This window comes from Hyperolius riggenbachi, chromosome 3, assembly GCF_040937935.1.
Source record: "Hyperolius riggenbachi isolate aHypRig1 chromosome 3, aHypRig1.pri, whole genome shotgun sequence".
In the NCBI taxonomy this organism is placed as follows: domain Eukaryota; kingdom Metazoa; phylum Chordata; class Amphibia; order Anura; family Hyperoliidae; genus Hyperolius; species Hyperolius riggenbachi.
In genome coordinates this window covers 245,930,128-246,002,216 of record NC_090648.1, presented here as the reverse complement: position 1 = coordinate 246,002,216, position 72,089 = coordinate 245,930,128, and the positions used below count along the sequence as shown (strand labels likewise).

At 46.2% G+C, this 72,089-nt stretch overlaps 1 protein-coding gene across 1 annotated transcript; it reads right to left on the bottom strand.

The window, feature by feature from the left end:
* Positions 1-25,128: 25,128 nt before the first annotated feature.
* Positions 25,129-56,909, bottom strand: ECHDC3 (enoyl-CoA hydratase domain containing 3). Its single transcript, XM_068272660.1, has 5 exons — positions 56,753-56,909; positions 45,861-45,982; positions 33,821-33,918; positions 31,727-31,927; positions 25,129-25,929 (listed from the first exon to the last, which is right to left on the bottom strand). The coding sequence occupies exons 1-5, from the start codon at positions 56,887-56,889 to the stop codon at positions 25,618-25,620; spliced, it is 870 nt and encodes a 289-aa protein (XP_068128761.1). The 5' UTR covers positions 56,890-56,909; the 3' UTR covers positions 25,129-25,617.
* Between the last annotated feature and the right edge of the window lie 15,180 nt (positions 56,910-72,089).

Genomic DNA, 72,089 nt, shown 5'->3' with positions numbered 1-72,089 from the left:
GTTAATTGCATATGGGCCCATGTAACATGTCAGTTCAGGCAGGCTTTAAGCATTATGATAATTGCAATAGCATCTTTACAGTTTGCTATTGTATAAGTTATCAAATACTGTACCTGTATTGAGTATGTGGAATGCAGCACCAAGGAATTTAGGTTGTGAATTGAGGAATATTTACATCCATCGTCCTATGGCCGTTGGTGCTCCTAATATCCCCAGACACTTTGCAGATGTTTACAGCAGTGACGTTAAGGGCTGGAACCCACTAGAGCATTTTTGGCAGCGTTTTGGGATCACGACAATCGCCGGTGATTCCCAAAAATGATTTGCCAATGAAAGTGAGGTGTGGTGAACCCATTAGTGCGATTGTGATTAGAGTAATCGCAATTGCAGGACATACAGGATTTTGAGCGCTCAATGCTGTGTATAGCAGCGCTGCAAAATCACTTTGAAAAGCGATTTTGCAGCGACTTGGGGGGCTAGCAACTGAATATTTAAATAGAGATATTTAAACTTAATGGGTGTCCGTATTTCCGGCTTCCATCCGTAACCCCACCCCTTAGCAGAAGAGGTCACTGGCGCTTCCCTGATTGGTCCTAGCGAAGCACCTATGACCACCTGGTATGTATAATAAAGTTTATTGAGAAAAAAACGTGAATATTTAATCAGAGACACTGTACAGTTTGCTGTCGGAAATCGCAAGCGCAGTCGCCCTAGGAATCACTGCACACAGCTCTGCGTCAGTTTTAAAGCGCTGTAGCGATTCCTATTGGGTTCCAGGCCTAAGGCTGGTTTTACACCTGGCCAGAGCGTTGCAATGCAATGCTCCGCCCTCCACATTGCACCACATTGCCAAAAAGTTGATTAACTTTTTGAGCTTGCGATCATTCATTAGACTGAATGGGATCGCGGGTGCAATCACTCCGAAATACATGCAACCAAGCACTGTGAATTGCGCATGAATGGAAACAGCAGTCTGCTGTCCCTGCGATGACGATGCGGAAACGAGCCCGTAAGAGAATGTTTATGTATATTTGATATATTTTTTTTTATCAATCAATTTTTTATTGAAATAAGAAAAGACAAATACAGTAGCAAATTATATAAAACATAGGTACTATTAGAATAGCAAGCAGGATGAATACAGTTATCTTCACAATGAACGAATATTTGATATATTTGATGTTTACATGAAATAGAATGGTTATGCTGTTCTTTTGTGTCACTGTGTTTACAGTCACAAGACTGGTCATAATTTGTCAGGGAACAAAAATCTTCAATTTGCACTTCTAAAACACTAGATTGTGTACACAACAAAGCTGCGCACAATGGCCCATAACCCATCTCAGGCCATTTTGTGGATGCATGAACCTGCACATAGGCACTCGTGCATATTTCCCCATGGGCCTGAGCAGCTGAGTGACTAACACTGAGGGCTGGAACCCACTAGAGAGATTTTCTGAGCGTTTAGGGAGCGATTCAAACCGCTAGCGATTTCCCTAAACGCTCAGCTAATGTTAATGGATGGGCCAAATTCCACCAGAGCAATTGCGATTACCAAATTCGCGAAACCCAGGACATGCAGCGTTTTTGAGCGTTAGCATTTCTGCAATGTAAAGCATATAAGCACTGTCATAATCGCTCGTCAAAACCTACACAAAGCGATTTTGCAAGCGTTTTTACATTGAAAGGACCAATCAGAATTAAAAACGCTAATCGCTACACAACCGCTGGCAAATTAATTACACTTTTTAAAATCGCTCCTGAAAACGTTCATGAAATCGCATACAAGACGCTGGCGATTGCAATTAGTGATAGCGTTTTGTAGTGGTTCCAGTCCTTAAGGTGGCCATACACTGGTCGATTTGCCATCCAATCGACCAACAGATAGATCCCTCTCTGATTGAATCTGATCAGAGAGGGATCGTATGGCTGCCTTTACTGCAAACAAATTGTGAATCGATTTCACTATGAAACAGATTCACAATATGTGGAGCTGCCAGGACAGGAAGTAAAGCCAGCCGGAGCCCAGCGCGGAGAAGGGACAGCGGAGACCAGGGGACTCATGCCGGCAGGACAGCTAATGTAATGTATTGCCACTAGCGTTGGTCATCGGACATTGAAACGCCGCTATCGACGCACTCCCGACCCGCCGGCGATCGAGCGAAATCTTCCGCACGGACGGATCGAAGGGAACGATCGATTTCAGATGGAAATTAATCGTTCGGTCAGCGTTTGCACAACGATTTCACAGCAGATTCGATCACAGTGATCGAATCTGCTGTATATCGGTGGGAAAATCGTTAAGTGTATGGGCCCCTTTAGGCTGCATTCACACTCCAGGAAAAAACCCTTTGCTTTCCAGAACACAGGAAAACACTAAAGCTACATACACACTTGCGATAATGATCATTTGCAAGGAACGATAGTTACCAGACTAACAATATTGGAACGATTGGAATGCAAAGATGGGATGCAACGATCATCATACACATTTTAACGATCGTTCTCGCAGAAAAGAACGATCAGAGGGAAATGTTGCGTACATATTTATATAAAATTTAAAAAACAAACAAACACTAAAATGGAGTTACAATAGATAAAAATGATAGTTAACTTGAAAACAAAGTTTATTTGAAATTTGTAATGTAACAATCTTTACGGGCCACGCTACACAGGAAGTACAGAAGCTGGGCAGAATCCAACGCAGGCGCATTGGCCCTTGTAATGATCATGCTCGGCAGATAACTGTACACACTATAGTTTTGTAACGATTGTCGCTCGATACGATCCGTCCTGTTGGATTTTCTCATCGTGCCGATATCGTTCGTTTGTCGTTGTACTTAATTATCGTTTGGTAAAGTTCTTTACCCGATTGTCGGCAGACCGATCGTTAAGCTGCCGTTTCAAACGACCATAGTCGCAAGTGTGTACGTACCGTAAGTCGGACAGTGAATGCAGCCTATGTTATTAATCGGATGCGTTCACACTGTCATTTGAAACACGAACACAATGGGAACAGACTGGACTGCAAATACAAAGTCCTGACCTGCTGCATTTTTCCGCAGCTGGACTGAGCTTGCTGCAAAAATCGCAAATTGGATGCAATGGAGGCTATGGGAACAGACACTATGCTGCTAGCCGCAAGCAAAACACTCACCTGTCCCATGTCCCACTGCAAGGGAGCCGAGGCCAGCAGAAACATGGGGCGCCTGATTGGTTTTCAAAAAAACTATGGAAAGCTTCATGTAAAAGGAAAATTCTCATTGTTTCATGTGGACCAATGAGAATCCTCCCTGTTGCTTCCTGGTCTCCCAAGCTTTCTGGTCTCCAGGTGAGCTGCGGACGAGCTGGGACAGCGTAGACGCAGTGGCCAACGTGAATGACACCAGTGAATCCGCTTGCATCCTAAGTGAATGTGCTTACCGCAATGTTTCCACATATGCTACATTTGCATCCTAGTGTGAACCCAACCTTACTATATTTCTAAGGTGTGAAAAATCATTGCACCTATGAGTAACATCTCCAGTTTTAATCACTTCCAGAGTTCCCAAAATAAAAGGTTTTATGTTCTATAGATTAAATTTGTAGTTCTAAACCATGTTGTAAGAAAAATGTAAAACTTGTTTGAAGGGTGTACTTCTCATTTTGTTTTTGGTCTGAGGCTATTTCCATGATAATGAAGCCAGTAGCTGCTGGTAACAGTACAAGATGCTCTTGTACTGTTGTTCTAGCCATAGAAGTATCAGTGCAATTCAGTTTCCTACATCCGTCTTCTCTTCTGCAACATTCATTAAACCAGTAAATACTCAGTGGATGCCTTGAGATCGGTTTATGCTACTTCTGTCTGCTGCAAGCAGGTTTCTGAAGATGTATCTGTACCCAGAGGTGTTTATTGGAAAGTGTTATTGCTTTCATGACTTGTGGAAAATAATAATTTCCCAGGCTGCCACAGGTGAGCATTTTCATTAAAACATAATTCTGAAACACGCTATGCAAAACTCTTACAAGATAAAGTCTTTGGTAGCATTTACAAATATGGAAATCTTTTCTTTATTGCTGCTGTCACTGTTAAGTCACACCAGCTATTTTAAGGCAATCAAAGTCCTTCAGGCCGTCACTGCGTGATATCTAGCACGAAATACTTCAAATCCTTTTAATGGGTTTTATTTGACATGTATCACATCCATGTTTAATTTGTATACATATGGTGCTTGGAGAGTATGGATTTTACCTCTACAACTGCACACAGTGTTAGGATCCTTTGTTCATAATATATAGAGCAATAACCCTATAATATGCAGTAATTTTGCATACATATGTTGTAACAACATATGTTATGCAATAAGAAAGTTAAACTACGGTACTTTAAATCTATCCTTTAACTGTTATTTTTCCTTCTTTTAACGTAACGTTAAAAGAAGGAAAAATAACAGTTAAAGGATAGATTTAAAGTACCGTAGTTTAACTTTCTTATTGCAATCATTGAATTACACAGCTTGATATAAAGGCAGAGCCTGGGTGATATGGACTTTGTTTTGTAGTCTGAATTCTTGGTTTCTGTTCCAAATCAAGACAATTGCTTCATTTCACTAAGGACCTATTTCCACTGGTGTGCCGTGTCTGTTTCCAAATCGGACCACACATGGCTATAGGGATTTGGATGCATGCTGCAATAAACTGCAGCATTCGGTAATTATTATTATTTATTGTATTTATAAAGCGCCAACATATTACGCAGCGCTGGACAATAAATATATACAATGATACAAGGATGACAGACATAACAAGGTTATACAAGGCAAACGGTACAAAACACATGATTATGCAATATGGGCTGGTTAGGTAGGCCCAGTAATACAAGTAGGAGGCTGTCATTGGAAAGGAGCACACAATCCTGTAGATTACACTAGGGAAGGGAGGACCCTGCCAAAGGCTTACAATCTAAGGGGCAAGCGACACATCTGTACAGACTCAGCCCTGCAATGCAGAAAACTGCTGATTTTACCAAACATCTTGCCAAACACCAATTCACTAAGGCTGTTACTGCATTGAATAGTAAAATTAACGACTAGTAAGGTTATGTACTGATTTTCGCTGTAAAAACCTCAATAAATGTCAATCCACAAAGCTGGCGGTATGATTATTACCAGACTTTAGTCTCTGAAAATAGTGCAATTTTTTTACAAGCTTTTAGACCCTAAAAATCATACCATTAGATAGATCTGCGACAGCCCTGCACATTACACACCTCCCATGGATCCAGCTCGGGGTTACCACTCTGAGCTGCAGATTTCCAACCCGAGCCTGACTCGGAGTTAACGCTAAGGAGGTTACAACAAAGTAAAAATGTTTGGTATATTAGGACCAGCCTGGACTTTATGGTAACTAGTAATAAACTTGTAATCAGCATTTGGTAAAATTAACAGACTAAAGGAGACAGCCAATAGGAAGAGCCATCTGGTCCTGCTACTCACCCCATCCGATGCACTGCCGGGTAGGACAAGGAAAAAGAAACACAGGGCCAGAAGGAGACATTTAGGCCTGGTGCACACCAAAAACCGCTAGCAGATCCGCAAAATGCTAGCAGATTTTGAAACGCTTTTTCTTCTTTTTCTGTAGCGTTTCAACTAGCATTTTGCGGTTTTGTGAAGCATTTTTAGTGTAGTAGATTTCATATATTGTTACAGTAAAGCTGTTACTGAACAGCTTCTGTAACAAAAACGCCTGCAAAACCGCTCTGAAGTGCCGTTTTTCAGAGCGGTTTGCGTTTTTCCTATACTTTACATTGGAGGAAGAAACGCTTCCGCAATCCAAAAAATGCCTCACCCCGGGAGTATGCGTTTCAGCAAAACGCCTCCCGCTCTGGTGTGCACCAGCCCATTGAAACACATTACCCAAGCGTATCCGCAGCCGCAAGCGGATCGCAAAACGCTGCCGAACCGCTCTGGTGTGCACTAGGCCTAAAAGAGGCTTTTCTGTATCTATTTAGATATTCAGATCTATATACTGATACAAAGAAGAGTGCCCTCTAGTGGCATACATGCACATCTAAAGGGATACAGGAAGCATTGGACTGGAGCAGGAACGGCTCATGCAGACCACATGTAGGACAAGAATCACAGCTTGCTGCAGAGAACTACTCCACAGCTGGGGAGTCTTTTACATAACCAAGCAGGTGTTAATTTAAGCAACATTTTTCGGTATATTAACGAACTAACACCACATGTGTGGTAATCTTAGTGAATTTGGAAAAATAACGAATGGGTTATTTTAACTGCTTCCGGACGGCGGTGATTGAAATCTATGCTGTTTGTAAATGGTTATTCCTTCCAGGGATTTCACCTCACCGCAGTTGTGCGTTCTCGCCACTCTCGTCGCTGTCTCCCCACCTCAGCTCACTCACACTGCTGTCGGTATGACAGCAGAGTTCCGTGAGCCGGTCAGGAGCCGATTTCATTGGCTCCTGACCCTGTCATCAAAGTGAGCCAATCCCATTGGCTTACTGATCACAGCGTCAGGAGCCAATGAAATCAGCTCCTGACCGGCACATAGACCTCTGCTGTCATAGAGACTGCAGAATAGGTGGGCTGAGTCGGTAGCGGCGATTAAGTGTGGCAATTTGTCGGTATGTGGAGGTTTTTGTTTTAGGGCCCTTTTCCACCTGCAGTCGCTAGCGTTCACGCTGAACGCTAGCGATTGCTGAATCGCAAAACCGGCGATTCCCCGACGTTTTGCTACCGCGATTTTGCTATGCTATGCACTGCATAGCAAAATCGCGGCAAATATCGCTCCGCCGCGCATTCGCGTTCGGGTAAAAAACGAATCGCGGTAGTGGAAATGACCTACAGCGATTCCTATGTTAAAAAGCAAACCGTAGCGATTGTAAAATTGCTAGCGGTTTGCGACTTTGCGATTCAGCCAGCGCAAACGCGTGTCAGCGGTCTCTGGTCCTTAAGGGGCCAGAGACCGCTGGTACTGAAGGGGTTAACCATGTTTTTTTATCGCACAACTCTTAGTGAATTGAAACCACTGGGACAGTTTAGTCAAAAGCATTTCAAGTAAAGTAAGAAGAAAACTAATGCTATAGTGGAGCATATTCAGTTCACACTGGACATTGCATGCCCTGTGAAAACAGTATTGCAGCACAATGGGAAAAGTCACGTTGTGTGTTATGGGGTATATTAGATGATTATTGTCTGATCTGACCATTTTTAAATCATAATCTCATGAGCCTCTACCCACCTCTGCGCAGAGCCGGATTATCCACCAGGCAACAGAGGCAGTTGCTTTGATCTAGTGAAAGGTAAGAGGCCCCGGCAGCCCCAATAAAGATTTATTGCACCTGTTGATGCAACTCTTTATGGTCCATTAACCACTTGCCGACCAGGGCTGTATTGGCTGATCTGTGCTGCGTGGGCTCTCCAGCCCGCAGCACAGATCAGTATTATGCCAGGGCGATCAGACTTCCCCCCTTTTTTCCCCACTAGGGGGATGTCCTGCCGGGGGGGTCTGATCACCGCCGGCCATTTGCGTTTTGCGGGGGGGGGGGGCTCCTCAAAGCCCCCCTCCGCAGCCATTTCTGCCCTCTGCCTCCTTGCCTCCCTCCCTCTCTCCGTAATTGAATTGAAGGATAGGCTTCCGCCTATCAGATGCCGGCGATCCCCGGCCAATCAGAGGCCGGGGATCGCCGATCTGCCTTACGGCGCTGCTGCGCAGCAGCGCCGTATGATGTAAACAGCGGGGATTTCTTCCTCGCGTGTTTACATTTTGCCGGCGAGCCGCGATCGGCGGCTCTCCGGCTGTTCACGGAGACACCCTCCGTGAACTGACATGGAAAGGCCGCGCGATCGAGCGGCCATTTCCATGGTAACCCGCAGACGACCAGTTTACGCCGATCGGCGTTAGCTGGTCGTCAAGAGGTTAAAAACAAAGTCTTCAGGAATGCTCTCTGTAACATATATAATAACACATACACACAGTGTTTCCTCCTGGATCTTTTCCCCTCCCCTCCTTAGTTTAGCTGTCAGACACAGGCTAATGTTGTTTGTGTAATCTCTGTCCTGAACTACTTGCAAGCCAGGGCCAAGGCTACAGGTACATCTGTAGTTAATTTTTCTTCCATGATAGCATCATCATTTACCCTTAGTTTTATCACCCATACCTGAGTGTGGCCACTGGTTTGACATGCTGTGGTATTACCTGGCAGCAAAAAAGATGCAATGTGCAGAGTGTGAGCAGAGGGGAGCAAAGTATCTATTACAGGGGGGAAGGGGAGAGACCACCTTTTCCCCCAGACCACCTTTCATTCCGTGATTCAGGGCTGGTGCACACCAAAACCCGCTAGCAGATCCGCAAAATGCTAGCAGATTTTTAAACGCTTTTTTTTATTTTTATGAGGCGTTTTGCGGATTGCTGCTGCGGTTTTCAGTACAGTAGATTTCATATATTGTTACAGTAAAGCTGTTACTGAACAGCTTCTGTAACAAAAACGCCTGCAAAACCGCTCTGAAGTGCCGTTTTTCAGAGCGGTTTGCGTTTTTCCTATACTTAACATTGAGGCAGAAACGCATCCGAAATCCAAAAAATGCCTCACCCAGGCATTTTTCGTTTCTGCAAAACGCCTGCCGCTCTGGTGTGCACCACCCCATTGAGATACATTGACCAAGCAGATCCGCAGCCGCAAGCGGATCTGAAAACGCCCAAAAAGCCGCTCGGTGTGCACCAGCCCTTAGGGCTGGTCCAGCTCTGGTGTATTCAGGTTTGTTGTTGTTGTAAGGCAATGTGAAACACTAGGCTAGCTGATAACAGTGCAATTAGAGGGCAGGCAAGCTGGTAAATACACACAGCATGATGCAGAGCATACCTGGTTGGTCTGTGGGAAAAAATCTGTCTGGTCTCTCCCCATTGAAAAAAATCTGTCTGGTCTCTCCCCATTGTTATAATGACTGCATGTGTGGATAAGGTGTAAAGCCCCATCTACACAATACGATTCTTTGTGCGATTCGATTACGATTCTATTTACGATCCGATTAAATCCGACATGTCCGATCAGGATTCGATTCAGTTCTATTTGCCCTTGTTTTGCAATGGCAAATCGAATCACGATTGGACATGTCTGATTTAATCGGATCGTAAATAGAATCGTAATCGAATCGCACAAAAAATCGTATTGTGTAGATGGGGCTTTAAGCAAGTTGAAAAGTTTTTGATAGTCACTAGACTCCAGGAGGGCTGCTTTCTGACTTGTGTGAGAGGCTGGCAGGGACAGGAGTCCTATTAGATTTGGACGCAGCCGGCGCCACCATAGACTATAAAGTGGATTACTTCTATAGCGCGCTCAGTGAGTAACGTCGGCTCCGTCAGAAGACGGAGCCAAAGTTGCTTAAAAAACACAATAATTCGGCCTCCAGCAATTGCTGGAAGCCAAATTATATCATTCCCCCACTATCCATGGCGGCCTGGAGGGGGAATAGTAATAAACACGGCCTGGACTTATGCGGCAGCAGGATGAGCCATAAGCCTATATATGCCTGTATCCTGCGCCAAGTCTACCGGCGCCAATTGCATATCTATGCCCTCTGTGTGATGTGGGACTGCAATACAGATAAGCTCCATCTCAGGCTATTCTCAATTTCTCTCCACTCCTCCTCTCTCTGGGCTAGTGCACGCCAAAACCGCAATAGCAGTCGCTAGCAATTTGCGAGTGTGATTTTGTGAAGCGATTTTCAGAGCGATTTTTGAATGAATTGCTCCAAAAAATGCTACATGCAGCATGTTTGCTATTTTAAAAAAATCACAATGCTGCTGTGGGAACACCCTCATAGGATAACATTAGCCAAGCGCTTTTCAAATCGCTCTTGGTGTGCACCAGCCCTCCCTCATTCACCTTGGTTTCCCTCGTCCCCTAGTGGGGCTGTGTCTTCTTGTGTCATACAGGAAAGCTAAATAAAGTGCAATCCTGGTGAGGTAAATACTTTCTTCCCTTTAAGCTTTTCTCTCCTCGCCGTTTCTCCCCTTCTCTGCATAAGAGCCCAGACACACTATAAACACTTTTCTGAGCGATCCCGATTTTACCATGATTTTAATGTAAGTCAATTTGAGCGTTTTCTAAAAAGCTCTCCGAAAGCTCTGATGGCTAAATGCGCTCAGAAAATTGCTTATAGTGTGTCTGAGCCCTTAGTATTTGTAAGCTGTGGGCGAGTTAAGCGCCGAATGACGGCTCTTCCTGCTGCCAATAAACTCCCCGGCGGCGGTAAATACTGTTCCCCCTCCAAGTCGTCGCAACTCTGAGGGAGGTGTAATTTGGGGTATGGCGATCACCGGAGCCCCGAATTTCCCTTACGCACCCCGCTGCTATGGGGCTCCTGGTTTGGGTAACCAGTGCTGAGCACTGTGCAGCCAAAACCACCTGCTTTGCCTTCTCTCTCCTCTCTCCAATCTTGTTATTAGAAACCATAATCTAAAGCTGGCCATACATGCTTTAATTGTTACAGGCAGATTATTTCACCATGATCAAATCATAATGGCTTTTCCACCTGTCAGTACTGAGAATGGATGTGGCCTATAGGGTTTCATACTATAGTAAAGTGGGTTGTGTGCAGGCAGTGATGCACTGCCACTGACCACCAAAAAGGCATGGATGTTGGGGGAGAGTGAAAACAGTGATGGAAGGAGAGGTACCGAAACTTCGGAAATTAGCATTAGCGAGCAAGGATCATGGTGCCAGGAAAAGGGTCAATAAAGATGTTTGGCCTGACAGAGGGAGATGGTGGCAAAGGGGAGGACATAAGATAGGCCTGGTGCACACCAGAGGAGTTTTTCTGAGCGTTTTGAGTTTTTAAATCTGCTGCTAATGTTATCCTATGTATCTGTGCACACTGGAGCGATGAGGTTTTGTAAAAAACCCCATAGCATTACATTGAGAAGAGCTTTTAGAGGTTTCAAAAGCTCTTCCCAATGTAATGCTATGGGGTTTTTTACAAAACCTCATCGCTCCAGTGTGCACAGACACATAGGATAACATTAGCAGCAGATTTAAAAACTCAAAACGCTCAGAAAAAATCCTCTGGTGTGCACCAGGTCTGAGTGGGGGGAGGAATGAGCCTTCGGGAACTAAAGTGGCCATACATCTGTTGACATCTGGCTACCTGTACTGGGGGGTGACAGCTGGCTATATATCCTGGGGGGTCATCTGGCTACCTATAGTGGGGGGGGGGGGTCACTTGGCTACCTTTACTGGGGGGTTGTCTTGCTATCTATTCTGGGGGGACATCTGGCTACTACCTATAGTAGGGGGACATCCAACTACCTATACTGCAGGGACATCCGGTCACCTATACCAGGGGGGGGGGGGGGGCATCCTTTCAACAGGGTGGCTGAGGAGGGGGGCCCCACATTTATTGCTCTGCTTGGGGCCCTGTGTGGTCTTAATCCGGCTCTGCCTCTGCGACTGACAATCTTATGGGGAATAGAATTATAACACGTTGGGTTTTTGTTATTGCTGGTTGCTATTGTGTTTTGCTAGGAGGCAACCTGCTTCTCTCTCCCTAGAAATGAACATACTAAGCCCATCTTAACTGCATGTTCACTTACTGCTCTGCTTTAATGGTTATTGACCATGCTTTGCACAGCTGACAACCACATTATGACTGTGCACAGCTTTACAATGCTGGCTGCCTTGCTACCACTGTGAATCCTCAAAGTTCAAGCCCCTATCCAGGCAATTGTTTTATTAATAAATTGGCTCTCTCCCCTCCTGCCACAATAGCAATATAGGAAAATGTGTATAAAAATGCTGGCAAATACCTTGACCGGTGGTGCTGATTGAGTCCCTCAATGTTCGTGAAACTCAGCTTAAGAGACTGTGAAGAGACGTGTGCATACAAACTCCACCACACCCCGAATTCACCACTGGCAATGTCAACCTGACTCTTTTGACCCCTATAATGCCTAGTACACACCATACAATTTTCTGTAAAATTTACCTGCCAGATAGATAATTTCCAACATGTTGGAAATTATCTATCTAACCATCTACAGTGGTTTGCAAAAGTATTCAGCCCCCTTGAAGTTTTCCACATTTTGTCATATTACTGCCACAAACATGAATCAATTTTATTGGAATTCCACGTGAAAGACCAATACAAAGTGGTGTACACGTGAGAAATTGAACGAAAATCATACATAATTCCAAACATTTTTTACAAATAAATAACTGCAAAGTGGGTTGTGCGTAATTATTCAGCCCCCTTTGGTCTGAGTGCAGTCAGTTGCCCATAGACATTGCCTGATGAGTGCTAATGACTAAATAGAGTGCACCTGTGTGTAATCTAATATCAGTACAAATACAGCTGCTCTGTGACGGCCTCAGAGGTTGTCTAAGAGAATATTGGGAGCAACAATATCATGAAGTCCAAAGAACACACCAGACAGGTCAGGGATAAAGTTATTGAGAAATTTAATAGCAGGCTTAGGCTACAAAAAGATTTCCAAAGCCTTGAACATCCCATGGAGCATTGTTCAAGCGATCATTCAGAAATGGAAGGAGTATGGCACAACTGTAAACCTACCAAGACAAGGCCGTCCACCTAAACTCACAGTATGATCAAGAAGAGCGCTGATCAGAAATGCAGTCAAGAGGCCAATGGTGACTCTGGATGAGCTGCAGAGATCTACAGCTCAGGTGGGGAAATCTGTCCATAGGACAACTATTAGTCGTGCACTGCACAAAGTTGGCCTTTATGGAAGAGTGGCAAGAAGAAAGCCATTGTCAACAGAAAAGCATAAGAAGTCCCGTTTGCAGTTTGCCACAAGCCATGTAGGGAACACAGCAAACATGTGGAAGAAGATGCTCTGGTCAGATGAGACCAAAATGGAACTTTTTGGCCAAAATGCAAAATGCTATGTGTGGAGGAAAACTAAGGGCCGGTTCACATTACAAACGCGGATGGCCACGCATGTGGAACGCAACTCGTACGAACGCATGGCCATCCGCGTTTGTGTGCGTTGCATGGCTGATCCCATCACTGAAAAGTGAATGGGACAGCCACGCGTTTTAGCAAAATCTGCGTGCAGCATGCGTTCCCGGACCGCACAGGTCCGGAACGCATGCAGTGTGAACATCAGACATTGCACTCTATGCAATGTCTGATGTCGTGCGTATCGGCCACCTGCACGCGTTTCCAAAACGCGGCTGGAAACGCGTGCAGTGTGAACGCTCCCTAAAACTGCTCATCACTTCGAACACACCATCCCCACTGTCAAATGTGGTGGCAGCATCATGCTCTGGGGGTGCTTCTCTTTAGCAGGGACAGGGAAGTGTAAGGATCGGTGTCAGCACACAGAGAGAATCTGATTATTGGTGATCTGCAGTATCGCCAATAATACAGATGTCACCTGATTATTGATGATCTGCAGAATCACAAATAATACAAGTGTGACTAACCTCCGGACACCTAACACAGTAAATAACAATAACGACAGCAATAATTCACAAGATCGTGGAAATATCGACCACACGGCAGTTCCTCAGAGGTGTGGTTACCTCTGAATGGGAACCCTGTGTGTGAGATCCTCAAACCAGGCAAAGAGAGGAATCTCGGCCCCTGGCAGTAATAGTCTGCTAGGGCAGGCGTCTCGGAGAGGCAAGCCTCAGAGATAACCCTACAGTGGGAGACGTTCCGCTGAAGGGAGAAAGGTCAGACAAGCAGAGGTTCGGCAACAGAGAAGGCGGCAGCAGTATAGAAACAGAAGGCTGATTCAGAGTCGGTAAACAGGCAGGGTCGGCAACTTGAATCAGATAGGCAGAAGTACAAGAGCGATTAGAGTAAAGAGAAGTCAGGGATAGCCAGAGTCAAAACACTGTTAAATATACAAATACAATCCTAATCTAAGGTGTGACGTCCTTGGTATCAACACCTGGGAAACTGGACTAAGGTCTGAGCGCTAACACAAAATGTATTCACGACAGCAGACAAGGAGCAACAGACATCCTGCTCCTTATACTGAGAGTCATTCAGCCAGTCCGCCCAGAAGCCCAGCCAATCCGGAGACCTCCTGAGGTCAGCTGACTGGAGAGTCAGCTGACCTTCCTACGTAGGAGGTAAAAGTCCTGCCGCCTCACGCGCGCGCATGACCCTCTGCCTCTGAGTACCAGAGAGGCCAGGCCCCAGGTCAGCGCACGAACGCGCACTGAAGTCCGCCGGCTTGGTTGCGGGACCCGCCGCCATGTCGCCAGCCGCGGCAGCGGTATCCCCCCTGCTCTGTGCCAGCGGCTCCACATGTGTGGCGGAAACCGCCGGCTGGGAAGCGGAGAGCGCCGCCATGCTGCCCAGCGTGGCGGCGGTGTCTCCGCTAAACCTCACAGGAAGCTGGTCAGAGTTGATGGGAAGATGGATGGAGCCAAATACAGGGCAATCTTGGAAGAAAGCACCCTTTATACCTACCGGTAATGGTGTTTCTTTCCCGCAGCTGGGATACGTCCTTAGGAGTATGGTGACGCCCAGTCACCTGATGAAACACAAAATGGAAAAGTATAAAAAGCTCCCGCCCTCTCCAATCCCCAGTGTATCAAAGTAAAAAGACCGAACACCAGGAAAGAGAGGAGCGAAGCACCTCCTAGTGACCCCTCAACAGAAAAGACAAGGATACCAGGAAAGTACAAATAGATAGGGTTGGGTAGCGGACAGTATCCCAGCTGCGGGAAAGAAACACCATTACCGGTAGGTATAAAGGGTGCTTTCTCTAACCCTTAGCTGGGATACGTCCTTAGGAGTGATACACAAGTAATACCCACCTAGGGAGGGACTACAGCCTGTAGCACTTTCCTGCCAAACGACAAATCTTGTTGAGACAGGACATCCACCCTGTAATGTTTAACGAAGGTGGACGGACTTGCCCAAGTAGCCGCCTGATAAATTTGCTGAACTGTAGCCCCCGCTCTCTCTGCCCAAGACGTAGCCATGGATCTGGTAGAGTGCGCCCTAATGCTGGGTGGTGGAGTGGAGTCTGAAATCTTGTAGGCTAGGGAGATAACCTCACAAATCCACCTAGCAATCGTCTGTCTCGAGGCCTGATTACCCTTGTTTTTCCCCGAAAATAAAACAAATAAATGAGACGAGGACCTAAAGTCCCTGGTTCTCGCCAGATAACTTAACACAGCCCTTCTCACATCTAGGCAATGGAATTCTGCTTCCTTAGCACAAGAAGGGTTATCACAAAAAGAGGGAAGAAAGATGCTTTGAGATCTATGAAAATCCGAAGAAACTTTAGGTAGATAATTGGGATCGAGACGGAGTATAATTTTATCTGGAAAGACAGTCAAAAAAGGGTCTTTAATAGAAAGGGCTTGTAAATCGCCCAATCTCCTAGCCGACGTGATTGCCACCAGAAAGGCAACCTTAATTGTCAAAAATTTTAAATCAATGTCCCCGATAGGTTCGAAAGGCGGTTTTGTCAAAATGTTCAAGACTAAGGATAAGTCCCATTGAGGAACTACTTTCTGTCTGATTGGTGTGGACCTTTGAATGGCACGAAAAAAATCTTTGATCAACCTCTCTTGTGCTAAGGGTTTATCCAAAAGGATTGATAAAGCAGAGCACTGCACTTTCAGCGTGCTTAGAGCTAAATTCATCTCCAGGCCGTCCTGAAAAAAGTCTAAAATGGTTCCTATCTCCGCTTGAGATCTATTGCGGATTGCACAATAGGATTGGTAAACCTTCCATACTTTCTTATAAATTTTATGTGTAACTGGTTTCCTACACTTAAGTAAGGTGTCAATAACTTTATCCGAGACTCCTTTATTTCTCAAAATTAACCTTTCAGGATCCAAGCCGAGAGTTTGAACAATTCCGGCTTGGGATGCCAGAGAGGCCCCTGACTCAAGAGGTCTGGTCTCACTGGCAGAGGCAAAGGAGGTTGTACCGACAATTTCAACAGTGTGGCAAACCAAACCCTCTTTGGCCACGCTGGAGCTACGAGAATCAGATTTGCTTTTTCTCTCTGTAATTTTTCCAACACACGAGGAATCAGTTTTAGAGGAGGAAAAGCATATCCTAGATTGAATGTCCACGGGACTGATAGAGCATCCAGTCCCAGAGAATGCGGGCCCCGATGGAGGGAGAAAAACTGAGGAATTTTCGCGTTTCCCGGAGAGGCAAACAGGTTGATCCATGGAACCCCCAATTTGCCTATCAACTCCAAAAACACTTCCTGGTTCAATTCCCATTCCGCGTGGTCTAGTTCGTGGCGGCTCAAATAATCCGCCTCCCGATTTAAAGCACCCTTTACGTGAATTGCCTCGATTGAGAGCAGACTGGACTCTGCCCAAAGAAAAATTTCCGCCGAGAGGAGTGACAGATTTACCGATCTGGTCCCCCCTTGCTTGTTGATATAAGCGACTGTCGACACATTGTCGGACAGAATTAGTACATGTTTGCCGAGAATTAGGTGAGAGAAGGCCAAAAGTGCTTCCTTCACTGCCCGTAACTCTCTGAAATTGGACGAACACCTGGCTACTCTCTTGTCCCATTTGCCCTGAGCGTGGTACCCCAGGACTGTGGCCCCCCAGCCCCAGGCGCTGGCATCCGTGTGTATTCTTAACGGATCTTCTTGTCTCCACCACCTGCCCCTGGTAAGATTTAGCTGATTCAGCCACCAATGACAACTCTGCTTCACCCGAGGGGGAATCTCTACCTCCTGATCTAGAGAATCCTGTTTTTTGTCCCACACTGTTAATAACCATCTCTGCATTTCTCGACTGTGGAACTGAGCCCAGGTGACTGCCGGGAGGGAGGCTGTGAATAAACCCAATACTCTCATGATCTTCCTTATTGACACCTCCAGGAGTAAAAGTAGAGACCGAACCTCTGACTGTAACCTCTCTATCTTGGGAGAAGGAAGAAAAATTCTCCCCCTGATTGAGTCGATTGTGTAGCCCAGGAACACAATAGATTGAGTGGGATTTAAACTTGACTTCTGAAAATTTATGATCCAGCCTAATCCTGTTAGGGTCTGAATCACCTGGTCTCTGTGAGAGATCAAAGTTTCCTCTGACTTTGCAAAAATTAAGAGATCGTCCAGATATGGAACTATGGAGACAAAATATTCTTTCCCTAGAAGAAGAGATTTTACTGAAAAAATGTTTTCCATTCTGAACCTTTTGTACACTAAATAAGGATTTAGGGATTTCAGATTCAGTATGAATCTGAAATCCCCGCTGGTTTTTGTCACCAGAAAAACATGAGAATAGAAGCCCAGAAATTGTTCCTTCTGCGGAACTGGAATTATCACATTCTTTTGAATTAATTTGGATATTTCTCCCTGGAGACCCTGAGCCTTGATCGGATCCCGAGGAAGATTGTTGATGAAAACCCTGGGAGGTGGTGGAACAAAAAATTGAGGACGATACCCCTCTTTTATAATTTGGCAAATAAAAGGATTTGGATTTAAAAGGCTCCATTGATAATGAAAATAAAGAAGCCTCCCTCCCACTGGCAAGAAGTCATTTGTTTTCTTTGGGGGTACCGGGTTTTGCAAGTGCAAACCCCCCTCGGCCTCTCCCGGCAGGAAAGGACCACTTCTTCTGCTGAGGACGAGACTGAGGCTGATCCTGTTCAGCTTTCTTGAACCCCTCAAATCTCTTATTTCTTAAATTTTTGCGTTTGCTGGGAAATTGTTTGCCCTTTTCAGCAGATCTAGACAATATGTTTCCTAATTCCTCCCCGAATAATAAATTACCCTCAAAGGGTACGGAACATAATCTATACTTAGAAGTCAGGTCGCCTTCCCATGTTTTAAGCCAAAGGGCCCTTCTGGCTGCATTGATAAGGGCCGTAGTGCGGGCTGAGATACGAATAATTTCCACAGCAGCATCTGCTAAGAAGGCTACTGATTTTAACACCACCGGTAAGGATTTTACATAATCATTAACACTAGACCCCCTGGAGATATGAGATAGTAAATTATCCATCCAGACTTTCAAATTACGGGAAATACATGTAGCCGCCACCAGGCACGTGCACAGGGGGGTGCTCTGGGTGCCCAGGCACCCCCCTTTTTAAAATCTTCAAAAAGGCCCCTCTCGCTGCGCAAAATAAGCCCCGCCCCCGATCGCGATAAGCCCCGCCCACCCGCGGGAAGCTCCGCCCCCGCCTGTGACACTTTCGAGTGAAGAGGCCCAGACAGGAATCCTAGTGTGGCATACTGACCTCTCCCTCCACCTAGGACCCATACTGACCTCTACCTCCCCCAGCACCCATAGTGACCTCTCCCTCCACCTAGTACCCAGTGACCATTCCCTTCCCTAGCACTCACAGTGACCTCTCCCTCCACCTAGGACCCATACTGACCTCTCCCTTCCCAGTACCTACAGTGACCTCTCCCTCCCCCAGCACCCACAGTGACCTCTCCCTCCACCTAGCACCCACAGTGACCTCTCCCTCCACCTAGCACCCACAGTGACCTCTCTCTTACCCAGCACCCACAGTGACCTCTCCCTCCATCTAGCACCCACAGTGACCTCTCCCTCCACCTGGGACCCATAGTGACCTCTCCCTTCCCTAGCGCCCACAGTGACCTCTCCCTCCACCTAGCACCCACAGTGACCTCTCCCTCCCCTAGCGCCCACAGTGACCTCTCCCTCCACCTAGCACCCACAGTGACCTCTCCCTCCACCTGGGACCCATAGTGACCTCTCCCTCCATCTAGCACCCACAGTGACCTCTCCCTCCACCTGGGACCCATAGTGACCTCTCCCACCCCAGCACCCATAGTGACCTCTACCTCCACCTAGCACCCACAGTGACCTCTCTCTTACCCAGCACCCACAGTGACCTCTCCCTCCACCTAGCACCCACAGTGATCTCTCCCTCCACCTAGGACCCATAGTGACATCTCCCTCCCCCAGCACCCACAGTGACCTCTCCCTCCCCCAGCACCCACAGTGACCTCTACCTCCATCTAGCACCCACAGTGACCTCTCTCTTACCCAGCACCCACAGTGACCTCTCCCTCCATCTAGGACCCATAGTGACCTCTACCTCCCCCAGCACCCATAGTGACCTCTCCCTCCCCAGCTCTAGCAGTGATCCTGCCTACCCCAGCACTCACACTGACCTATCCCTCCCCCAGCACCCACAGTGATTTTCCCTCCCCCAGTGGCTGCCCTCCTGTCCCCTGCAGCACCCACAGGGACCTCCCATCCCAAAAGCAGCACCTACAGTGACCTCTCCCATTGCCAGTGCCCACAGTGGCTTCTCCCAACACCCAGCATCAACTCCCTTCTCCAGTAACCACACTGACTTCTCCCAGCACCCACAGTGGCCTACCCTTCCCCCAGCATTCACACTGACCTCTACCTCCCTTAACAGCAACTATGCCATTCATAGCAGCACCCATAGTGACCTCCCACCCCCTGCACCCACAATTACCTCTACCTCCCGAGACCCACAGTGACCTCCCTTTCCTCCAGCACCCATACTGACCTCTACTTTCCACAGCACCCACAGTTACTTCTCCCCCCAGCACCCACAGTGACCTACCCTTCCCCCAGCAACCACACTGACCTCGACCTCCCCTAGCAGCAACTATGCCATTCATAGCAGTACCCACAGCGATCTCCCACCCCCAGCACCCACAACAATCTCACCAATATTCAGCACCCACATTACACTCAACCAGTAACCCCCACTATAGCAAGCACCCAGTACTTGCACCAAGCACCCTGCACCCAATACTCACATCTGGCCTCAATATGGCACTTAGTACTTGCATCAAACAGCCACATGACACCCAATACCTGCACCCCTTCACCCTATAGCTGGCACCAAGTACTCACACCCACATGGCACAGTACTTGCACCCAGCCCCAACATGTCACTCACTACTCACACCTGCACACAGCCTCCACATGGCACCCACTCACATAACCAGTACTAGCACCCGATGTACCTGCACTCAGAACCCACATGACACACAACACCCACCCACAGCTAGCACCCAGTGCAGGCATGGCACCAAGTATTTGCACCTATGTGATACCCAGTACCTGCACCCAACACCCACATGTTTCATCTGCAGTAGTTCCAGTTGCACTAAGCCTCCACTTGGTGCCCAGCACCCACACCAAGCACTCACATATGACATCCAATACTTGCACCCAGAACTCACAAGGGACTGAGTACCTGAAAACACCTACATGATGGTTGATACACACCCATACAGCCAGAATCCACATGACACCCCGTGCCAGCACCCAGAACCCACATGGCACCCAGCATCTCCCTTTAGCACCCACATGACAACATATATCCCACTAGCCAGCACCCATCACCCATATGTCACCATGTACTCACTTCCAGTACCCACTTGGCACTCAGTATTTGCACCTAAGACCCACATACCCCCATAATCAACACCCACATGGCACAGTACTCACACGTCACCAAGTTCCAAAGCCATTATATGCACCTAGTACCCGTCCATGGCCAGCACCCAAACAGCACCCAGTACCCATCCTTGGTCCGAACCCATATGAGACTCAGTAATATCCCATGGCACACATCCAGACCACGCATGGCACTCCCTACTCACTCATGTCCAACACTCACATGGCTCCCTGTACCAATTAGCACTCACATGGCACCCACTATATATCACCATCTGCTACTCATTCAGCACCCAATACTGCATAGCACCCACTGCAAATAAACACCCAATACAAACTGGACCTTGGTACCCAAAGCAGCTTGACACAGACTTTATGTTGGCATCTCGGCACCCACTGCAACTTACCACAAAGTGAACCTTTGCGTCTTACCATCCGCTGCATCTGGGCACCCACTGCACCTTGGCACTTACTGCAGTTTTGCATCTACTAATGCTTAGCAACCACTGCATATTGGTAACCACTTCTTTGCCTGAAAAGAGGCTTGGGTGCTGATCAGAAGGGGCAGAGGTCCCAGTAATGAAAGGTGAGTTTGTGCCTCTACAGTGGGCTCCACTGTGCCCACTCTAACCCACTAACAGTGGGCACCTATCACTGCTGATTTGAGGGTGGTAGCACCAAAAGAGTTGGAAGGAGACACACCGTCTGCCTGATACTGCTACAAAGGTGTGTGTGTGTGTGTGTGTGTGTGGGGGGGCATAAGACTGTCTTATGCTTTATGGAGAGGGGGTATTACATACACAATTTAGCACGATTTATCGATTTCAAATTTGAGCACCACACCCTTGAGGATTCTCTGCATGGCCCTGCCCCTTCCTGCAGCACCCTCACTGACCTCTACTTTTCCCATCAGCCACCCCTTCCCCTCATAGCTGGCACCCAGTACTCACACTCACATGACACCAAGTATCTGCACCCAGGACTAAAATTGCACCCAGTACTCACACCTGCACAGCTTCCACATGGCACCCACTATCTGCACCAAGCACCCACTTAACCCGTACCCGCACCCAAAGTACCTGCATTCAAAACCCATGTGATGCCCAAAGCCCACCCTTAGCCAGCACCCAGTACAGGCATGGCGCCAAGTATTCGCACCCATGTCACACCAAGTCCCTGCACCCAGCACCCACATGCCATCCAGTACATGCACCCAGATCTTACATGGCACTAAGTTCTTGCAATCAACACCCGCATGACACTCGATACCCAACCATAGCCAGAACCCACATGACACTCAGTACTTACACCCAGAACTCACATGGCACTAAGTACTTGCAATCAACACCCACATGACACTCGATACCCAACCATAGCCAGAACCCACATGACACTCAGCACTTACATCCAGAACCCACATGGCATCCATCATCTGCATTCAGCAGCATGACAATCAATACCCCCCTAGCCAGAAACGAGGAGGGGGGCATGCGGGGGAAGGCATTGACAGGCCCCTTTTTTTAAATTTGAGCACCCCCCACTTAAGGACCCTCTGCACGGCCCTGGCCGCCACTCCCGGAACAAAAGCAAAGGAAGCCGACTCCCATGCTTTCTTTAATAATACCTCAATCCTTTTATCCATTGAATCCTTCAAAATACCTGCATCTTCAAATGATAAATCAGCATTCTTTGAATATTTGGATAAGGAGGCATCAATTTTAGGACATTTAGTGAATTTATCCATGTCCGGCGGAGCAAACGGATATTTCCTTTTAGCAGATTTTGGAATAAAAACACGCCTCTCAGGCTCCTTCCACTGAGAGGAAATAATATCTTTAAGGGATTGATGAAAAGGAAAAACCCGACCAGATTGCTGCGCCAGACCGGAGTAAACCTGATCCTGAGCCGCCCCCTCGGCCTCCCCTGGGAGGTGGAGCTCTTCCCTCAAAATCCTCCTCCTCCTCCTCCACCCCCCCAATGGGAATAAAGGGATCCACCGGGAGACCCCCGGAAGGACCAGGAGTGGCATCCGGAGGACCAGGAGAAGGAACAGATCCCGAAGGAAACGTAGAAGGAATAGCAGCCGGCCCAGGGGGAATGGATGGAATAATAGATTCTCTGAACCTGTCAAATGCCACTGTCATATCTTTCCTAACAGATCGAATCACATTTTTAAAAATAGAAGAGGACTCAGAGGCTATCACAGTGTCAATACAAGTTTGACATAGGGTTTTAGCATAGCCAGCAGGTAATTTAGAAGAACACTGGCAGCACTTTTTTAATCTGGATTTGCCAGATCCACCAGATTTAGACTCCACTCCCTGAAAACAAACAACAGGAGAGAAAAAGGGAGACATAGAACAACCCTAGTTAAAATTACTGCACAGTGAAAACCAGGGTTATATAACAGGGAGACCAAATCTCCCACTTACCACACCCTCAGGCTGTGAAGCCGATGCTGGAGATGTGGACGCTACTGCGGCTGTAGAATTGCTTTCTGCCGGCAGCGCTGCCGCGGGGGCTCCTGAGGAGGTAGACATCACCACAGGTTTGGCAGCAGGAACCTCCGTCACTGCGCGGCCATCAGCGCGGCGCTCGTTGAAATAATCCAGGAAGGCCCCGCATTGATTACCACTTCCGGCCCGCTCTCCCCTCTTCCGCCGGAAGTACGCGTGCGCCTCACTTGCCGGAATCCACATAAAGCCGGCATAGGTGAATCGCGCAGGAGGAAGGAAAACTACTGGCCCGCCCACCTATCCAGGCGTCCAGCGCGTAATGGCGGCACATGAGACCCGAGACTCCTCTCCTGCTCAGCTGTCCTCCGCCAGAGATCCCCCTCCAGGTAAACCTTCTCACCCTCTGGTGAGAAAGGAAAAAACAACAAACGGGAGCAGAACTTTCCCCTGTGTTTCCGGGCAGAAACACAAAATAAACTGGGGATTGGAGAGGGTGGGAGCTTTTTATACTTTTCCATTTTGTGTTTCATCAGGTGACTGGGCGTCACCATACTCCTAAGGACGTATCCCAGCTAAGGGTTAGAGAAAACCTCTTGGAGTCAAAGACTTGAGACTGGGCCAGAGGTTCACCTTCCAGCAGGACAACGACCCTAAACATAAAGCCAGGGCAACAATGGAATGGTTTAAAACAAAACTTATCCATGTGTTAGAATGGCCCAGTCAAAGTCCAGATCTAAATCCAATCGAGAATCTGTGGCAAGATCTGAAAACTGCTGTTCACAAAAGCTGTCTGTCTATCTAATCTGACTGAGCTGGAGCTGTTTTGCAAAGAAGAATGGGCAAGGATTTCAGTCTCTACATGTGCAAAGCTGGTAGAGACATAACCTAAAAGACTGGCAGCTGTAATTGCAGCAACAGGTGGTTCTACAAAGTATTGACTCGGGGCTGAAAAATTGCACCAGAGATAATGACCAGTCTCTACTAGTACTTTACAGAAAATAATCTAATTACAGAAAAATCTTACAGAAAATTATATGGTGTGTACTAGGCATTAGAGGAGAGGAGGATGAGTGACATGCCAGCCATGCTCGCTTCACAGATCCTGATTTGCAGGGGTAGAGAGCAGCAGTTCAACCATGTCTCCCCGGGGGCAGCAGACCATTCTCAAAGCCGTTGTGGTGCCTCGAATGCTACCGGCTTCCTAGGTTTGGGCAACAGTTTTGAAATGATCACTGTACAGACACTCTGCTCTATGTTCAGCTGGGAGAGAAAGGAGGCAGCCAGTCAGTGTCATTAAGCTACAGAAAATTCCTTTCAAGGTCCCACAGTGACAACACGAATTAGGCGGCAGCAGTAATAATTTTTATTATTTAGTATTTATATAGCGCCGACATCTTACGCAGCGATGTACAGAGTATAAATTGTCTTGTCACTTAACTGTCTCTCAGAGGGGCTCTCAATCTAACCCCTACCATAGTCATATGATATGTCTATATGTATCGTTTAGTGTATGTATTGTAGTTTAGGGCCAATTTAGGGGAAGCCAATTAACTTATTTGTATGTTTTTGGGATGTGGGAGGAAACCAGGGTGTCCAGAGGAAACCCTGCAGACACAGGTAGAACATACAAACTCCATGCAGATGTTGCTGGGATTCGAGCCAGGAACCCAGCGCTGCAAGGTGAGAGCGCTAACCACTACGCCACCGTGCTGCTCAGTTCCCTCTGGTTATTGCTAGAGAGGAAGGATGTTAGTATACACAGATTTTTGGTGATTATTATGATTGATTTATTTTAGTAGTGTGTATGTGGCTTTAAATGTAATGCATATTCAGCTTTACACATATTTGTACTTTGCAGCATTCAGCTGGCTACGCAAATGCTATGCTGGCAATCTGCCTGGATTCTCCTGTTTGTATAAATACACTAATAAGTATTGAATAAAAAAAAAAAGTCTTCAAACTATTTATAGGCATCATATTAGGTTTATGGTCCTTTTTACACTTTTTTTTAATTTTTTTAGGGTCCTTTTTTGGTCTCAGTTATTAACTGATTTTCAGTAATGTCTATGTTTTCCTATGACACAGTTCCCACTATATGCATTTTAACTGAAAGCTTTTACACCATGCACTACTTTAGAGGAAAAAAACACGTACCAATGCATTAAGTGTAAAAGGATTACTGAAATACTTACCTATTTGTTGATAACTATTTACTTTATCCTTAGTAACATGTTGAGTAATAAATGCATATCTTTCGATTTCACGATAAGAAAAAGAGGAGAATAAAGATCAAGAATATAATTATTATAATTCAGTATTTTATATAACGACAACATCTTCCACAGCGCTTTACAGAGTATATTGTCTCATCACTTACCTGTCCCTCAGAGGGGCTCACAATCTAATCCCTATCATAGTCATATGTATGTGTCTTGTGGTGTGTGTATCATAGACAAGGGCCAATTTAGGGGAAGCCATTTAACTTACCGTATCTATCTATGCAAGAATAAATGAAACGTGATCATCCAGTGATAAGTGTGCTATGATAAATACAGTAGGATGGTCAATACAAGCATTAAAATCATCATTTAAAAAAAATTGTAAAAATATATTTTTTAATGTTTTACCGTTTATGATCAGCAAGTGATACTCATTTTCCCACTTCAAAATAAAATAAACCTAAAATGTCTTTTTATTTTCATTTATTTCACCTATAATTAAGTTTGTATTATAATGTAAGGGATTATGGCCAGGTTTTCAATGGTGTTTTTTTCCTGATTAATTACTCCATACTGGTTTCCTCTTCTGTGCGAAGGCCTCAATTCCTTCTTGTCCATCCTTCAGTGAAAGGTTCTGCAGCATGACTTGGGAAGTCAGAGCGTATGCGTCTTCCAGGCTTTGTGACATTTGTTTATAAAATGTAGCTTTTCCCAGAGCAACTACAGAGCGGCTTGCCTGGCAAATTTTTCTGGCAATCCTCATTGTTTCAGGTTCCAAGTTCTCTTCAGGCACTACTTTGCTGATGAGGCCATGCAGCAAAGCATCATGGGCGGATATTGGTTCACCAGTAAATAGCATTTCCAAGGCAACCTGGAAGATAAAATCATGCAGATTGGCAGTAGATTTGCCTTTGTAACAGTTCAACAAAATGTACTAATAATGTGACCAATCATATAAAAAAGCTAAAAATATATAGAAAATGGACACGAATTAGTTGAGCATGCATGCTTCTGCAGCAGAGAAGCCCGGACAGATATCCACTGTGTCATCTATATTTTGAGGTAAACAACTGTAAGTAGAAATGGTCCATCTAGAAAATGATAGGTAGATGGAGTTTGCTGGTATGTACATACATAATACCTGCAAAGCTATGTATACACGCTAGATTGTTGTCACCTAAATCAGATGTTTGTGATGATCTTGGAGGGGCCACTGTACTCAAGCTAGTGCCATATCTTTCTCTCTGAAGCTTCCATTCCACCTCTTTCTATCTCTGCACTCTATCAGCAGTTATGTTTGTCTCTTCGTATGGCATACCCATCCAATCAATTATTATTCAGTTGCTTAAAGGATTGTCTTCAGTTCACCTTGTGTGTATACAATCTTATGGCCCATTCACACGGTAGGGTAAAGTTTGCCAATAACAACTGGCTCTGCCAATAATGTGTCCGAGGGACAGCCAATAGCTTTGCTCTAACCACTCAACCTGCCTGCAGTGTGAGGTCACCCCTGTGCCGCTCCATTGGCCCTCCACAGAGCCGGATTAAGGCTAAATGGGGCCCTAAGCAAAGTAATTGATTTGGGCCCCCCATCATGTCGTAATAGAATCAAAAGATGCAGCTGCACAGCAACATGCCGCACACACCGGGGCAGCCGAGCTACTGGTTGCTATGGGCAACAGCCTGCTTTCCTCTGTGGGTGCACAATGCAGGGAATAGCAGCAGCAAAATGCAGAGTGAGAGATGAATGGCTGGGACATTTGCACTCAGGGGCTGGGGCACCCCTGTGAAGAGGGCGCCAGATATCACAGCAGCAGCACTTCCCCCTGCATCTCCAGCCTGGCAATAGCAGAAAGCTCTGGACACCGCCAAACCGAAAGCTGTTCCCCAGACAGAATTACATAACCACCCCCACCACCGAACAACCGATTTCCTCCCAAACTAGACAGCCACCATGCAGCCTCCATCCCAGTGAATACGATAGTCCAGCAGAAAAGGCAGCCGCAGCGGGGGAGAATGACAGCACCAGATGACTCACATTCACCTATTGCGATCCAAGCAATAGAGGTCCCGTCATCCGGAGCCCATCTGTCTCCTCTAGAGTGCTGCCGCTCTGTTAATACTACTATTCCTACTTCCTGTCTGATCTGAGAATCAGGAAGTTCAGAGCGAGCGGCTGCACTGTAGAAGAGACAGATGGGTTTAAGGTGACGGGATCTCTATTGCTTGGATCATGAATAGGTGAGTGAGCGTTTGCCATCTGCTGCTATCATTCTTGCTGCAGCTGTGGTTCTCTGTGGGAAGGGAGGGCGGAGTGGGCAGCGGCAGAGCGCACAGTAGCAGGAGGGGGACCTAGGAGGAGAGCCTGGCTCTGAAGACAATCAGCAGCGCATGGCATCATTTGACAAGACAAGACAAATAACATTTATATTGTGCTTTTCTCCTGGCGGACTCAAAGCGCCAGAGCTGCAGCCACTAGGACGCGCTCTATAGGCAGTAGCAATGTTAGAGAGACTTGCCTAAGGTCTCCTACTGAATAGGTGCTGGCTTACTGAACAGGCAGAGCCGAGATTCGAACCCTGGTCTCCTGTGTCAGAGGCAGAGCCCTTAAAAGTGACTCCGAGCAGTGCCTGTGGGTATGCCTTTAAGCATACCCACAACTAATTAATTACATCCTCACACCTACCAGCATGATGTTTGTAATTATATCCCCCTGGGTTCCTTATATTTCATTGCATTGTGCTGAATCAAGCTGCCGACTTCGGAGAAAAGTCGTCCCGTGGCTGCGATTTCAATCGTAAAAATAGCAAAAACTAAAAGGCATAGGGCGGCCGTTTATATATCATTGGAAAGAGGAGAAAGAGAACTTTAAAATGATATGCATCTTTCCATAGTTACTGCACTGCTCAGAGTCCCTTTAACCATTATACCATCCAGCCACCGCTGACAGGATGGCGAGGGCTGGTTTATGTGCTGATGGGGCCCCCTTTGACTCTGAATGGGGCCCCAAGCGACTGCTTTTGTTGCCTGGTCGGTAATCCGGCCCTGGCCCTCCACCTCCCGCATTGCAGCAGAACATGCCTTTCTGTACTGTTCTTGAGTTTCTGTACTTATCTCCTGAGTTTTCTCCTAGGTGATATTTTTACATCCTGTCAATAGAGATGGCTCAAACCTCCCATTTTTGGTTCGCGAACCTCGATCGCGAACTTCCGCAAAAGTTCGGTTTGCATGAACTTTCGCGAATCGCAATAGACTTCAATGGGGAGGCGAACTTTGAAAACTAGAAACATTTATGCTGGCCACAAAAGTGATGGAAAAGATGTTTCAAGGGGTCTAACACCTGGAGGGGGCATGGGGGAGTGGGATACATGCCAAAAGTCCCGGGGGAAAAAAAAAAATCAGGATTTGACGCGCAGCAGCGTTTTAAGGGCAGAAATCAGATTGCATGCTAAATTGGAGGTCTAAAGTGCTTTAAAACATCTTGCATGTGTATACATCAATCAGGGAGTGTATTTAGTGTATGGCTTCACACTGACACACCAAACTCACTGTGTAACGCACCGCAAACAGCTGTTTGTGTAGTGACGGCCATGCTGGACTGGTGCGCACCATGGTCAGAGTGCAGGCGATGGCGTTTTTCAAGCTCATATGGTCGGGCTGAGGTAGCTGAATGACAGAACAGTGACTGAGTGTCCAGCTGAACAAATTTGGTCTGTCCACAATGAAGGAACAACCTTATTATCTTGGGTGTGCCCCACCGAGACACTCATATAGCCGGCGGTCATTGCTTCATTGTTATACGCAAGCCCCTTCACCGCGGTAAGGTAGTGATCATAAAGGGGAATTGACACATGTACATGCCTTTTGTTTTGTTGTTGCAGCTGCAGTGCAGCCAGAAAACTTAGGTACACATACCAGAAAAAAACTGTTATTAGTTTTGTTAGTGTTTTGTTAAAAATTTAGGAATCCGCCTGGAGTCCTGGACCCTGTTGGTGGTGCCGGAGAAGGGAGTCCAGTGGCCTGCAGGCAGAGATGCTGTGTGGGGAGCGACTTAGTCTTGGGGCAGGCAGTCAGGTAGAGATGCTGTGTGTGGGGACAGTCTTCGGGCAGGCCTGATTGTGCTTTGCAGACCAGGTATCCGTGGTCAGATGGACCCTTGACCCAACGCTGTGTGCCAGAGATGACACAACTTGCCTTTTTCAACATCACGGTACAGTTTGGGCATCGCCTTTTTTGAGAAAAAATTGTGGCCTGGTATCTTCCACTGCATTGTGTGGCTTTACTTTTGTGTGCTGCTTTTCCTCAGGTGGTCATCCTATTGCAGTTTGTGCTTTGTAATTATGTGCCTTCGTAAGGTAGTTGTCCCTACGCGGGTCTTGGTCTTTCCACGGCTCAACTTTAGGTGGCAGAGAGTACAGATGGCATTGCTCTCATCTGAGGCAGACACACACAAAAATTTGGTGATGGCTGCCGACGGAGTGTTAAGTGGGGTGCCAGAATCAGAGCAGGAGGAGGAAGATATGTCACGCTTCCGTGCAGAAGCGGAGGGAGATGAGGTGTTCTGTGTTAAATAGTGAACTTGACAATATTGGGGGTTGATGGCACGTGCCGTCTTCTGAACACTGTATTTTAGTCGACGAGGGCCGCACAAATTCACGACAGCGCGACCTCGAACAGACCTGCCGGGTTGCTTGCCTCTGGCTCTGCCTCTTGTTTTGTCTATATTGGGGGGAATGAAGTGAAGGGTATGCACTGCCTCGACTAATACAATGTGCATTGACTAGTATTACACTACAATGTGCAGCTGTCACACAGGTGTAGTTAACAGGTATGCACGGACTGGTATATAAAACAGTGTGCGGTCACACAGGTGCAGTGAACAGGTATGCACGAACTGGTATTACAAATGTGCAGCTGTCACACACACACAGGTACCCTGAACAGGTATGCAGTGACTAGTATTACAAATGTGCAGCTGTCACACACACCGGTACCGTGAACAGGTATGCAGTGACTGGTACAGTATATAATATAACACTGCGTGCAGTCACATAGGTGCACTGAACAGGTATGCAGTGACTGGTATCAATACAATGTGCAGTTGTCACACACACAGGTACCGTGAACAGGTGCAGTGACTGGTATATAACACTGCGTGCTTCTGTCACGCAGCTGCAGTAAACATGAACAGGTATGCAGTGATTGGTATTACAAATGTGCAGCTGCCTGTCACACATGTGCAGTGAAAAGGTAGGCACTGAATGTGCTGGGCCTGGCAGTGGCACAGTAGGAATTAGCAAGGGGCCAAGGGCCAGCTGGGGCTGACTGACAGGGCTGCATATGCAAGTGTCAGTGGGACACAAAAAAAAAAAAAAAAAAAAGACACAAGAACAACATTAGCTCTCAAAAGAGCTGTTGAGGGGTGCTTTTTAGCAATAAGTATCAGCAAGGAGGAAGCTAACAAGCCTAACAAGAGCCTAACTAAGCTTTCCCTATGTCTCTGCAGCAACTCTTCCTTCTCTAATCACTGTTGCCACACGAGTGAGGGCAATGACCGACGTAGCCTGCCTTTTATAAAGGGGGGGGGGGGGCTCAAGGAGGGAGTGTAGCCTAATTGGCTACCATGTGCCTGCTGACTGTGATGTAGAGGGTCAAAGTTGAGCCTAATGATGTAGTATAGGGTGCAGGTCGAACTCGCAGTTAGTTTGCGGTTCACCGCGAACGCGAATCGGTTCCCCGGAGAACCGTTAGGGCCATCTCTACCTGTCAATGAAATGCTTTTTACACCACAAGCAAGCAAGACAATACTCAAAATGATTTTAACTTGACTTTTTTTGCCAACATTTTCTACTTTTTTCATTGAAAAGTGCTGAAGAGTTATTTTAAAAAAGAAGAAGTTGAAAGATTATCTCCTAGGAGAAAACTCAGGAGAAACATTTAATTGCATATGGGCCCTAGTTATCTGGATAGTTCTGTGAACTTTGCCTCTATCATCTTAATCTGTACCTTGCCTACTTCTGGACTGTGCACTTGCTTTTGAGGTTGTTTTCTGCAACCCCACCAAGGCTTATTATTGCAGGCATGCCTTCATTCCTGACTAACGACTCTCCTGTGCCTCTGCCCCTGGCATCTGCACAACTTTAAAAAAATACCTATCTCCAGAGATTTTACTGTGGGACTTTGCTGTTCCTAACACTTCTCAGATAATAGTCTAGTATGACTACAGCAATACACACAGTTAAACTGCAATTCTAACAATTTCATAGATAATTTCATAAATCCTTTACATCTAAATTGATACTATAGCGAGAAAGATAAAGAGGGTGCCATATATATCTTCCTTTAAACAATACCAATAGTCTAGCAGTTGTGCTGATCTTTTTGGCTTCACTAGTATTTTAGCAGTGCCAGCTTTCCATCCACCAGCCTGACACCTCCCCAATGCTGGGTGCCAAAATTGGTTGAGGATGGAAGTGGTGCTTAGGTAAGGGTGTGGCTGCTTATTTAAAAGCATATATATTCGTTGACCCACAAAATTATGATCTAATCTTCAGAACATGTCAAGATATTGCCATTCAAGCTCAAGAACTATGTACAAGTAATGGAAACAAACAAGAATATACTGCTTACTGTGATTTGACAATCAGTACTAATGAATTCATACAAACCTTTCTAGGCACAGCTCTTCCTAGAGCAACAGCAGGAGTAGAGCAAAAAAGTCCAACATTCACACCTGGTGTAGCAAATTGAGATTTCTCAGATGCCACTGCTAGATCACAGCTAGCCACCAGCTGGCATCCAGCAGCTGTGGCTAGTCCATTCACCTGGGCAATGACAGGAACTGGAATAGTTTGGATTGTTGTCATGAGCTGCAAATAGCAGAAAGAGTTGTGAACCACTGACATACGTAATTTGAAAGAAATTAAATTTAAAATGACGAGTAAAAATAAGATAAGGCTGGTGAGCTGACTAAGCGCATGAACAGAAAGTGGTAACTGAGTCTGCAGCTTGTGCAAAAGGAAATTTGGGTATGGTATTCACATATGTATACATTGATTGGTCCATTATCAAGCTGCATCTATTTGCATAACAATTGACATAATCCTGCATGAACTCGGAAATATTTGCATCTCATTGGTCATCCCTATTGACAGGTTGTATGGGGACATAGACAGCACAACACATAGGTAATGTGGTCAGAAGAAAGAAGAGTGGCCTGGAAGAGAGTACAAAGGGAATGGGTGTGTTCAAGTTGAGAGACAATGGGTAGAAAATTCTGTCCATGCAGGCTAGGTTCACAGTGGACAGCTGCATAACTCACATGTTATAATGACTGTGAACTGCAATGGAGAGTGGTCATAGACTTTAATACAAAGCCTGCATGCAGTGAGGTAGAATACCGCAAACCGTTACTGTGAACATGCCCATAGAAATGTATGGGCAGTCGACATGCAGAATTATTCTGCAACCCAACTGACCATTGTGAACAGCGCTGCAGGGTGAGTGCACAGATAAGTGAGAAGCACACTGGGGTTGAGCCCCAGGTGAGTGAGGAAGTAATTGATAGTGGTTATATACAGGAGTTGGGACCTCCCACAGCATCTCTAGCACTCGGTCATCATCATCTGTAAAAATGGTCATTTGATCTCATTACGCCCAATTCCAAGCTGCATACAATTTGCAATAAATCTTCATGCAAGTTGGAATTGTTTACATCTTACTGACCATTACTAATCACAAGCGGCCAGTCACAGCCTGACCTACCTGCTTGGATGTTGGAGGAGCAGGCTACAGGAGAGTAGACAGACGGCTTTATAACAGAGCTGGTGAGGAGGACAGTGGTAATGCAGATGTATTTATGTGTCTGGTAGGTGGGAAGGTATAGAGGTGGATGTAAGCTGGATGTGGGTTTACAAGTGGTGTGAGATAATGTGACATATGTACCCCTTCAGGAGCCCCTCATCATCAAATCACCACTAACCAGGAAAATGAATATTCATAATAGTGATAGGGTGAGGAAAATCTAATGTATCTGGGAGCAGACATATGAGATTTGGAGGAAGTTGGATGCACCTAGCCTTTCAGTAGTCAAGCAGAACATACAGCATAGCTTTATGGTAGATGGAGTGTTTAAATACAAACATACATTCTAAGTTCATCTGAATATTCATGTTTAATGCTATCTATAGACATAATACTTTGGGATTCCAGTAGGAGGCTTCAGTTAGACAGTTTACTAAGCATAACTAAAATGACATGTATCATAATGAAATAAACATGGGTACATATAGTACCAAGCTTAATTAGAACTTGACTATTTCTTTTTTTTATTTTTTCATTGCTAAGATGATTAAAATCAGTGCTTTCTATATGGAAATGAGGCAGGCGAACAGCAGCCAAAGTCTTGTTTATATTGCCTCAGTTTACTTCATGGAGATTGTAAAGCACATCTTACCTGTATATAAAAGTGCATGCTAAACTGAACTTGCATATGAAAGTCCACAAATGTAATACCGCCCTAAGCCTGTGGCAGTACATGAATGGAGGCACAGGCAGATTGCTCTGGGGTGGTTATATGGAAGCTGTGTCTAAGTAGAAACTCTGAGAATGGAGGAATAAAATAATACTCATCTCAGATACTCCTGACAAACCTAGACTACTAATTCATTGTCATGGTGACTGTCAAGAATTCAATTGGCCAGATGAAAAAAAAATTTTGAATGAAAAAATATATATTTATATTTTCCAGACAATAAGTTTACCTTGACACAGGCTTCAAATACTTCTGCATGATGAGCCTTTCCTTGTGCCGCAGTAAATTCTTTCAGATTGTGGCCAGAAGAAAACACCGGGCCTTTAGCTGTTTGAAAAAAATAAAATAAAACAGTATGTACTGTTTTGTGGGAATTAAAATGAAAACATTTCTTCTACTACTTCTGCTTTGTTAGGTGCAATTAGAGCATGTTGTTCATGAGATGCAGAGCCAGACTTTATTGGTTCAGTAGCGATTAATTATGCTATCAAGGAATTGCTACTGAAAGGTTATGGGAGTGAGCCCAAAGCAGTATTGGGATTGTGGGGTGATCACAAAAATGATACACCACACCATTTCTGCAATTGATCTGTAGTGATCCTATTTAAGCAAATGAGGGCCAAATCGCAATCACTCTGGAATCAAGGCAAAACAATGCGTTACTCTGGCGTTTCAAAAATCGAGCATGATTTTAGAATCTCCTATCACAACCGCAAAGGGGCACCTAGCCTAACTCTGAATGACTGACTCAGAACAAGAAAATTGTCAGGTGTTTTGACTCTCCTGGCCGGATGCTGGTTTTCAGTGTGAGGTTTGGAAATGTATTTCATATGGGCATCTTTGCTTCTGCAACATCTCTCACCGACTTATTTTTAAATTTCTTGTAGAAATCCTATCTCCATTTGCCAAGCAAATGAAAATTGTATGCGTTCATGAGAAGGGACAATGTCAGTAGTGGCTATAACTGCTAATGCAAGTCTACTGCCATCTACATGTTGCAACTGCTAGAGACATGTGACATATCAATGTCTTTGGAGACAAGTCAAGGTGACACGATACTGCAACAGCAGAATTGATCATGTGACGTGGCCATAACTACTCATGTTTCTGATGGAAGAAGAGGCTGTGCGTGTTATAATGAGTGTTAGTGTTTGAATCTACGTGGTTTGGAACCCAAAAACACTCGTTAAACCACTATTTCCGTACAGAACAGCAGGACAGGGTGCATTTCATTTAACGCTGATACTATAAGTACTGGAGTTAAAGGAAATGCACTTTGTCCTGCTAGTCCTTGCTGAAATGGTGCTGAAAGCGTGTGTTCAGGCACCCAACCATGAATTGCCGAATTTGAACACTAACACTCGTTATAAGCAGTTTTGTAGTTCTGATATTAAGATCCAGCACAGTAGTACATACCAGTGAAGTATTATTATTTATTCATACAATATGATATGTACTCCAAAACTAGTAAATCGCACTCTCACAGCCATGAGTGGTCTGCGCATGTTCAGTGGCATTGTTTTGCCCACTGCGCGAGTGAGGGATGCTCCTGGCTATGGGAGCATGTTGGAGGAAGCATCCAGTATTCATAGCGTGACACAGAGGGAACCGCACAGCACGGAATGACTGTGAGGGACCAGGAAGACTTCAGGGGGCTGAAAGAAGACCTATATAACTGCCCATATAACAGCCTCATTTAACTGGCAATTTTTTTTTTTCAGTTACAGTTTCCCTTAAAGGGAACCTGAAGCAAGGAAAATTATTTAAAATAAACCCATGATGTAGTGCAAATGAATATTACATACTAACCTCACCGTCAGTTCCTCTCAGAAGCTCACCATTTTCTTCTTACAGTGATCCCTTCCAGTTCTGACAATATTTTGTCAGAACTGAAATATACCAGTTGCTGTCAGTTATATATCAGCAGCTGTCAGTTACAACTGAATGTGCAAGGTAATGTCCATGTTTCCCTATGGCTCAAGTGGGTGATTTTACAGTTTAACAGTGTGCTAACCAGGAAGTTGTTATGGGGTAATGGCCATTTTTAAAATGGAGGGCGGAGAAATCCATTGATCACAGCGGACAAATGGGACGCAGGAGAGGAGAAAGAGATTGAGGAGTAGACTACACTGGAAGGTAAGTATGACCTGTGTATGGTTATTTTTATTTTTTATTTTCAGTTCAGGTTCTATTTAAAGTGGACCTGTACTCTTGCACAGGACACAAGGAAAACAGAGAAAAATGCACCCGAAGAGCCTGTCTAATTCCCCTTCATACCCACGTAATCACAAGTATAAATTATCTCTCAGCTGTGTCAGCACAGAAATTTGTCTGTCCTTGACAGACACAGTTAATATGTAAACACGGGAAGTTAACCCTTTGCTTCCATTAAATCAGGAAGTAGACACACTGCAGATTTATTGCAGGAGTTCTGTAAGCTTTAAAGCCTCATCTACACGCGTAGATGAGGCGGCGATGTTCCTTATCAACCGAGCCGCTGATGCAGCTCGATTGATAAGTTCTGACAGGTCTGATCTGTGAGCCGCCGATTCCCTGCTCGTTGGGGACAATGGCAGGGAATCGAGCGGAAGATAAGCGGCGCCGGGCGGGGACGAGCGGGGGATCGAATCCGACGCACGTGCGACGAACGGGGACGCGGCGGGTACGCGCGGGTATGCGGAAGAGGCGATCCGGCGGCTAATCGAGCCGCAGGATCGCCTCCACATCTCCACATGTAGACGGGGCTTTAAGGTTATTATGCTGTTGCTTATCTTTTAGAGCAGAGAGGAAGTTCTGAGTTCATGTCCTCTTTAAGTGAACAGGCTGAGGCCAGGGCTGGCGGACAACAGTGTAGACAATGGAACAGGCCAAGATCACAACAAAACCAGATGAGCAGGGAAGGTCAGACAACAATAGCCTCAATTCACTAAGCTTATCTCCTGTCTTTAATAACTCTTCTAGAGTAGTCACCATGGTGATAAGGCATGTAGTATTCAGGAAACATTTTACCTCAGGCAAACCTAAAGTTAACTCTTCTGTCTTTAAGTTAACTCTTCAATCGTTAAAATAACTCCACGGTAAAAAAAAAGGCTGTTTATTAACTGCGTGTGAAAATAACTACAGAAGAGGTAAATTAACTACAGAAGAGGTAACTTAAAGAGATACTGTAGGAGGTGATCGGGGGGAAATGAGTTAAAGTTACCCGGGGCTTCTAATGGTCCCCCGCAGACATCCTGTGCCCGTGCAGCCACTCCCCAATGCTCCGGCCCCGCCCCTGGTTCACTTCTGGAATTTCAGACTTTAAAGTCTGAAAACCACTGCGCCTGCGTTGCCGTGTTCTCGCTTTCCCTGATGTCACCAGGAGCGCACGGCGCAGGTACAGACCATACTGGGCTTGCGCAGTAAGCTCATGGTGCCATCAGCGGGAGTGAGGACACGGCAACGCAGGCGCAGTGGTTTTCAGACTTTAAAGTCTGAAATTCCAGAAGCGTCCCAGAGGCGGGGCCGGAGCATCGGTAAGTGGCTGCGCGGGCACAGGATGTCTGTGGGGGACCATTAGAAGCCCCGGGTAAGTTTAACTCATTTTCCCCTGACCCCCCTACAGTGTCCCTTTAAGGAATGAAGAGATAAGATAACTCTCTTACTGTGTGGAGTTAAGTTTTCTCTTGCCTTATTATCTCCAGCATGATCTTAGTGAATTGAGGCCAATTTATCGGAATTTGTCTGAGCAACAGATCAAAAGTAGGCAGTCAAAAGTTACAATGTATAACATACACAACTGACAAGGTTCAGGTTAATGCACCCAAAAGTGGCAGAAAAAATAGTACTGAGTGCTGCCATAAGGAAGTATCTCATATGAAAGAGAACAGACTTTCCATCCAAATTCTTCCCAAATTAACTCTAGTTGTGTTCACTCTTCTCCCTTTTCCCTACCAAAATCCAGGGGGATTATCTGTCCATTTCATGGAGAGCTAACTATTGAAGTCAGTTGTATAAAGTATAGCATATACCAGATGTGAAAAAGTTATGATGATTTAATATCTAGAAAATATTGATAATTTACCACCTTGCATCACATCAGATGCAAGCAAAGATCTGAACTAATATCCCCCTCCCCCACTGCAGTACAAAGCTATGGAGGCATGCATGCATTCCACTCCCACCCTGCTTGATCCCACATAGAGCAGCCTTTCCTGATCAATGTTTATTTGTCAAACTAACCACTTCAGCTCAAGAGCAATTTTCACATATAGGCGCTGCTCCCATTTATTCACCAATAACTTTATTTCTCCTTATCACAGCTAAATGATCTATAGATTGTTTTTTTCAGGACAAATTCAGCTTTTAGTATGTGTTAATTTTGTTTAGTAATCACCTTATTTTCTATGCATTTTAAAGGGAAAATAAGGGAAAATTGAAAAATCAAACTATTTCTCCATTTACATCTATTATAGCTTTACATTAACCTCCCTGGCGGTCTATTAAAACTGCCAGGATGGCAGCGCAACACTTTTCTTTTTATTTATTTTTTAATCATGTAGCTAGACTAGCGCTTGCTACATGATAACCGCTGTGCAGCGGCATCCCCCCACCCCTTCTGATCGCCTCAGGCGATCAGAGCAAACAGGAAATCCTGTTCAGAACGGGATTTCCTGTTTGGCTTCACCGTCGCCATGGTGACGATCGGGATGACGTCAACCACGTCATGGCGTCTGGGGGAATCCCGAACCACCTCTTACCGCAGCCTGGCGTTAATTGGCCAGGCTGCGCAAGGTGTCTTGGGGGGGCTCTAATGCGGCGGGTAGCGGCGAATCGGCACGGAGCAGCGGTGATCGGCTTGTACACGCAGCTAGCAAAGTGCTAGCAAAAAGCGAGCAAATCGGCCCACCAGGGGCTGAGAAATCCTCCGCGGCGGCTTAGGCCGAGCTCAGCTTGGGCTTACCGGTGAGGAGGTTAAACAGTGCTGACTATAAGTTAAACCCACTAATTTTATTTGCTCATCCATGCTGGTTATTGCAACATTTAGATTATGTTCCTAGCTTTTTTTGCTTTCTCGTTGTAAACTATCAATGATTACAAGGCCTTATTTTGAAAAATAGTATTATACTCTCTTGGCATACACATTTAAAAAGCCAGGTTCCTAAGGTAACAATATATGTTGTTTCTTTCATATTCTGTCACTTTGTTTTCATTTTACAAGTCTTTTATTTTGGTACAGAATATGCAAAATTTAATTTCTTTTGGTTCAGTTTGTGACTAAAAAAAATACAGGAGACATGCGCCTCAACCCTAATACTCTTTAAACTCTATTCTACTACTTATCACTGTTAAAATGATACCACATATGTCTCTTGTAGTGTTGCTAAAACTTTCCCAAGTTTGATCATAATTCTGAAAATGACTTTTTTTATGTTTGATTTTGTCCCTACCTATTTTTCATGTGACGTGGTTCACAGCTTTTAGACACACCAAAATGTATTCTACAACTCGTCACGGTTAAAATGATACCACATGTGCCTTATTTAGTAGCAAACTGCTGCTGCACTGTCCACAACACTGGACAAATATATTCTTCCAGGTAGGCTTAAGTGGCGAATCTAACACTGATTGAGGGGACTTCATATTTTATAAAGAGTACTTACCGTATATACTCGCAAGCAAGCCAAATTTTTCACCCTCCAAAAATGGCCCAAAAGTTGGGGGGGGGGAGGGGGGGAGGCTTGCTCGCGAGTCATGTGCCAGTATGGGTAGGTGAAGTTCCAGAAAGAAGTCGGCACACCATCCAAAGATTATTCGGGTGCTTGACAAAGTGACACAGGCTATGCCAACATCAATACAATGTTCCAAGGATTGTCAGCACACCGTTTTCTAATGCACACACTTTATTGTGCCAGTTTCCACAAAGTAGTCCAACAATTGTTTCGGGGGCCGCACAGGGTCCCCCTTTATCAAGGCATGTGGTAACCACATGCCTTGAGTATGGGTAGGTGGGTAGGTAGGTAGTGCCCCTCCTCGCTCCCCCCACGGCTGCTATTACCTTAGGCGGCGCCGCTTCCTCTATCCCCGTCCTGCTCCGGTAACTAATTCACAGCAGCGTGCCCCTCGGCGGCTGCTGTGTTATGACGGAGGAAACCATAGAGAGCGGTTCCCATAGTAACGGCGATACATATCGCCGGTACAGGAAGCCGCTCTCTATGGTTTCCTCCGTCATCACACAGCAGCCGCCGAGGGGGGCGCTGCTGTGAACTAGTTACCAGAGCAGGACGGGGATAGAGGAAGCGGCGCCGCCTAAGGTAATAGCAGCGTCAGTGGCGGCTGAGAGGGGGAACGGGGACTTTACTAGCTATACTGGGGGACTACCTTACCCATACTGGGCACTTTACTAGCTATACTGGGCACTATACTAGCTATACTGGGACACACTGGGGGGGGGATCACGTGGCCAGCATTTCATACCCTCGGCTTATATGGGGGTCAATAATTTTTTTCTGGTTTTTCAGGAAAAAGTTGGGGGTCGGCTTACATGCGAGTATTATGCGGTCCAGGCAATTACACACTCAGGAAAAGTGCAATGCTAAGCTTATGGGACGTTCACAGTGCGACGTTAGCGTCGTATTGTAACATGTAGCGTTATGGTAACGCACTACTTGCAGTGCGTTTCCTCAAACGCACAGGTTGCCAGGAACAGGAAAACATACTTTTCATTGCCTGTATGCTTAACTGTACCTACTGTATGCAACAGTAATGGAGTGTTAATGTGTGTTACCACCTTTTTTTTGCATTGCAATGCTGTGTTGTGACCTCGCATTACAATGCAACATTCCACTGTGAATGAGCCCTCAATCACTTCAGCGTCAGCAAGTGTTTCAACGCCTTCAGTGTTTGTGTCTCAGCTTACAGCCTGGAATCTCCTTCACTAAAGGTGCTGTGACTTCGTGTAACTCCAAACCTTAACTCTTAACTTCTCCCTAACCTTCCCCCTTCCCCTCCTTAACTCCTAACCTTAACCACCCCAAGGTTAGGAGTTATGGAGGGGGTGGGGGGAGGTTAAGGTTAGGAGTTAAGGAGGGGGAGGTTAGGGGTTAAGGAGGGGAAGAGTTAGGTTTAAAGAGGAACTCCAGTGAAAATAATGTAATAAAAAAGTGCTTCATTTTTACAATAATTATGTATAAATGATTTAGTCAGTGTTTGCCGATTGTAAAATCTTTTAAATCCCTGATTTACATTCTGACATTTATTACATGGTGACATCTTTACTGTTGGCAGGTGATGTAGCTGCTGCATGCTTTTTTGGCAGTTGGAAATAGATGTAAACAGCTATTTACCACAATGCAACAAGGTTCACAGACAGGAAACTGCCAGGAATACCATGGTCCTCAGAGTTTCTTGTGGGAGGCGTTTCACCACAATATCAGTCATACAGCGCCCCCTGATGGTCTGTTTGTGAAAAGGTATAGATTTCTCATGTAAAAGGGGGTATCAGCTACTGATTGGGATAAAGTTCAATTCTTGGTCGGAGTTTCTCTTTAACCAGTTCCCTACCCTGGGGTTTTCCCCCTAAAAAACCCAAGCAATTTTCTACATTTCACAGGTCTCCCATTCATTAGCCCATAACTTTAGCAATACTTATCAAAAATAAATGATCTATACCTTGTTTTTTTTTTGCCACCAATTAGGCTTTCTCTAGGTGGTACTTTTTGCTAAGTATTATTTTACTTTGAATGCATTTTGAAGGTAATAAGGAGAAAAAAAAATGAAAAAAGTCATTATTTCTCAGGTTTCAGGCATTACCGTTTAAAAATAAAAAGTATTACTGTAGATCAAGCCCACAAATTTTATTAGTCCATATGTCCGGTTTATTTCAACATTTAAATTAACTTCCTAGTACAATGTATGGCGACAATATAATATTTGTAAATAAAGGTGTATTTTTTTGCTTTGCACTTTACTAGCGATTACAAGCCGTATTCGCCAAAATAACAGTAATATACCCTCACGGCATACATATCTAAACTGCTAAGTCCATTTATTAGCCCCCACCCCCGTAGTTAGCAAGATGTGCCCCTTTATTACCCTCCACCCCCCATAGATGGCCAGGTGTGCACCTTTATTCCCCCCCACTCCCCATAGATAGCCAGGTGTGCCCCTTTATCTTCCCCCCCATTATAGATTGCCAGATGTGCCCCCTATTAGCCCCTCCACCATAAAAATCCCAGATGTGACCCTTTATTAGCCAGATTCGCCCCTTTGTCCCCCTACCCCCATTGATAGCCAGGTTTGCCTATTTGTCCTTCTCCAATAGGTAATTATATGTACCCTCTATTCCATCTCCCCCCCCCCCCCATGGATAGCCAGGTGTCCCCCTTTATCCCCCCAGTATAGCCAGATGTGCCCCTTATCAGCCCCTCCCCCAGTATAAAAGATAAATATGTGCCCCCTTGACCCCCCATAGATCCAAAGGTGTGCCAATGTATTCTCCCCCCCTCCCCATAGATAATCAATGTGTCCCTTTGTCATTGCCCCCCCCCCCCTATATAGCCAGGTGAGCCCCTTTGCCCCCCCTCCCCATAGATGGCCAGGTGCGTAATGATCCTCCCCCTCTCCCCCTTACATAGCCCCCAGCCATTATGCCCCCCTCCCCTCACCTCCATGCTGCTATCGAGGAAGCAGCATGGAGGATTGGCATGTAAACAGCTCACCTTGCCTCGTTCTAGCGCGATCAGCCTCCCCTCCGTGCATCACCGCTGCCTGTGTCATTATGCCGAACGGATCGGGTCCCGGCTTGATGACGTCATCAAGCCGGGACCCGATCCATTCGGCATAATGACACAGGCAGCGGTGATGCACGGAGGGGAGGCTGATCACGCTGAAACGAGGTGAGGTATGTTTACATGCCAATCCTCCATGCTGTCCGATCGCAGCATGGGAGAAGAAGGGGGGGGGGATGCTAAATTACAGGGGATCGGGCAGAGGGTTGAAGGATCGGACCCCCGGGAGGGAATCCTTAATTAGTGTAGTTAGAGGGAGGGGGGTTAATGAGCTCAGACGCGTGCTAGCACGCGTACTGTGCTCATTAAAGGGAACTGACTTATATTCACGTCATGTGGCTTTCAAGAGCCACTTACAATGACGTGAATATACTGTAGGTAGGATACGAACTGGTTAAACACTTCAGTCTATCTGGACGGATACATCCGTCCAGATAGACTGTGCTGCTGCCGCTGCCTGAGGCGCACGATCGCACACGCTCCCGTGCGCACGCCCGCTGCCTGCGGTTACTCCCTTGATCAGTATATAATTCCCATTCACCGATCTAAGTCCCCACAGAAAAACTGACGGTCTCTAATCAGAGACCGCGGTATTTCTGCAAAAAGCCTCCTTGTAGTTGCTGGAAGTGTGATAGTACGCTTCCAGGACTTTTTGGACTGTGGCCATCTTGTGGCCAAATAGTAAACTACAACCACAAACATTTTTTACATTACATTAGTTTACATTTAAAATTATCTGTTTCCCTCCCACACCAAAAATTACCCAAATACATTTTTTAATTAAAAAAAAAAATTACAATTAAAAAACAAAACATAAATAGTTACCTAAGGGTCTGAACTTTTTAAATATACATGTCAAGAGAGTATCTTATTATATTTTTTTAAATTATAAGCTTGTAAATAGTGATGGACGCAAATTGAAAAAATGCACCTTTTTTTCTAAATAAAATATCGGCGCCATAAATTGTGATAGGGACATCATTTAAATGGTGTAATAACCCGAACAAATAGGTAAATAAAATACATGAGTTTTTTAATTACGGTAGCATGTATTCATTTTAAACTATAATGGCCAAAAACTGAGAAATAATGCATTTTTTTCCATTTCTTTCTCAATCTTCCTGTTAAAATGGATTTAGAAAAAAATAATTCTTAGCAAAATGTATTACCCAAAGAAAGCCTAATTAGTGGTGGAAAAAAAAAAGATATAGATCAATTAATTGTGATAAGTAGCGATAAAGTTATTGGCGAATGAATGGGAAGTGAACGTTGCTCGGGTGCATACGATTTTCAACACTGTAGACTGAAGTGGTTAAAGGACTTACGAGGCGAACACACAAAAAAAAGTTAATTACCTCATGGCCATTGCAGTGCTCCTAGCAGACTATCAGCGCCTGGCCTGTCACTGTGTGGCCCTCTGTTAGCATTATCCAAGCTGTAGTTCAGGCCCCGACCCTGCCCAGGATCGCTCTATCAATTTGCGATCAAAAATGCCGCTTTAAAAAAATCCTGCAGCTGCGCAGTTCTTAGCCGCTAGTGAGGCTGCGCAGGTTCTCTGGCCTGTCCCCGGCTCGTCCTCGCTCCCTTCACTCAGCTCTGTACGTCATGTGGGCGTGTCCGCACGACCGCCCATATGACTGATTGAGGGACAAGTCACGTCTCCCCACGCTCAGCGCTGTTTCTCTCGGCTGAGGGGGCGCGGCTGACTTGTCCCTCAATCAGTCATGTGGGCGGCCGTGCGGATGACTGATTGAGGGACAAGTCAGCCGCGCCCCCTCAGCCGAGAGAAACAGCGCTGAGCCTGGGGAGACGTGACTTGTCCCTCAATCAGTCATGTGGGCGGCCGTGCGGACACGCCCACATGACGTACAGAGCTGAGTGAAGGGAGCGAGGACGGGCCGGGGACAGGCCAGAGAACCTGCGCAGCCGCACTTGCGGCTAAGAACTGCGCAGACGCAGGATTTTTTTAAAGCGGCGTTTTTGATCGTAAATTGATAGGGCGACCCTGGGCAGGGTCGGGGCCTGAACTACAGCTTGGATAATGATAACAGGGAGCCACACAGTGACAGGCCAGGCGCTGATAGTCTGCAAGGAGCACTGCAATGGCCATGAGGTAATTAACTTTTTTTTGTGTGATCGCCTCGTAAGTCCTTTAAGGTTAGGAGTTGAGGAGGGAATCTAAGGTTGGGATTTAAGTATGGGGGAGAAGTTAAGGTTAGGGGTTAAGGGGGAGGTTAAGGGTTAGGTTATGGAGGAGGGAAGTTAAAGGGAATGTCCAAGCAAAATAAAAAAATGAGTTTCACTTACCTGGGGCTTCTCCCAGCCCCATGCAGCCATCCTGTGCCCTCGTAGTCACTCACTGCTGCTCCAGTCCCCCGCTGGCAGCTTGCCGACCTCAGAGGTCGGCGGGCCGCATTGCGTACATTTTTACGCATTCCCGCTAGTGCAGGAACATTAACACATACATTTTTACGCATTACTGGTTCAATGCGTACATTTTTACGCATTGAACCAGTAATGCGTAAAAATGTATGTGTTAATGTTCCTGCACTAGCGGGAATGCGTAAAAATGTACGCAATGCGGCCCGCCGACCTCTGAGGTCGGCAAGCTGCCAGCGGGGGACTGGAGCAGCAGTGAGTGACTACGAGGGCACAGGATGGCTGCATGGGGCTGGTAGAAGCCCCAGGTAAGTGAAACTCATTTTTTAATTTTGCTTGAACCTTCCCTTTAAGGTTAGGAGTTAAGTAGGGGGAAGGGGAGTGGTTAAGGTTAGGAGTTAAGAAGGTGGAATTAAGTTTTAGAGATACGTTTAGGAAATAAGGATGGTGGAGGTGAAGGGTTAGGGTTAAGGTTAGGGGTTAAGGGTTACTAATTTTACTAAACTATTCTTTGTAAGTAAATGTGTTCATTCTGCACCTAATAGCCACAGCACCTCTATTGAAAGGGATTCCAGGCTGTAATCTGAGACACTGCTGAAGGGATTGAAACATTGTATACACTTGCTGACTCAAATACAATGTATTTTAATCTGATCTAACATCTAATCTATCTTAAAAGCAACCTAAAGAGAATGTAAAGTGACCAGTTTAATTTACCTGTGGCTTCTTCTCTGTGTCGCTCTCTTCCGCTCTGTTCCATTTGGCAGCTGTGCCCCTCAGAAAGCTCCTTGCGTGATCTGGGACACGCACCTCCTCGATCACGCTCAAGTAGCCAGGAGCGTAGCCAAATGCTTGTGAAGGTGCACGGACGGGCTGCGCATGCACAGTAGAATCATACAACACTTCAGCTGAATGAAGGAGAGCGGAACTACAGCTAGAGACCAGAAGGACTACAGGGGGCTGGAAGAAGCCCAAGGTGAAACTGGGCACTTTACTTTCACTATAGGTACCCTTTAAGACATGTCGGGCCCAAAGGGCAATCCCCATCCAGATTATATTTCAATGCAATATTTGTTAACTCAAGTGTTTAAACCAGCACTTTAATCTTTTATCTGTAAATACCTGAGATGATAATGACTTTTAAGTTTTGATCATCAACTTCATTAGAGAGGTCTCTCCGGAGAGACTGCAGCATGGAAAGGGACAAAGCATTCCGCTTCTCTGGATTATTCATAGTTATCCTCCTGAACAGAAATACATTCATTTTAATCAGTTATTTCAAACAGTTAGTATTGTACCAAACAGAACTTTGCTAGCATACCTTCAGACTCATTAGAGTGTGCATTAGTGCATAAGAAAGACACTGAACAAAGTTCAGGAGTCTGGATTTTTGTGTGACGGCAAAGAAAAATAGGAAAACTAGATGTTATTTAAAGCGGATCCGAGATGAAAAACTAACTATGACAAGTAACTTGTCTATATATCTTATCTAAAGTTTAGATAGTTTACACAGCAAATCTAGCCGCAAACAGCTTCAACAATTTATGATTATTTATTCCTGTGATACGATGAGGGCAGCCATGTTCGGTTTGTCACATTACACACAGGTAAGCTGATAGCATCTGCAGCCCTCAGCTCAATCCCCTCTCCTCCTCCCCTCTGCCTCTGGAATCTCTGGCTAGTAACCTCCTCCTACCCAGACTGAGATCCCATGAGCCCTTGCTACATGAGTCTGAGAATGCCAAGGAACCTCTCTGAAGCTGTGGGCGAGGCTTCTTTAGTTTATATGGAGTTAGAGTATTAAAACAAAACAAAAAAAGTATTTGGCTTGAGGAATGCCCTATAAACTATATGAAAGGAACATAATTATGCAATGAGTAAAAGTTTATCTCGGATCCACTTTAACCACTTGAGGACCACAGTCTTTTCGCCCCTTAAAGGGAACCAGAGAGGTTGGGGGGAAGCTTTAATACATACCTGGGGCTTCCTCCAGCCCCATAGGCACGGATCGCTCCCACGCCGCCGTCCTCTGCTGCCTGGATCCGCCGGTACCGGGTCCCGTCATTGCCGCTAGTCGGCCAGTCGGCCGGCGGACGTGGCCGATTCGCCGCATCACACGGAGCTCCTTCTATACAAGTACGCATGTGGCTGCCTGCTGTGCAGCCGCATGCGTACATGTATGGAGGGAGCCCCTGTGATGCGGACAATTGGCCGCGTCCGCCGGAAGTGACGGGCCCGGTAACGGCGGTTCCAGGAAGCGGAGGATGGCGGCGTGGGAGCGATCCAGGCTTATGGGGCTGGAAGAAGCCCCCGGTATGTATAAAAGCTTGTTCTTTTTTTTTTCAGCCCGTTCCTCTCTGGTTCCCTTTAAGGACCAGAGCCTTTTTTTCCATTCAGACCACTGCAGCTTTCATGGTTTATTGCTCGGTCATACAACCTACCACCTAAAAGAATTTTACCTCCTTTTCTTGTCACTAATACAGCTTTCTTTTGGTGCTATTTCATTGCTGCTGCGAGTTTTAGTTTTTATTATATTCATCAAAAAAGACATGAAGTTTGTCAAAAAAATGACTTTAACTGTCTGTGCTGACATTTTTCAAATAAAGTAAAATTTCCTATACATTTGAGCGCGAAAGTTATTCTGCTACATGCCTTTGATAAAAAAAAAAAAACATTCAGTGTATATTTATTTATAGTGTTTACAAACTGGTGCCAAAAGTGAATTTTCCCATTTTCAAGCATCTATGACTTTTCTGACCACCTGTCATGTTTCTTGAGGTGCTAAAATTCCAGGATAGTATAAATACCCCCCAAATGACCCCATTTTGGAAAGAAGACATCCCAAAGTATTCACTAAGATTCATGGTGAGTTCATACAAGATTTTATTTTTTTGTCACAAATTAGCGGAAAATGAAACTTTGTGACAAAAAAAAAAAAAAAAACTTGCGACAAAAAAAAAAATGAAATCTGCCACGGACTCACTATGCTCCTGTCTGAATACCTTGAAGTGTCTACTTTCCAAAAGGGGGTCATTTGTGAGGTGTGTTCACTGTCCTGGCATTTTGGGGGGTGCCTAATTGTAAGCACTCCTGTAAAGCCTAAAGATGCTCATTGGACTTTGGGCCCCTTAGCGCAGTTAGGCTGCAAAAAAGTGCCACACATGTGGTATTGCCGTACTCAGGAGAAGTAGTATAATGTGTTTTGGGGTGTATTTTTACACATACCCATGCTGGGTGGGAAAAATATCTCCGTAAATGACAATTTTTTTTTTTTTTTTTTTTTTTTTTTTTTTTACACACAATTGTCTATTTACATAGATATTTCTCCCACTCAGCATGGGTATGTGTAAAAATACACCCTAAAACACATTATACTACTTCTCCTGAGTACGGCGATACCACATGTGTGGCACTTTTTTGCACCCTAACTGCGCTAAGGGGCCCAAAGTCTAATGAGTACCTTTAGGATTTCACAGGTCATTTTGCGACATTTGGTTTCGAGACTACTTCTCACGGTTTAGGGCCCCTAAAATGCCAGGACAGTATAGGAACCCCACAAATGACCCAATTTTAGAAAGAAGACACCCCAAGGTATTCCGTTAGGAGTATGGTGAGTTCATAGAAGATTTTATTTTTTGTCACAAGTAAGCGGAAATTGATTTTAATTTTTTTTTTTTTACAAAGTGTTATTTTCCGCTAACTTGTGACAAAAAATAAAATCTTCTATGAACTCATCATACACCTAACAGAATACCTTGGGGTGTCTTCTTTCTAAAATGGGGTCACTTGTGGGGTTCCTATACTGCCCTGGCATTTTAGGGGCCCTAAACCGTGAGGAGTAGTCTTGAACCCAAATGTCTCAAAATGACCTGTGAAATCCTAAAAGGTACTCATTGAACTTTGGGCCCCTTAGCACAGTTGGGCTGCAAAAAAGTGTCACACATGTGGTATCGCCGTACTCAAGAGAAGTAGTATAATGTGTTTTGTGGTGTATTTTTACATATAACCATGCTGGGTGGGAGAAATCTCTGTAAATGACACATTTTTGATTTTTTTTTTTTACACACAATTGTCCATTTACAGAGAGATTTCTCCCACCCAGCATGGGTATGTGTAAAATACACCACAAAACACATTATACTACTTCTCCTGAGTACGGTGATACCACATCTGTGACACTTTTTTGCAGCCTAGGTGCGCTAAGGGGCCCAACGTCCTATTCACAGGTCATTTTGAGGCATTTGTTTTCTAGACTACTCCTCACGGTTTAGGGCCCCTAAAATGCCAGGGCAGTATAGGAACCCCACAAGTGACCCCATTTTAGAAAGAAGACACCCCAAGGTATTCTGTTAGGTGTATGGTGAGTTCATAGAAGATTTTATTTTTTGTCACTAGTTAGTGAAAAATGAAACTTTGTGAAAAAAACAATAAAAATCAATTTCCGCTAACTTGACAAAAAAAAAAAAAAAAAAAAATCTTCTATGAACTCATCATACACCTAACAGAATACCTTGGGGTCTCTTTTTTCTAAAATTGGGTCACTTGTGGGGTTCCTATACCGCCCTCGCATTTTACGGGCCCAAAACCGTGAGTAGTCTGGAAACCAAATTTCTCAAAATGACTGTTCAGGGGTATAAGCATCTGCAAATTTTGATGACAGGTGGTCTATGAGGGGACAAATTTTGTGAAAGCAGGGTGGCCTCTTAGATGACAGGTTGTATTGGGCCTGATCTGATGGATAGGAGTGCTAGGGGGGGTGACAGGAGGTGATTGATGGGTGTCTCAGGGGGTGGTTAGAGGGGAAAATAAATGCAATCAATGCACTGGGGAGGTGATCGGAAGGGGGTCTGAGGGGGATCTGAGGGTTTGGCCGAGTGATCAGGAGCCCACACGGGGAAAATTAGGGCCTGATCTGATGGGTAGGTGTGCTAGGGGGTGACAGGTGGTGACAGGAGGTGATTGATGGGTGTCTCAAGGTGTGATTAGAGGGGGGAAATAGATGCAAGCAATGCACTGGCGAGGTGATCAGGGCTGGGGTCTGAGGGCGTTCTGAGGGTGTGGGCGGGTGATTGGGTGCCCTAGGGGCAGATTAGGGTCTAATCTGATGGGTAACAGTGACAGGTGGTGATAGGGGGTGATTGATGGGTGATTGATGGGTAATTAGTGGGTGTTTAGGGTAGAGAACAGATGTAAACACTGCACTTGGGAGGTGATCTGAGGTCGGATCTGCGGGCGATCTATTGGTGTGGGTGGGTGATCAGCAAGGGGCAGGTTAGGAGCTGATTGATGGGTGGCAGTGACAGGGGGTGATTGATGGGTGATTGACAGGTGATCAGTGGGTTATGACAGGGAAGAACAGATGTAAATAATGCACTGGCGAATTGATAAGGGGGGGTCTGAGGGCAATCTGAGCATGTGGGCGGGTGATTGGGTGCCCTAGGGGCAGATTAGGGTCTAATCTGATGGGTAACAGTGACAGGTGGTGATAGGGGGTGATTGATGGGTGATTGATGGGTAATTAGTGGGTGTTTGGAGGAGAGAAAAGATGTAAACACTGCACTTGGGAGGTGATCTGATGTCGGATCTGCGGGCGATCTATTGGTGTGGGTGATCAGATTGCCCGCAAGGGGCGGGTTAGGGGCTGATTGATGGGTGGCAGTGACAGGGAGTGATTGACAGGTGATCAGTGGGTTACTACAGGGGGGATAGAGGCATACAGTACACGGGGGGGGGTGGTTGGGGGGGGAGCAGGGGGCAGTTTAGGGTTAAAAAAAAATAGCGTTGACAGATAGTGACAGGGAGTGATTGATGGGTGATTAGGGGGGTGATTGGGTGCAAACAGTGGTCTGGGGGGTGGGCGGGGGGGGGGGGGGGGGGTCTGAGGGGTGCTGTGGGCGATCAGGGAGCAGGGGGGGGGAAATCAGTGTGCTTGGGTGCAAACTAGGGTGGCTGCAGCCTGCCCTGGTGGTCCCTCGGACACTGGGACCACCAGGGCAGGAGGCAGCCTGTATAATAGGCTTTGTATACATTACAAAGCCTATTATACACTTTACATGCGTCGATCCGGGTGCTAGTAACCCGCCGGCGCTTCAGAACGGCCGGCGGGTTACAGCGCGAGGGGGGCGGAGCCAGTCGCCGGCAGCTGATCGCGTCACGAATGACGCGATCGCCGCATAACCACGCCCGCCTCCGCCGATGGGCGTATTGCGGTCGTTTAGGCCCAGTCTTTGCCGCCGCCCATCGGCTGGGGGCGGTCGGCAAGTGGTTAAAGCATTCCTGAAACGACATGTGACATGATGGCATAAACACATATACATATAGTATCAAACCAACTTAGAATTTGTTTGCATTGCCTTTTTATTTATTAGTTAACAAACCAGTGCTTTGTCTGTGCAGCTAAAGCAGTAAGACCAGTAGTCCAATGCTGGCAGCTCTCCTAAACACTAAGTACAGACTGGGCCTCCTTTCCACAAGCAGCTGAAGGCAGTGAATTCACTGCCCTCCCCCCATGAAGATGCATCTGAGCCCTAGATGCCACAGGAGTTTTGGCTGCCTAATTTGACAAGTGCAGTCGCAAATGATCACCGCTGCCAAGAATCTATTAATTCTGTATCATTTCCGACCACCCCCCCAATGTGCCGGTAAGAGATAGGGCCTGCCGGATCTTCTCGGCAGAAAACGTACCCAACTATATTGTTCTCCCTCCTTACCCTGCTCCGTTCGTGTGCAGCTCAGTGTCCCGCCTCCCCCTCCAAAGTAACAGAATGCATCGCTAGCCTGTAGACTAGCGGCATGTCTGCACAGCATTGAGCCCAGAACTGTTGTCAGAGGGATTTATTCCCCATCACTGCCGGCAACATTGGTCACATGTGTGCACCTAGCTTTAGTAGTTGGAACAAAAGTTTAGCTGCAGCTGATTTTTTTTTCAACACATCTCGGCTCTGTTTAAGGGCCAGTTTACATGGAGTACAGAGTAATGCAAGGCAAAAACACAGAACATGTCAATGGCATCATACAATGAATGCATTGCAGTGCATTGTGTCGCGTCCAAAGCACTGCTGCATGCATTTTTCACATGATGCCATTGTCATAAATTGGTGTGCGCTGTACATACCTGTTAGGCTAGCACTGCGCTGAGATGCACCCAATTCATTGTAAACAGACTCTGAGGGTCCTTTCACTCTGTGCACATTGCGCGCCAAAAAGTCACATTGCGCATTAGGGGCTTGATTCACTATGCGGTGCTAACCTACTTAGCACGTTTAAAGTCTTTAGGCGCGCTAACCAGGGTGCTAAGTAGGTTAGCACCGATTTTCTCAATCAGATCGCGCACTAAGTACCGCGTGCAAAGTCCTATGCGCGCGCTAAGTCCCATAGGCTTTAATGGGCACATCGCGCGGAGCGCCCTGCGCTCTGTGCAGTGCGCACGTAAAGTTTTGCGTGCATAAAGATTTGCGCGCATAAAGTTTTGTTTAGACGTGCTAAGGGGGTTCTCACAGGCGTGCTAACAGTTAGCACCGCTTTGTGAATCAAGCCCTAGATGTGCAGTGTAACCATGCAGTAAAGCACACAGTACAATATAAGTATGGTTCCTTGCCATTGTAAATGCAACTGCACTGCCTGTGAACGTGCCATACAAATATCATTGCATCACGTTGGGATTCAGCGTGAAAAGGACCCTAAGGCTAGATGCACAGTGGTCAGTTGCATAACGCACTTGTTAAAATGTGTGTGAACTGCAATAGAGACTGGACATAGACTTTAACCTCCTTAGCGGTAACCCCGTGCTGGACACGGGGTAAGCCGCGCAGGAGGATTGCTCTAGCCCCGCTGGGCCGATTTGCATAATTTTTTTTTATACATGCAGCTAGCACTTTGCTAGCTGCGTGTTACCTTCAATCGCCGACGATTCGCCGCTACCCGCCGCGTCAGAGGGTGCCCCCCCCCCGAGACACTGTGCGCTACCTGGCCAATCAATGTCAGGCAGCGCTGAGGGGTGGATTGGGACTCCCTCTGATGTCACGACGTTGGACGTCATCGTGCACGTCATGCCCTCATGGAAATCCCGTTCAGAACAGGATTTCCTGACTGGCCTGATCGACAGAGGCGATCGAAGAGGGTAGGGGGATGCCGCTGCTCTGCGGCTATCATGTAGCTAGCGCTAGGTCTAGCTAGCTACATGATTTAAAAAAAAAAAAAAAAAAAAAAAAAAAATTTAAAAATAGTGCTGCGCTGCCTCCCTGGTGGATTTAATTGCCCGCCAGGGAGGTTAATGCAAAGCCTGCATGCAGCAAGTTACAATAATGCGATCAGTTACTGTGAACAGGCCCATAGAATTTTATGGGCAGTAACCTGACGTGCAGAATTTTTCTGCAACGCAACTGAGCACTGTGAACCTAGCCTAAGGCCCTGTTCAGTGTGGGCAGTAGGGATGGTCGGAATGCCAATTTCCGATTCCGCGGTATATCCGCATTCCGCCATTGCCAAATTACCGATTCCGCCTTCCGCTACCAATTTCCGCAATCCAATGCGAAATTTCCGCCGGAAATCGCGGAAATTCCGCCCGACTTTAACATCGATTTTCTCAAAAACTATAAGGCCTTTTTGAAAACTTTTCTTTTGCATCTTGTTCAGAAGATTCTGTTTAATAAACCCTAAAAATTTGGCGTTTCTAGGACTTACGGGGGCTTTGCTATTAACTGCTAAAATCCATTACAGTAAAAATCCGCTGACTTTAGTGGTTAATAGAAAAGCCCCCTTAAGTTTTCAAAAAGACCTTATAGTTTTTGAGAAAATCGATGTTAAAGTCGGGTGGAATTTCCGCGATTTCCAGCGGAAATCCGCCTCCTGCACTAGAACTACAGATTTCCGCATTCCGATGTGGAAATGCAATTTCCGATCGGAATTTCGGAAATTGCTTTTCCGCGGAATCCGAATGAGCATCCCTAGTGGGCAGTTGCATTGCAGAAAAATTCTGCATGTCAACTGATTGCCAATACAATTCTAAGGGGCTTTTCTGAGCGCTTTGTGATTGATTAGTGCTTTATGAGTGCTTTTTAAAAATTGCTCCCATTCACTTTCATTAAAAAAAAAAAAAAAGGTTACCGCTATTTTAATGAAAGTGAATGGGAGCGAATGGGAGCTAATCAATCACAAGCGCTCAGAAAAGCACTTATAGTGTGTCTGAGCCCTTACAGATTGTGTAATTCTAACTTGCTGCATGCAGGCTTTGTATTAAAGTCTATGTCCAGCCTCCATTGCAGTTCACACTCATAACATGTGAGTTATGCAACTGCCTAAGGTTAGGTTCACAGTGCCACAGCGCCTTGTGTTGCTACACAACGCAGATAAAAAACGCAACGCAAAGAAGCAAGTAATGTGTTGCGGTGGCATGCGATGTACGGGAGGCATACGAATGAAAATTGCATCATAGGTGTGCAACATTTGTGTCGCACATTTGAGAGTATAAAGCTCCGCCTCTTTAAAAACAGATGTGTGCAATGCCTGTAGTGCGACGCAGCACAAACATTCAAACATGAAAGCGTCACCATAGACTAACATTAAATGCGTCAATACATAATTTGCATAAACACAGAGTAGAATCTGTGTTATTTTTTAACGTACCCCGTTGATGCGCATCGCACAGCATGCACTGTGAACGTCACATTGACTTTTCATTGCTGTACATTATTCTCCGTTAAAAAAACGCCGTTATAACGCAATGTAACTGAGCACTGTGAACGTAGCCTCAGGTCTGGAACCCACTAAGAATCGCTTCAGCACTGTGTGCAGCGATTCCTAGTGCGATTGTGCTCGTGATCTGCCAACGCCTAGAAGCGCAGTACAGAAAACTGTACCATGCATTAAAAATAAAAACTTAACAGCACTTACGATTAGCGATTTGCGTGTTTTTTTTAACCACTCTGCGACTGCCTAACGCCAATTGGCGGCCGCAGAGTGGCTCCCCCAGGACCGCCTAACGCCAATTGGCATCAAGTCCCGGGGTCGGAGATTGGTGGGGGAATGCTCGCACGGATGCGCACACATCCCTGCTGAGTGACGGAGCTCCGTTGTGTAAACAGCCTGCCAGCCACGATCAGAGCTGGCAGGCTGTTAGGAAAATAAATGGCCTTTTTTTCTTTTGTACAGCGATGCGATCTAGCGCAGCGCTGTACAGGGGACAGCCCAGTCACTTGGCTGTCCCCTGCAGTGGCTCACATTCAGATCCCTCTTATAGGCTGATGCCTATGAGAGGTGATCTCGCTCCTGGATCTTGGAGGGAGGGAAATAAAAAAAAACAACAACAACAACAAAAATTTAAATTAATAAAAAATAAACAAACAATAGCAGCAGCAATCAGATGCCACCAACAGAAAGCTCTGATGGTGGCAAGAAAAAGGAGGCAAGATTTATTTGTGTTCCAAAGGGACCCATATACTGGTCGATTTCAGCCATCGATCGATTCTTTCATATTAGCCAATCAATCGATTTGTTCTGACAGGATGGAAAATCTAGGTTGATCTGCTGCTGGCAGCAGATCGATGGCCCATAATCCTGGGCATACACTGTTCGTTTCTGCCGCTCAATTCTTTTTGCCACTCGATTCTGCAGTCGATTCTCTTATCTTCTGCTCGTTTTTCTTATCTTTTCCATTCACTTCTATCAGGAATTGAGCGTCAAAACGATCGAACGGGAGATCGGACGTGTCAGAAATTATCTATCGAACCATCTATCTGCCTCAAAAATTAAATGGTGCAGTAATGCCTTTAGATCAATTTTCAATAGATTTAATTCTGAAATCTGTTCCTAATGTGTGGCACACATCATATAGATTCCTGTCAGATTTGACCTGACAGAAATCTATCTGATGGTCGATTTTGCTGCAAATCTATCAGTGTATGGCCACCTTTAGTTGTATGGCCGTGCAGCAAACTGTTGAAGATGCAGAGTGCTGAATTGTTAAAAATGGCCTAGTGACTAGACTAGGGGAATAAGCCTGTGGTCCTCAACAAGTTAAACAAAACTTTAAATAATATTTACCAGGTTTCCAACTTCTGTCCGTAGCCCCACCCACTAAAGGAAGAGGTCATAGGTGCTTCTCTATGACCAACCAGAGAAGCGCCTGTGACCTCTTCCTTTAGGGGGCAGAGCTATGGAGGAAAGCAGGAAATCTGACACCTGATGAGTATTATAAAGTTTATTAAAAACGTAATCGCTCGGCCCCCCGAAGCATTGCAAAATCAATTTCAAAAGCTATTTTGCAATGCTTATATACTTAGCATTCAGTGCTCAAAATGCTACATGTCCTACAATTGCGATTACCCCTAAATCGCAATCGCACTAGTGGATTCCCGACCACTCGCTTTAATTGGCAAAGCAATTTTAGGAAACGCTGACGAGCATCGGTGTCGGCGATCCCAAAACCGCTGCAAGAATCGCCCTAGTGGTTCCCAGCCCTATATCTGGATTCACAGTGGTTCGTTACATAACGCACACGTTACAATGAGTGTGAACAGCAATGAAGACTGGACATTTAATACAAAGTCAGCATGCAGCAAGTTATAATAACATGATCTGTTACAACGCAGTACTATGAACAGCTCCATAGCATTGTGTGGGCAGTGAGTCGACATGCAGAATTATTCTTTAACGAAACTTAGCATTGTGAACTAGGCTGTTTCTCCTTTCCCTCTCTATTGGAGAGAGCTGCAGACAGAAACTATTTGTTTTTATACTCGAATAGTTTTTATACTCCTAAATGGCATATAACATTCAGTATTCAATCTTTTTTTCACTGCTGCAAGGGAGCATATTTTTTGTTTGCACCCAAAAGGTTTCAGTTTAAAAGCTCATTGAATATCTATATATATTTACATGAAACTTGTCAGCAATATTATAAGCATTTACATTAGATAGTTACACTGACTAGATAAACAACAAGATTCAGGCTCATTGCAGCTTCCATCTCGTTACTGAACTTTTCAGTGTGGCGTCTGTTCAGTCCAGCAGTTTACCTTATCCCACCCTCCTGTAGACAGGCAGTGAGTGGAGGGGGCTCATCACGCTGCACTGTGCTGCTATTCCTCCTGAGTGCAGCTACAGCTGTGTGGGGCGCAGTCACAGCTCTGCATAGACACAGCACTTTACTCATGGCAGCCCTCGTGTTTGTTATGCTCCACTTTCCAAATAGGAAAAAGCATTGAGGTAAAAGTAAATACAGAAAGTCAGTGCTGCCCTCTAGAATGGAGGATCTACGCTACAGCAGGCTCGAGCTAATATTATGTAGACGACGCTTCACTCTAGTTTGTGGTCAGCAATAAAACTTGTTATGGAACTATTCAGAATAATATTGTAACAGTTTACTGATAGCACTTCACATGCTGTTAAGTATGTATTACTGCACAAATTAGTGCAAATAGTAACTGTACTAATTGCTCATTGAGGCAGGGGACACACTTGACTGTTTTAGTGAGAACTCATGTTAATCAATGGGCTAGTTCACCCTTCATATTTTTTTGCACACAGAAAAAAAGACATTCTGCCTGATGACTCTGCACATTTTGTCAGTTTTCTCTATCAATTACATCAGCTGCTGTGAAAAAACACGCATGTTTTCCTACATAGAAACACACTTGGTGTGCAGAAAACATGTAGAAAAACGCGCGCAGAAAACTGAAAGACAAGTGTGTTCCCTGCCTCAGGGCTTATTCACAGTGGGACGTTGCGGAGCTGCGTTATAAACTCATTTAAAGCAGTGCTAATCCTGTGGGACGTTTACAGTGTGACGATAGCATTGCATTGTAATGTTTAGCGTTATGGTAACGAACTGCTGAAGTGCATTTCTTCTAAACATACACGTTACCGGGTACAGGAAAGCATACTTTTATTTGCCTGTATGCTTTACTGTACCTACTATATACGGCAGTAACGCAGCGTTAATGTGCGTTACCACCTTTTTTTGCGTTGCGTTGTAATGCTGCGTTGTGACTTTAACGTTGCATTACAACACAATGTCCCACTGTGAATGTAGCCTCACTGTATTCTGTTCAACATGTTTGCAAATCCTCTTGTCTATGTTCACTCAATCACTTCAATTCATTTTTCTATTTTTCATCTCATCAAAACCCAGCTGGACATTTATGGGCGTACATTTGAAAAAGATGCCCGTTTAAAGGGACTCTGAGGAGTAAAAGAAAACAAAATCGGAACTTACCTGGGGCTTTCTCCAGCCCACCGTAGATCGGGAGGTCCCCCCGGCATCTTCCTGGTTACTCTCCCGGTACCTCCACAGAAATAACGACCGATGACGCTCCTCATCATCGGTCGGGCTACACGTCATCACAGCGGCCGGCGTGACAAAACTGCACATGCGCGGTTTCTAACTAAACCGCGCATGCGCAGTACTGTCATGCCGGCCGGTGTGATCACACATAGCGGCCGGAGTGATGACGAGGTGCGTCATCGTTCAGGAAGTGTCCCGGAGTCGCCGGTCGTGATTTCTGTGGAGGGACCGGGAGAAGAACTAGGAAGATGCCAGGGGGACCTCCCGATCTACGGTGGGCTGGAGAAAGCCCCAGGTAAGTTCCGATTTTGTCCTCATAGTCCCTTTAAAAGTACGCAGGATAACGGTAGTAGAATATCAGTAAATTTACTGATATCGTACTACATTCATATTGTAAAATATCGGTAATATTTACTGATATTTTACTATGACCTAACCTCTCCCTACTCTCAGGCCTCGTTTACACTTCTTAGCACAGATGGCCGAGCGATCGGAATGCAACGCCAGTGATCGCACGCCATCTGCACTGTCGTGCATTGCACTGCTGATCCTATTCACAACAGTGTCCTTCCCGTTGGCAAATCTTTTAAAAGACCTTGAAGTTCTTGAGAAAAACAATTTTGAAGTGTACCCGAGCTTCAGCTCGGGTACAAAATTAGAAACTTACCTAAAGAGAGGGAAGCCTCAGAATCCTATTGAGGCTTCCCTTTGTATTCTAATGTCCCCCGTCACTGAGCATGGACCCCCGGAAGATTAGCGACAAGGCATTGTCACTAATCACACTGGGGCCGCACAGTCCTTCTCCGTGTGTCGTGGCCACGCGAGCTCACCCGCACGAGCACAGGCATGTGCAGTAAGCTGGAAGTGCAGGTTCTGTGCTACTGTGTAGCATGGCCATGCTCGCGTGTCTACTCTGCGGCCACACTGCAAGCAGCACGGCCCAGATCTGGGGGGAGCCACGCTCAGCGACGTGGGACATCTGAGTAATGAGGGAACCCTTAATAGGATCCTTAGGCTTCCCTCTCTTATGATGAGTATTTGATTTTGATCCTGAGCTTCAGCTCAGATCGCTTTAAAATATTGGCAAGAAAAAAAAGCTGCAAAATGCCAGATTTGATCTAATTAATGTTAATTAATACTTAAAAATGGACAGTGTAAAGTTACTATATGTATGGCTCCCTCTGTCAGTGCCCCTAACTATCACTGCAGAGTGCAGAGGAGCCTGGGTACAGGAAGACACTTCTCCAGGGTTCAGCAGTCCTATTTGCAGTATTGGTGGGGCAGCAGATTTATATGGCCCGTATGCAATTTAGGGCTGGTGCACACCAGAGCGGTTCTGCAGCGTTTTTTTAAATGCTTGCAGGGGGAAAACCGCTTGGCTAATAAAAGTGAATGGGACGGTGCACACCAGAGCAGGTAGTTTGTTCCACAAACGCAAACTCAGGGGCTGCAGCATTTTGTAGATTTCTGAGGCCCTTCTGCCTCAATGTTAAAGTATAGGAAAGTGGAAAACTGCTCTGAAAAACGTTAGATCAGAGCGGTTTTCCAGGCGTTTTTGTTACAGAAGCTGTTCAGTAACAGCTTTTACTGTAACAATATTTGTAATCTGCTACACAAAAACGCTCCCAAAAACGCTAGGCATGTCTAGAAAACGTCTCTAAACATGCCTAGAATCGCTCTGAAATCTGCTGCAAAAACCTGTAGTGTTTTGCAGATCTGCTAGAGGTTTTTGGTGTGCACTGGGCCTAACTTTTTCTCCTGAGTTATCTCCAAGGTGATAATTTTCATTTTCTCTTTAAAATAACTTTTAAGCATTTTACAACTGAAAAAGTACCTAAAATTTAGTGAAAAAGTACTATCAAAGTTATTTTGAGTATCTTCTTGCTTTCTGGTTGTCTAAAACACATTTTATGACAAGATGTAAAAATATTACTTAGGAGAAAACTCAGGAGAAAAAGTGAATTGCATATGGCTCTATGTGCTGTGTGTCCCAATACTGTTGTTAGAGTTCAGGCTTAATGTGCAAATGGAAGGATTGCTGCTGCTGTAAGGGCCCATTTCCACTCTCGCGAATTCGCATGCGTTTTTCGCATGCAAATTCGCATAGCAATACAAGTGAATGGAACTGTTTCCACTTGTCAGGATTCCTTTGCATTTTTCTGTGCAGAAAAAAAATTCGCATGGCAGAGCCATCAGAATTCACATACCGCATACCGCTATGCGAATCGCATACAATGTATTTAATAGGAAATTCGCATGCGGTTTGGGTATGCGAATTTTCATGCGAATTCGCATAGAAACAATGGAAACCCACACCAGCACTGCCATGGTTAAATTAGCATACATTGTCATCCATGCGAATTCACATAAAAATTTGCATGGACATTCGCATAGACCCGCATGCGAAATTCGCATCTGCATGCAAATTTTTCCCGTGACGATTCCCACCGCACAAGTGGAAATGCAGCCTAAACAATGATAGCTGGCTGGAGCCTGCAGGACAGGAGCAAACCTCTTGGTGGGTGTACTATTTTTTTTATTTTATTTTTTTATTTTATGTTACGGCATTACTGAACAGCAATGCTTGGGAACACATTAGGACAATTATTGGTGGACATGCTGCTTAAAGTTGTTTTATGGGTAATTGTTAATTCTTATGTGGGGGAGGAGGGTATTGATCCATAAATATGGTATTTGGGGGCAAATCGGCCTAATTGTGTTATTTGGGGGACACACCTGCCTAATTACATTATTTGGGGACATATTTCCTAATTGTTTGGTAGACATTATAGCTTTTTTATGTTATCACAGGGGTCTGCTACCTAATTATGATCAATGATTTCTAAAAATGGTTGTTGTGGAAAACCATACATTCCCCTTCTACATTTCAATTCCTACACTTTCTAATTTAAAAAGTCAGGATCCTATGGGTCCTAGCAACACTTAGTAGAAGAACAATTCAATGGACTGGAGATTGGGTAAAGCAGCAGCCACACTTTCTTATAGATAGCAGCAAACAGCTACCAGGAATAGTCACTGAGGTCCAACAGCCAGTGGAGAGAGCAAATAAACCTGTCAGTGGTGGTGCCAGTCTCTGCACTAAAGATGTAGCGAACGGTTCCAGGCGAACGTTGGGGGTTCGCGTTCGCCTGCACCAGGCGAACTTTTTCGGAAGTTCGATTCGCCCCATAATGTACTATGAGGGTCAACTTGGACTCTCTGCATCACAGTCAGCAGGCACATTGTAGCCATTCAGGCTACACTAAGCCCCACCCCCCCTTATATAAGGCAGGGTCCGGCGGCCATTACACTCACTCGTGTGCCTGCTAGAGAGAGGAAAGGGACAGCTGCTGCAGACTTGTTCTCCTAGGGACAGATTAGTTAGGTTCTAGGCTGCTTTGCATTCTCCTGACTGATTATTATTGCTTTTAAAGCACCCATCAACAGCAACAGCTCTTTTCAGAGCTCATCCTGTACATATTTTTTTTCCCTGTGTGTCAAACTGACACTTTTGTTGCATGCACAGCCTTGCTAATTGATAGTGTGTGTGCCACTGCCAGCAGCCGAGCACATTCAGTGACTACCTGTGTGTGTGACAGGGAGCTGCACATTGTACTACCCAGTACTGCATATACCCCAGTACCTGTTGTGTTTACTTAACCCACCTCATCACTGCATATACCTAGCTTTGTGTTGAGTGAACCCAGCTCACTGCATCTAACTACCTGTTGTGTTGAGTGGACCCACCTGGCCACCTCACTGCATCTAACTACCTGTTGTGTTGAGTGAGAACCCACCTCACTGCATCTTAAGTAGCTTTACTGTTCAGTGAACCCAGCTCACTGCATCTTACTACCTGTTGTGTTGAGTGAGAACCCACCTCACTGCATCATAAGTACCTTTAGTGTTGAGTGAACCCAGCTCATTGCATCTAACTACCTGTTGTGTTGAGTGAGAACCCACCTCACTGCATCTTAAAGAGGAACTCCAGTGAAAATAATGTAGTAAAAAAAGTGCTTCATTTTTTACCATAATTATGTATAAATGATTTAGTCAGTGTTTGCTCATTGTAAAATCTTTCCTCTCCCCGATTTACATTCTGACATTTATTACATGGTGACATTTTTACTGTGGGCAGGTTATGTAGCTGCTCCTAGCTGTTTTGGCTGTTAGAGACAGCTGTAAACAGCTAATTCCTGTCTGTGAACATTGTTACATTGTGGCAGTTTGCCCAGAGTACCGCGGTACTCAGAGCTTCTTGTGGGAGGGGTTTCAGCACAAGATCAGTCATACAGCGCCCCCTGATGGTCTGTTTGTGAAAATCATTATATTTCTCATGTAAAAGGGGGTATCAGCTACTGATTGGGATAAAGTTCAATTCTAGGTTGGAGTTTCTCTGTAAGTACCTTTACTGTTCAGTGAACCCAGCTCACTGCATCTTACTACCTGTTGTGTTGAGTGAGAACCCACCTCACTGCATCTTAAGTACCTTTAGTGTTGAGTGAACCCAGCTCACTGCATCTAACTACCTGTTGTGTTGAGTGAGAACCCACCTCACTGCATCTTAAGTACCTTTACTGTTCAGTGAACCCAACTCACTGCATCTTACTACCTGTTGTGTTGAGTGAGAACCCACCTCACTGCATCTTAAGTACCTTTACTGTTCAGTGAACCCAGCTCACTGCATCTAACTAGCTGTTGTGTTGAGTGAACCCACCTCACTGCTTATACCTAGCATCCCCCCGAGATGGACAAAATGGACAAACCAGGTAGAGGAAGAGGTAGAGGCAGGCCCAGAGGAAGGCCACCAGGCACCGGCAGGTCTGTGGCTGTGCGAGGTGGTGTTGCCGTGATTTGGTGCGGACCTGGTCCAAAATACAGTGCTCAGAAGAAGGCACGTGCCATCACTTCCCAAAATCGTGAGGAGGTGCTTGAGTATTTAACACAGAACACCTCATCTCCCGCAGCCACCAGCGCTACAACAAGCACCACATCCGCTGCATTTGACACTTCATAGGAGTTATTTGGTGGTGGTGGTGAAATCACTGATTCCCAGCCACTACTTCAACAACAACAAGAAGGCGCAGGTACACCACCTCATACGTCTGAGTTAGGTGGCGATAGTATGGAGGAGGGGGATGATGAACCACCTGAAGTTGGTGCAGTTGAGGAGGTGTCTGAGGAAATCGCAGCTGGCCAGGATTATGATGACGATTATACGGATACCACATATGTTCCCGGTAGAGGAGATGACCAGGGGGACAGTTCAGAGGAGGAGTCAGAGAGGAGTAGGAGGAGACGACTCCATGATACAAGCAGAGGGAGCTCGTCCTCAGAAACAGCTGGGGGCAGTGTCCGGCGCCATGTATCACCAGCTATGGCCAGCCAGCCAACATGCCCTTCAACGTCAGCTGCTGATGCCACCATAGCGCCATCACCCCAGGGGGGCTCAGCGGTTTGGAAATTTTTTCACGTGTGTGTCTCAGATCGGAGCAAAGCCATCTGTTGTCTCTGCCAGCAAAAATTGAGCCGTGGAAAGGCCAACTCTCACGTAGGGACAAGTGCCTTACGAAGGCACCTGGAGAGAAGGCACAAACAGCTATGGCAAGAACACCTGAGGAAAAGCAGCACCCCTCAAAAGACAAGCCACCCTCCTTCTCCTCTTCCTCCTTCAGGTGTATCGTCTTCATCCACTTTCTCCCTTGCACCTTCACAGCCACCCTCCTCCACACCGCCTCTTCCCTTGAGCGGTACCTTCTCCTCTGCCCACAGCAGTACCCAGCTGTCCGTGAAGGAAGTATTTGAGCGTAAGAAGCAAATGTCTGCCAGTCACCCTCTTGCCTGGCGTCTGACAGCTGGCGTGGCGGAACTATTAGCTCGCCAGCTATTACCATACAAGCTGGTGGAGTCGGAGGCATTCCGTAAGTTTGTGGCCATTGGTACACCGCAGTGGAAAATACCAGGCCGAAATTATTTTTCACAAAAGGCCATACCCAAACTGTACCGTGCAGTTGAGAGGCAAGTGGTGTCATCTCTGGCACAGAGCGTTGGTTCAAGGGTCCACCTGACTACGGATGCCTGGTCTGCCAAGCACGTGACCGATGGCAGCAAGCAGGGAGTACGTGGCTGCGCAGCGGACCGACTTGTCACACCTCCACGGCTTGCAGGCAGGCCTCCAGCCACCTCCTCTCCACCTGCTACCACCACTTCGCTGTCGTCATCCTCCTCCTCCTCCTTGGCTGGTGCCGCGATCTCCTCTCCAGCTACACAGCCCCAGCACCCCAGGGCCTATGCTGCATGCCAGGTACGACGGTGTCACGCAGTGTTAGACATGTCTTGCCTGAAAGCGGAGAGTCACACTGGAGCAGCTCTCCTGGCTGCTCTTAACAACCAGGTGGAGCAATGGCTGACCCCGCACAAGCTTGAGATCGGCAACGTGGTGTGTGACAACAGCAGCAATCTCATTGTTGCGTTGAATTTGGGAAAGCTGACACACATACCCTGCATGGCACATGTGCTGAATCTGGTCGTGCAAAGATTTGTGTCCAAGTACCCAGGCTTAGAGGACGTCCTGAAGCAGGCCAGGAAGTTGTGTGGGCATTTCAGGCGCTCTTACAAGGCCATGGCACGCTTTGCGGACATTCAGCATAGAAACAACTTGCCGGTGAGACGCCTGATTTGCGATAGCCCGACTCGCTGGAATTCCACCCTGCTGATGTTCTCTCGCCTGCTAGACCAGAAGAAAGCCGTCACCCAGTACCTGTATCATTACAGTACAAGGACACAATCTGGGAGGATGGGGATGTTGTGGCCCAACAGCTGGACAATGATGCGAAATGCATGCAGGGTCATGGAGCCCTTTGAGGAGGTGACCAAACTGGTGAGTCGCGATGAGGGCACCATCAGCGACTTGATCCCCTACGCCTACTTCTTGGAGCGTGCCGTGCGTAGAGTGGTGGATACAGCTGTGGAGGAGCGTGAACGAGAAGAGTTACGGCAGCAGGAGTGATGGGAGCAATTTACACCCGAACCCGATGTTCCCACAACACCTGTGGCAGCACAGAGGGGGGAGGAGGAGGAGGAAGAAGAGGAGTCATGTGGGGAAGGAGAGGAGTCAGCAGGGCCGGATTTGTACTTTTTGCCACCCAAGGCCCAGTGTCAACAGCCGCCCCCCCCCCCCCCCCCCCCGCATTTCTTTCAACACTGCCTACCAACCTTTTAACCTTTGAAATAACCCATAAAATCTTGCTTATTTATTATTAATGCATGCGTGTTTGTACACACACATACAGTACAGATGCCCTTAAAGGATATATGAGGTAAAGTAAAGAAGTGAAGCTTTACTTGCTTGGTCTTCATACAGCCCCTAGACGTCTATCTGCTCTAGTGCTGAAGTTCTGCTGTCCTCCAGGCTGCCGCTGTCCCATCCGTAAGATTGCCAACCCCCACCTGGACATGCACACCTCTTGTGATCGTGCTCCCAGAGCATTATGTGCTTGTGCTGTTCACAAAGAATGCATCCGTTCATAGAAGTGCGATCACGAGAGCCACACAGCACATCCACACATGCACAAAAGTCTGGGTGGGTGATCTTACGGAGGGGACAGACAGCAGCAGCCTGGATGACAAAGCAACTTCAGCGATGGAGCAGATAGATATATAGGGGGCCCAGGTAACTAAAGTTTCACTTCTTTATTTTACCTCATATAGCCTTTAAAGAAGCAGCCATACCTGAGGGCTTCTTACCAATCCCCATAAGGTAGATGGCTCCTCTGTTTTGCTAGGGGCCCCTCTGTTGCTGTGCTGTGACCCCTTTAATGCTCCATCCAGCGCATGCTCTATCCTCTCTGGTGTCAAATCACGGTCCCAACTAGGCATGAGCAAAACGATCGGTACCTGTGTTCCGAATGCTTTGCAACAGAACTTAAATTTCAACTGTCGCACTCCATGACAATGGAGTTAACTCACCCTTGTCGCCAACTCTGTGCGCTGCCCTCCACATAGCATTTCAGCTCTCCAGCTACTTCATCGTTCACAATTGGAAGAACAGAAATGCAACGTGCAGAGGAATGCACAGAGGTGGCAACGAGGGTGAGTTAACCGACCTTCCGCAGTGTGCATCAGTGTAAATTTTAGTTATATTCATAACCATTTAGAACAGCGGTACCAATTGGAACGCTCATCCCTGCTCCCAACAAAGAAAAAGCAGCAACTCCTTCAGCGAGTGTGACGTTAAAGTAAACTTGAGAGGGGAAAACAAGTTCTATTTTAATTACCTGAGGGTTCTTTCAGCCTTTCATAGCCTTACAAGTCCCCAGGTTCCAGCCTGGTCCATTCAATTGTGTCGCTACACCCTCTGAAATACGATTTCCTTGATCATGCTCCCATGGTGGGGAGCATTCTACTAATGTGCAGAACGCTCCCAGCAGTGGGAACATGATTGAGGAAGCGCACAGCCTGGGGCGCGCATGTGCAGTAGCCACAACTGGTCTAGTGGACAAGCTTTTGGAGGGAGACAGTGACACAGAAAAACAGACCGGGAAGAAACCAAGGGACCTGTAAGACTACGAAGGGCTGGAGGAAGCCCCAGGTAAGTAAAATAAAACTTTTTCCCCTGTCTCAGGGGTCCTTTAAAGGAAAAAGATTTATACTTACCTGGGGCTTCCTCCTGCCCCCTGTAGTCCATCTGCTTAATTACCACCATTCTCCCACAATGAAGTCCGTAATCCAGCCCAGTTGCACGCCAGAGTGCATGTGCGCTAACGGGAGAAGGACCCTGATCAAAATACCATTCAGAGCATTTTGTGCAAGCGCAGTTACAGAGTTAGTAAAATGCGCATGCACAGAACACTCCCTACAACGGGAGTGTGATCGGTGGCGATCAGGATCGTCCGCACACCGCACATATGCTGTAAAGTGTGACTAAACAAGACAGAGAGCATTGGCTGGATAGGGCAGAAGCAGACCATTAGGGGACCACAGACAGCAAAGACAGAGGATGGGGACTGGTAAGAAGCCCCCCCCCCCCCCGCATATATAATTACCTAATTAATATTAAAATAACTTACATACATTAACAAAATAACATTTGATTTCTAAAGGGGAGGGGGGGCCTCAGCACACATCACCACCCAGCATTTGTCATTTTACATTTGATTTTACAGTTAGAGTGACACAGACAGACATGATGCTGCAGCAGACTATTTCTAACTGTATGTTCACTCACAGTTAAGAAGGTGCAGGGTGCAAACACTGAAAGCTGGAGCCCGGGCTGTGCAGAGCAGATAATTAGGGATGGTAGGTCTCGTTCCCCCTTCGGCGCCTGTGCATGAGGTTCTCATGCAACCATCAGCCCCAGCGGCACCGCGAGACCTCCCTATTCACATTCAGTCTCCTGGCCAGCGCTGTGCTGATGTGACGTCACATGCATAGTCACGCCAGTGAAGTTGATTGACAGCGTGGCCCTCCAGTAGCAGGATGCACTCTCACCGCTTACCACAAGTTGGAAGCTTGGAGCTGGCTGGCTGGGACTCAAGAGTGAGAGAGTCTGCCTACAGTACCTAGTACTGGCCAGCTGCCAGGTGCAGGCAGACTTGCTTGGGTCCAGGCAGCTTCACTATATGAACGCGTTGCCTCCGATCTCCTCCTCAGTCCTCCGGGTCCCGCCTCCTCGTAGCCAGGCAACCGCAGCCGCCGCCTCTACCTCACACATACAGAGCAGATCGGCAAGCAGGGAGGGCGGCTGCGGATAGACAGTTGCGGTTTGCAGGCGGCTCAGCTGACAGCCTACAGTTAACCTGTCACCCGTGGCCGCCCCAATAAAGGTAGCAAATTTAATCGCCCTAGTCCTGAGCCTCGGAGGCCTGCCCACAAATCCGGCCCTGGGAGTCAGACTCTGATGATGGCGATGATGAGGAAGGTGTTTCTGTGGAGGAGGAAGAGGCGGCGGAAGAAGAACAACCACGGCAGCCGTCACAGGGGGCTTCTGCTGCTCCACGTTCCCGTGGTATTGTTCGTGGCTGGGGGGAGGAAGAGGAGTTGCATCCCATCACTGAGGAAGAGCAAGAGGAGATGGAGAGTACGTCTGCATCCAGCTTTGTGCAGATGTCCTTTTTCATGTTCTCCAGCCTGTTGAGGGACCCCTGTATAAAAAAACTCAAGGCGAATGACCTGTACTGGGTGACCACGCTACTAGACCCTCGGTACAGGCACAAAGTGGCGGACCTGTTAACAACTCAACACAAGGCGGAAAGGATGCAGCACTTGCAGAAGAAGCTGTCGATGATGCTTTACAATGCGTTTAAGGGTGATGTGGCTGCACAACACAATCAAGGTACCACTGGCAGCAACCCTCCTCCTCCCAAGTCCACGCAGGCAAGGACAGGACGCTCCAGCGATCTCAGGGTGATGTCGGACATGCGGACGTTCTTTAGTCCAACTCCTCGCCATAGTCCTTCCGGATCCACCCTCCTGGACCGGCAGATAGCCGACTACCTGGCCTTGAATGTGGATGTAGACACTGCGAAAAGCGACGATGAACCCTTGGACTACTGGTTGCGCAGGCTTGACCTGTGGCCAGAGCTGCCCCAATTTGCCATACAACTTCTCTCTTGCCCTGCCGCAAGCGTCCTGTCAGAAAGGACCTTCAGTGCAGCTGGAGGCATAGTTACTGAGAAGAGAAGTCGCCTAAGTCACGACAGTGTTCAGTACCTGACCTTTATCAAAATGAATGAGGAATGGATCCTGGAGGGCTACTGCACGGCCGAAGACTAAGTCAATCCCCACACACAATATTCAAAATGCGATACAGCGCTCACCACCTCTAAAACAAGTCCTTCCAATCTGCAGCTGGCTGCCAAATGAGAGCAGAACCTAAAAGGACCTCCTCACACACAACGTAATTTCTTCGCAGCAGCGCTTCTAAGATTTTACTCCTATGCAGAGTTACCCACCTATATGGAGAGAAAAAGCAGGCACATAGCGGGTAAACCTAAAACACTCGTACACCCTGTGTCAACACAACACACTGTGCTCCAGGATAAACCACCGCATGCAGGTTGGGGGTAACACTCCCCCCTTCAATCCCCTGCTCACCAAATGTCTGCTTTGAATCAGGCACGTAACATTCACTGCAACGGAGTAGCTAGGAAAAAGCACATAGGACAACCGCCTCTCATGTGTAAAATCCTTATTTAATATGGGTAAAAGCCCCTAAAAATGCATATGCGTACCAAATAACATAAAAACAAAAGCTCATCTCAATGTATCCGGCTCACCGGCATCCAATTCCTCCAAGTCTCCACGCCGCAGCGCTGGTAGTTCCGTGTTCCGTAAGAGAGTAGTGTAGCGTGCGTATCCAGGCTCCGCCCAACGCGTTTCGTCACTGTGGGGGCGTGACTCATCAGGGGCACTGGACACGCTCGCACGCTAGACCTAATATATGCGAGTGCCCGCCCTTACCGCCTCCCACCACGCTATATTCCAGACTAGGGTGTAAATCAGATTGGTCTAACAGCGTAGAGGGGCGGAGGCTTGCAGGATCACACGCAGACATAAACAAATCAATTTAAAACATGAGTAAAAGTATCACAGCATCACATTATAATTTATACACTTCCATAGAGAGGACAATCACCTACCAGATTAGAACCCCTCCCTCTGATAGTAATCAAACCCATCCCACCCTAAAGCAATAGAAGCCAGTAACAAACCAACCAACCCATACACCTGTCCCAGTCCACATAGAAAAAAGGGGGACCTATACCCCACCAACCCCCCCCCCCCCCACATTTTACTGGCACACATAAACCTTCATAACACCTTGCACTACCCAATCTATCAAAGTATAAATAAAGCTCTATGTACCAGCCCCCCACCCCCCCTTTCCTCTATTCCTCCCCCCACCTGGTTGTAGTATTCAGCTTAATAACTAATCAGTGCTTAATAGCAAGGATCGTCACTAGTCGTTAGATATGAAGCAATTTATATCGATCTCGATGTTTAGACCCCCAGGTGTCAGACTCCCCAGTCTGTGAATCCACCTTGTCTCTAACTTAGACAATTCTCTTAATCGATTACAACCTCTCCAGTTTGGGGCCAGTTTTTCCAGCACACAGAACTTCAGGTCATCGGGGTTGCGCGAGTGAACCTCTCTAAAGTGAGCAGAAACACTATGATCCTCGTGTCCCTTCTTAATTTTATAGATATGTTCTTTAATTCGAGTTTTTAGATCTCTAGTGGTTCTGCCCACATATTGGACACCGCAACTGCACCACAGCAGATAAACCACATAAGTAGAGGTACATGTAACGAAGTTTTTTATCTTAAAGCTTTTTTGACTATGGGGAGAGACGACCGATCTGATCGTCTCCCTCCTGTTGGTCAGGCTACACCCCTGGCAATTCCCACATGGATAAAAACCTGGTTGTTGCCAGTTGTTAGCCCTCTGGCCCTGGGGTGGGTCCACACAGCTTGGAACAAGGGCATCTCTCAAATTCGGTGCCCTTCGATATATAAACTTAGGTTTGTTAGGAAGTGCCCGTTTTAAAATGGGATCGCTAAGCATGACTGGCCAGTATTTTCTAAAAATGTTTTCCACCTTTTTAAACTGTAAGCTAAAATTACTGATAAAGGCCAGCTCATTTTGTGTTTGTAATGTTGCTGGTCTCTCTGCAACCAGAGCATTCCTGTCCATATTTCTCACGCAGAGAATAGTGTAAGTAGGTAGTGAAGCACCACTCCTCCAATAAGCGAATGATGTGCCGTGACTAGGACCTGGCAGCACTCCTAGGTCAAATATCCAGCAGTAGAGAAAGCAGTCGGCACCATCCAATATAAATGCTCTTTTATTCTTCAATATCCATATCAGCCATAATTGCAACGTTTCGGAGTGACAACACCTCCTTTGTCAAGCTAAGCTGAATGTCAAATGCATCACAATACAAAATCATTATCCTTTTATACCCAACATGGAGGGCTACTAGCCAATAGCGCTGCTTTACAGCTCTCAACCTATCACTGCGTTAGCCACACGTACTTTTGGACGCGTTGGACGCGGCCGTCGCACGCGTCACGCCGCGCTGTCTCCCGTCAGGTCCGCAATGGGCGGTCCGGCGGTTAGACGCGTGGCGTAAGCGGCCGTTTGGACGCATCGTGCCGACCGGCGGGTTTGAAATTTGAAATGGGAATGGGCGGGAGCCTACTGACAGCGACCAATGGGCACATAGCAGCGCAGTTCCCCATCAGGTCCGGCTTGAGCACGGGCTGCAGTGATAGGTTGAGAGCTGTAAAGCAGCGCTATTGGCTAGTAGCCCTCCATGTTGGGTATAAAAGGATAATGATTTTGTATTGTGATGCATTTGACATTCAGCTTAGCTTGACAAAGGAGGTGTTGTCACTCCGAAACGTTGCAATTATGGCTGATATGGATATTGAAGAATAAAAGAGCATTTATATTGGATGGTGCCGACTGCTTTCTCTCTCTCACGCAGAGAATAGTAAAATCTATCTCTGCTTCATTGTATCCTTTTTTTAAAAATCGGGATTTTAAGACTGTTGCCTGCTCGTCAAAGTCCATCACATTTTTGCAATTTCTCCGTAGCCTCACCATTTGTCCCTTAGGGACCCCTCTCAGCCATTGTGGGTGGTGACAGCTTCCAGTTGGGATAAACCCATTCCTATCTGTTTGTTTAAAGAAACACTTTGTTTTTATTTGGCCTCCCTCCAGGAAAATATTTAGGTCCAAAAAATGTATAGACTTTTTATCAAACTCCAAGGTGACCTTAATATTGGGCCACAGGTCATTCAATTTTACAAAATAATCTTTCAATTCTTCCTCTGACCCCCGCCACATTAGTAATAGGTCGTCTATATAACGACCCCACATGATTATACTAGGGGCGCCCCTAGCAATAGCCACCTCCTACCATCTCCCCATGTAGAGGTTGGCTAAGGATGGAGCGAAAGACGCCCCCATCGCACAGCCAAACCGCTGTTGATAATAGTCCCCCTTGTACCAGAAGTAATTTTTTGTTAATGCGAAATTTAAAAGCTCCAATAAAAATTCAACC

Bases quoted from the DNA above. Each gene is read 5' to 3' on its own strand.
- ECHDC3 (XM_068272660.1), bottom strand. From the start codon at position 56,889: ATGAGTAAAGTGCTGTGTCTATGCAGAGCTGTGACTGCGCCCCACACA. The intron at 31,928-33,820 runs GTAAACTTATTG...TGCTATTTGCAG, and splicing joins TATTTGAAGCCTGTGTCAAG to CTCATGACAACAATCCAAAC. The intron at 25,930-31,726 runs GTTTGTATGAAT...TTTATCTTCCAG, and splicing joins GAAGAGCTGTGCCTAGAAAG to GTTGCCTTGGAAATGCTATT.